Below are 72,089 nucleotides of genomic sequence, written 5' to 3' on the forward strand. Positions count from 1 at the left end.
GCAAAACTGACGTAGTTCAAGCTAGCATCGAACTTGAGAGTAATCACACCATATTTCAAGCCCCTTATCGTATCCCAGAACCGAAGCGTGATATTGTCAATAAAATGATTGAAGAATTACTTGAACGTGATATTATCACGAAATCGACATCCGAATACGCAAGTGGTCTTAGTCAAGAAGCAGAATGAAAGTGATCGGTTATGTGTCGATTACCGACGAATTAATAAGATGACAAAGAAAGAAACTTTTCCAGTCCCAAATATTGAAGAACGGCTACATGAAGCAAAACGTTTCCGATACTTTTCCTCACTCCTATGGCTACTATTAGATCGAAATGGCACCCGATAGTCGGAAATACACTGCTTTTATCACAACGGTGCCGTTTGGTCTAAAGAATGCACCAGCTGTGTTTAATAGACTCTTGGCAGAAATCCGAAGACGAGTGGAGACGGGCGACATGCTGCATTATATGGATGACATCCTAATTGGCAGCAATTCTTTCGAAGAAATGTATACAAAGCTTTATCGTATACTCCAAGTACTACGCACCTGTGGACTCACATTGAACGTTAAATGTGAGTTGTTCAAGCAAACAATAACATTTTTGGGGTATCAGCTAACTCCTGAAGGCATCAGTCCGGGCAACGTCAAAACCAACGCTATCGTAACTTTCCACAGCCGAGGAATGTCACTGAAGTACGCAAATTCTTAGGTCTCAGTGCCTGCTTCCGAAATTTCGTCGCTGGTTATTCCATTATTTCTGAGCCATTACGCAAATTGCTACGCAATGACACCGCATTCGCATGTGGACAACAGCAAAAGTCAGCATCAACGAAGTCAAAACCGCATTATCATCGAAACCAACCATGGTCAGCTACCGCATCGAAGCCGAACACGAACTACATACAGACGCAAGCTCTATCGGCCTTGCAAGCGTTTTGTTGCAAGTCGAGAATGGACAACTGCACCCGATCTCATACTTCAGTCGCTCTACTACAGACAACGAAAAACGTTTCCATAGCTATGAACTCGAAGCATTAGCGATTGTGGAATCATTGAAAAGATTCAAATACTACGTATACGGAAAGAAGATCAAAGTTATCACCGATTGCAACGCTTTACGAACAACGATGGAGAAACGAGAGCTCATACCATACCGCATTGCCCGATGGGGGTTGAGAATTCAAGAATTCGACATTGAAATTCAACATCGACCAGGAGCTCGTATGGCCCATGTCGATGCGTTGAGCCGTACACCTTACGAAGAGGCACTCGAAGTAGATACCGCTGATCTCAAAATCTTCAAGATAATTATCGACAAGGCAGATTGGTTGTTTTGTGTTCAGCTCCAAGACGAGAAAATAAGAAACATCGTTAACGAAATACAGAATGAGGTGAAACCAGAATATCCCAACTACGTTGTTGAACTGGGACGCTTATATCGAAAATACGACAACAGACTACCATGGGTTGTTCCGAAGCAGTTAAGGTTCCAAATACTCCATGAATGCCACGATAAGGTAGGTCATATGGGGGTTGACTAAACAATAAAACGAATTCTCAATCTCTTCTTGTTTCCTCGAATGCGCAATTACGTAAAGAGCTACATCAACTCAAGTGTGGGTTCTGCTTTAAATAAAACCCCTGGCGGACGACATGAGGGTCGATATCACTACGATAACGTTAAACCAATACCGTTTACGACAATACATATTGATCATTTGGGTCCGTTCCCAAAAAGTTCAAAACGCAACGAGCATGTATTGGTAATTGTAGATTCATTTACCAAATTCACATTCCTACGAGCAGTCAAGAGTACCGCAACAAACCATGTAATCCCGGTATTGCTAGTGATCACAAGCTATCTGGGAATGCCTGAACGTATCATATCCGACCGAGGAACGGCCTTCACTTCAAATGCGTTCCAAAAGTTTTGCAATGAAAACAACGTCAAACATATTCTCAACGCAGTGCGGACGCCACGCGCTAACGTACACGCTGAACGAGCTAACCGCGTCATCCTATCAATGCTATTACCTTCTACTGATGACGAAGGGCTATGGGACGACAAATCAGGTCAAATACAATCGAGCATTAATACCATCCCGAATAAAACCACAGGTTATACACCATTCCTACTAATTCATGGGTACGTGCCACGAGACATCCTGCAGAATCAACATATCCAGGCACTTCAAGACGATGATGCTGACCTGATAAACGACACCAACCTACAACAACTACGAGTCGACACCGCTCAACGAATAAACGACGTAAGAGCACAAGCCAAGAAGCTATACGACGCAAAGCATAATCAACCGAAGACGTACAACGAAGGTGATCTCGTATTGACTACAAACGAACCAATAAGCTCCGGTGCATCACGAAAATTAGAACCACGATTCAGAGGACCGTTCATTATCACCAAAGTCCTGCCAAAGGATCGTTTTGTAATTGAAGACTTACCTTATGCCGAACGAACACAACGTCAATACAAAGCCGTATTTGCATCAGATCAACTTAAAACTTGGTGCATGATACCACCAGATGATCCAGACGACAAAGATGAGAGCACCATGGGCGAGGGCGCCACATTGAGTCAGGAAAGCCGACTGTAAGCGATGGCAACTTTGTTGCCCAACAAGTGTCAGATGAAATGAAGCAAGTGGCAGCAACCAAAAGGGCACAGTCAAAAAGCAACCGTCAGCGAGTGAACAACGTAAAATGGCGAGTACGCAGTGTTTGAGAACGTTTTATTAAAAAAAATGCATAAACTGTCATATTTTAATATAATGTATTTCAATAAAGTTCTATATTTTAATTGTTTGACTGTCGCGGGTGTTGAGGCCAATAATAAACTCTTATAGAAGATGGGACCTTCTCTATTTAGTTCTGCAGTTCCAATTATTTTCTCCAGCAGCTGACGGAACTTTTGGTGTTGCTCATCGTCATTTCACACAGCCGTATTAGGATACCAAATTCAGACATCGCGGCATAAAGTCAGCTTCTTTTCGTGCTGTCGAAAGCAGCTTTGAAATCGACGAACAGGTGGTGTGTGTCGATTCTCCTTTCACGGGACGTTTCTAAGATTTAGCGTAGGGTGAATATCTGGTCTGTTATTGATTTGCAAAGTCTAAAGCCACACTGATAAGGTCCAATCAGTTTGTTGACAATGAGCTCTAATCTTTCACACAATACGCTCGATATAACCTTATGTGCGATGTTGAGGACGCTTATCCCACAGTAGTTGACGCAGATTGTGGGGTCTCCCTTTTTGTGGATTGGGCAGAGAACACTTAAATTCCAATAGATGGGCATGCTTTTGTCAGACCACATTTTACAAATAAGCTGATGTGTGCCCATCAGTTCTTTGCCGCCGTGTTTAAATAGCTCGGCCCGCAATCCATCGGCCCCCGCCGCTTTGTTGTTCTTCAGGCGGGTAATTGCTATTCGAACTTCTTCGTGGTCGGGCAATGGAACGTCTGCTACTATGTCATCGATTGGGAATTTGGGTTCGGCTTTCCCGTGGCGTTATACTTTCACTGCCATTCAGCAGGCTGGAGAAGTGTTCCTTCCATAATTTTAATATGCTCTGTGCATTGCTCACTAGATCATCTTTAGGGGTTCTACAAGAGTATGCTCCGGTATTGAAACCTTCTGTTAGCCACCGCATTTTTTCGTAGAATTTTCTACCTGTCGATCAGCTTGTCAAGCTCTTTATACTCAAGCATTTTGGCCTCTTTCTTTTTCTGACTGCAAATACGACTCGCTTCCCTCTTCAACTCTTGGTATCTATCTTATCCCGCACGTGTTGTAGTCAATCGTAACGTTGCGAGTTAAGCAGTCTGTTTTCTCTTCCCTTCGACATGGCACTCCTCATCGTACCAGCTGTTCTTGTGTCGTTTCCGAAAACCAATGTATTCATTTGTAGCTGTATGTAAGAAGCTTAAAATGCGGTCCCACAGTTCCCTTATACTGAGTTGCTGACGAGTGCTCTCAGAAGAAAGGAGAGGAGTGGGAGTGCAAGTCGAGTAAAAAATCGTTCGGCTGTTGTGTGATTGCAGCTTCTCGACGTCAAACCTTCTTTGTGTTTGTTGACGTGCGTTTTTTGATAGAGGCAGGATTTTGACATCGCGGCGTTGGCAGTTCTCATAGGTGCGCTTCAAACCCAAAAATGCTGTTTTATATTTTGATTAATGCTTCGTAAATCTTAACTTGGAATAACGTCATCATCATCTAGACCACCTTACCCCCAATGCCATCCAAAATGAAAGCAAATAGCCAGCACTTCATTGTAGTAACGTAATACTTGAACAAGCCTCTATATTCATTACAACATATTGGGAAAGTTTATAAACCGAATTTGCGATCAAAGGTACATAGGGATATCATAAATACATACATATATACTGCTGTGTATATGAAATAGTAGGACAACAGCTACTTGCCAAGTCAAATTATAGAAATGAAAAAAACCTGTTACATTTGCTTTCACTGTATTTTTTATGACGCATTTGTATATTATCTAAAACAATAAGCTGTGCCGTTAAGGACAATAAATGCAAAAAAAATAAATAAATGGTTTACTAATTTTGTGTTAAATTTTTTTTATGAAATCCTAGTGACTTTTCCATTTTTGTTTTCAATATTATTTTAATTATTTGATCTGCTCTTTTTAAGGCGTAACAATAAGTTATGAAATATTAAATCTATTTAAAAAGACCGCATTATATAAAATCACTAGAGTGATTCTCTAGCACTTACAAAACCCTTGCACGATTTGTAGAATTTTCCTCTTGATGCAACGGAACAACAATAAACACCCGCTGTAAAATATGTCAGACAAAACCCATGTTTATTTTTGTGCAATGAAACTTAAAAGATAATTGCAAACCTGGTTTAGCTGTCATTTTACATAAAGATATATTTCGCCGTTAAATTGTTGAGAAAGGTAAGTTTTAAATAGATTTTATAATTTCTACTTAAACTACAAAAATTTCTTACCGTTTTTTTGTTAACAATGAATGCAGAAGGTGCGCTAATTCATAATAGTCATTCTCAATAAATTGACCAATCAGTCATATAATGGCTTGTCAAAAAAGTCTTGCCATATTTTTATTGAATTTTTTTTTATTGAAATTGAAATGAATTTTTGATGACTCATGCCCAGCTCTTGACCAATGCTACGGCTGCTACTATGCCGGTCTCTTTCGAATAATTCAGCGATTTTATCGCAATTTTCGACGACAGGCCTTCAGGAGCGTGGCGCATCTTCGACCACCTCTACAAAAGAACGACAACGTTGAAACCATCGTTGAGCGGTGGAAATGGAAACTGTATCGGGTCCATAAACTGCACAAATTTTATTGGCGGCTTGAGAAGCATTTTTGCCTTTATCGTAGTAGTACTGTAAAATATGCCGTATTTTCTCTGTATTTTGTTCAATGTTTGCGACGCTATAACTCACGAACGACTTAAAAGAAACGACAATCAATTGAACACGTGTTAGCGCGTGAAATGAGCTTTCCAAAAAGGTATAGCATGGCCCGAATGCGACGAATAAAACTAGAACTACGCGCTTTCAGCGCCAACTAGCGAAAATACCGCAAGACTTTTTTGACAATCTATTATTACTAGAATGGGTGCTCTCTTGGCCTTGCATATTTCGGTATAGGGTTTTTGCACCGTGCAATCTTTCAAGAGCAAGAGAATGCCCTTTGTTTTCTAGGCTAAGTTTAGAGTTTTTATTTAAAATCCAAATTAAATTTGCAGCGCTAATCTTCATACATGTAATTTTACTAGAGATATGTTTTCTCCACTTGAGCCTTCTATCTGGGTGAATACCAAGATATGTTACTTCGTTCTCTTGGGGTACTAAAATATTGTTTATTTTTATTGCCGGGCACATTTTTGGTCGTAGCGAAAATGGAAGATCTTACACTTCTGTTCATTCACATTTTGATGCCAATTCGCTAGACATTCTTCGACAAAATTGAAATGCTTCGCTAACGAATTGCTGAAGACAGTGGTGGAGAACGGGAAAATATTGACTGAGAGAGTTGTTACTGCAATTGAAGAACAAAGTAGTAATACAAAAGAGTTTATAGGTATTATGAAAACTATTTTAGAAAACATGTAAATAATGTGATTATGATAAAAATGAATTTAAACTTAATATTAATTTCAGAAAAAATTTAATAATAAAATGAATTTGAACTGAATATTAATTTTAGAAAAAATGTAATAATTAATGGATTTAAACTAAATATTGTATTTTGTATTTGTATTCCAAAATAGCTACTGCGGTAAGCAAAGTGTTTTGTACCGTTTTGGAAACTCATTGCGATGGCATTCCTAATTGCTGTCGCTGTTGAATCATTTTCTCCTAATCTTGTTGTATCTATATGTAATTGGGTTGATGTCTTGTTGCATCTTCTGCTGCGTCTTGAATCCAAACTGAAGAAACTTCATCGTTCTCAATCTTTAGAAAATTGTGCAAAACGCAACACGCTCTAATTATAATATTGACATTTTTAGGAGTTACTTGCAAGCCTCTTCCAATTTAACGAAAGCGCGCTTTAAGCTGACCAAAAGCATTCGCAATCACTCGGCGACATTTGGACAGTCGATAGTTATAGAGCTTTTCTACTGGAGTTTGATTAGCCACATATGGGTATGGTTTCATCATGTGACGTGATAAACGGAAGGCTGAGTCGCCAATAAGAAGCACCGGTACATTGATGCCTTCAATTGCTTGGTTATTTTGTTTAAAAATACCAGCGTGCTCATGGAAATGTTTAAGGGAGCTCCTCTCAAATATATAGGAATCATTGTTTCGTCCTGTGGATCCTATATTTATGTACGTAAACTTTGATCTGCAAGTAATAAAAAATATAAACACATGTGTATGAAAATCAATGTAGTCACAAATTTACCTGTGATCGCAACTTGCCAACAAAATGACCGAATACCATCCTTTGTAGTTATAATAATCTACGGCTTCGTCTTTTTTGGGCTGAACTTCAATGTGACAACCATCTACAGCACCAAAACATTGTGGAAATCCCATCATTTTGAGCCCTTCGACAATTATTTTTAGTTCTTGTGGATGTGGGGGATATGCATCAATGCAATCCGCAAGACTATCGCTTCTATATTCTGCTGCCGAACCCAATGAAAAGAGTGCAATAGCTACTCTTTTTTCAAGTGGGATACAGCGCCGCATGTTGCTATCCATTTTACCGATATTGTTTACTTTTTCGCACAATTTTTGGAAAGTGCTTCTATCTACGCGAAAGTTTTCCTTAAACCTTGCTACATCCATTGCAGGAATATCGTGCTCCCAAACTTTATCACTTCGGTATTTCAAATACAAATTTTTTTATTTCAATCCCAAATTAAAATATTTATTTACTTACGAATTTCCAAACATTTCGTATGTGTGACTGAGCGATTGTAATCCCAGTTCTTAAGCTTGCGTTACAATCAAGAATTGCTTTTACTTTCACTCTATTTTGTTTTAACTCATTTAGTAATAAACAGGTTTTTTCGTTATATTCTTTTTGATTTTCTAAGAATAACAAAATTGCCATTTATAATCTCCTTTTATCCATTTCTATTTCGCTTTTTTTAATAAATAAACAAATTTCACAATCAGCTGTCGAAATTCACAAGTCTGCCGTCTGTTACCATAAAATTTCAATTCGCATTTGCTTTGCTTAAGGCGCATTAATTTTGCTCGTCTGTCAGGGCTATAATATTTTTGATGCTAAAATGTGGCAATTGTTACAGCTCACTAAAGCTGTGTCATTCGGAAAAGTTGAAGTTAATACATTATTAGCTGTTGGAAGATCTGCTGTATATATGATGTTTAGGGCTTAAAACACTGCCTTGTGGTACCCACTTTTACCATAAATTGTCTATTTTTTAAATAAGACTCCAATGTTTTATACAATTCTAAAGGTAGAATTTTTTTTATCTTATATACGAGGTCTTCATGCCACAACTTATCAAAGCAACGTCTAGAAATATAACTGAACAGTACTTTCTGTGCTCAAATACTTTTCTTATTTCGTTAGTAATTCTATTTATTTGCTCTGACGTGCCATGTTTTTCATGAAACCCGAATTCGTGCGTTGATATTATATTATTTTCGTGGAGGAAAGGAGACATCTTTGATAGTAACCCTTTTCAAATATTTTAGAAAGACAGGGTAGAAGACTATTTGGTCTGTATGAAGACGGCTGTGTTAAGTCTTTCCCAGGTTTATCTATCTGCATAATCTGCGATTTTTTCCGTGAAATTGGATAGTAGCCGCGACTCAGAATTGCATTAAAAAGCAAAGAAAATCCTTTTACAGCAATATTTGGAAATTCAATTAACATTTTTGGGGTAATATGTATTATCATGTCCTTGTGACTTTTTAGGGTTTTTTCTTTGGGAAATTAGGTTGAACTACCTTTTCTAGGTGATTTGCTTTTTCCTCGTCAATTCGAGCCCAAATTCCCACTCGTATAGGCATGTTGGGGTCAATTGGTGGCTTCATGGACTTTTGGGCTTTCCAAAGGGAATTTTGCTTGTTTGAATTTGGACACAGCTTCTCTATATACATTTCAGTTTTGATTTCTTCGTCATGTTTAAGGGCTTTTTTTAATTTACCTACAGCTGATTTTAATTGAAACCGAGTAGAGGGGAAGCGATTTATCTTCCATTCTCGTCTTGCACGCATTTTTTCATTTACAAGCTTTTCTATTTTTCTATTAGAGATTTTTCTGAAACCAAGCGGGTTATATGTTTTGTTTGGTGTGGCTAAGACAGCTGCGCTAGTTATTATATCATTGAGTTCTCTTATGTTTTCGTCAATATTTCTTCCTGTATTTATTTTGTACTCAATATTAATGTGGCTACTCACTTATTTTTTGTATTTTATCCAATTCTTTTTATAAGATGTTAGACCCTCTTTTGGATCAACGAATATGGGTTGTTCACATATCCTTATTAGTACAGGAGAGTGTTCAGAAGATAGTTCAGTAAATGTATCAACTGTTACTCGTATGTGTGATTTATCTATATATTTTATTACAGCAAAAATGTTGTTTGTAACTACATTTGAACAACAGATGGCTGTAAAGACTTGTTAGAAAAATAATTTCATCCAATCCTTCAGCAACATTTTCTTTAACATCAGTCTAATTGAACAGAACTAATAGTATTATTCAGTTGTTATCAAATGAACCCTTTTCTAGTTCAGGAGGAAGAAGCATCACTGCTGATTCGGCATATAAATTCGCTATGCCAATCATCAGCCAATGCTTTTAATATAGGATTAATTATTTGGGCAATATAATTACTAAAATCATTAGGGAAAGGCCCTGGCATATATCTACAATATCTGTTGTCTTTTGCACTCCTAAATCACCAACTTCGGCAAGACCTTGAGCAGCTACGATTGACACCACCAGATTCCAATGTCAAGGTTTACATCAACCATGGTAGTAGATCTTCAAATGAAGATTCATAGCTCCTAAAGCTCTGGCAGAAATTGCTCTAACCTCCGGCACGGGATTAATCAGAGATATATTTAGACCAGGAATTATATTAGGTAAACATGGCACTTTTGATCGGTAAGAGAGTACAATTACCTACGATTCGAGCTGCCATTTTCGCAACTAAGTAGATTTATCTATGAATGTTGCATCTATAAAATGTAAAATTTTTTTTTAAATAAACTGTCAAACTTTTTGAAATATTTTTTGATGGATCTTCTAAAGCTGTCAACAATATAGGAAAGATAGCTTGAATATTGGCATTGAGTGCATCAGCACGGCTCCCTGATGAGTCACCAAGTACTTCGATTAATTTTGGAACTATGTTAGGTAAATACTGCTTGGGTCCGCAAAATGCCATTACTCCCAGAATTCAAACGATGCTGTCTTTGTTTGCCAGGGATCTTCATCTAAAGCATCCTAAGTACTTGACCAATGAAAGGCTCAAATAAACGTCCAGAGATTGTACGTTATACTTTAAAAGCGAAAAGTGTGCCTTCCTGTGATTTTTAATTTTTTCTTGTATACAAGGTGCTTTCTAAAGTAAACCGGACTTTTTGAATCTAGCGCCCCCTGGTGGCGATTGTCCAGTAAGACATTTCATCGATTGGAAGTGAAGTTATTACGTTTTCAGCCTCAGTATGCAATACAAAGAGCCATCATTAAATTTTGTTTAAAATTGGTAAAACTTTTACCGAAATGTTTAAATTGATGAAACAAGTTTATGACGGCGATTGCCTATCCCGTAGCAGAGTGCACGAGTGGTTTCAACGTTTTCATAGTGGTCGTCAGGACATAAATGACGATCAACATGTGGGCCAATCAAAATCCGTAACACCGGAAATTATATCGAAACTCTGCTTGAATTTATCAAAAATCAGCCGAAATCATGATTCAAATTCATGGAAATGGAATTGAACATCTCCAAAACATCGATTTATCGTGTTTTGACCGAACGGTTTGTTCTGCACAAATTGACTGACGACCAAAAATTGCTCAGATTCCAATATTCGAAGGACGATTATTTGACCAAAAATCATATTTTAACCATTAACCACTCCCCGTATTCACCTGATTAGGCACCGTGCGACTTCTTCCTTTTCGGAAAAATGCATTTGCCCATGAAAGGAAAGCGTTATGCAGATGTAGAGGCCATTCAAAAGGCTTGCACCGGCATACTGGCCATACCGGCCAACGAGCTAAAACACTCGGTTTGGACCGTGCAAAAAGCTGTATTGACGCAGAAGAAGACTATTTTGAATAAAATAAATTGATTTAGCAGAAAAGACCATTTGTTGTTTTTTTTTTTGTTTTCTTTGGAACGCACCTTGTGTATGTCGTTATTTTAGCATTGTTTCAATGACAAAACTCCCGAGCCTTTCACAATGTCTACCATTCCATAAGAAGCACCGCTCCTCTTTCCATACTTATCCGATTTTATTAGTTGTTATTCGAATATACTCAATATAAAGAGAAAAATCTTTATCGTAATCCCGTTGCTTGGGTTACGGTACTAGGCATTTCTAATGCCCCTATTGCGGTTTTCAACCCAACTGCTTTCAGTCGAAGTTTAAAAATTCGGTATTGCCAACTTCAACTCAATCCGTCAAAAATAAATTACGGTTGAAGTATGATCGAACTTCAACTTTTTTTGGTATTGCGGTTTTCAACTCTGTACAAGTGGGGTTGACTAGTATATAAATAAACTTCAACTGCTTAATAGCAGTTGAAGTTCAACATTCGTGCAGTGAAATACAAAAAAAATATTAAAGAAAAATGGAGGACGGGTAAAATAACTATTTTAATTAATGTTAAATTAATTTTAATTAATATTTTTTATAAATTTTTAGAAAAAATAAAGTTGCAACAAAAAAGCAATTCGAAAAATTGGTGGAGTTAATGGAGAAGTTTCCAGAAGTAGGAAGAGGAAAGCCACAATTTGGAAACAATAAATTCAAATTGAGGTGCATCGCCTCAAAATTGCTAAATTAAAATCTTCGCAAAGATTTTTTTTGGTTATTTAAAACACAAAGTAATATTTTTTTTTTATTTTAGTTTTGATTATTCTGGAATGAAGTGATATGTTATATTTTTGTACCATAGTTTACGTTTACATTAAAAAATTAAGTGATATTGTTATTTAATGAATTTATTTAAATAAAATTTAAATATATGCCTGAATAAATAGCACATTAGAAAGAATAAATGAAATTTAATATTTTAATTATTTAGAGGGAAGTCATAATATTATTGCGAATTATTCGAGCCGTATCCTCTTCTTCTCTTTCTATGTCCAAAACATCATTGGTCATTGTAGTATTTGAAGTAGATGGTATTTCTTCCGGAGATTCCACTTGAAAGTGTTGGAAAATATTGTGCAATGCGCAACAAGCATTCACAATTTGCGTAGCCTTTTGAGGAGTGTAATGTAAACCTCGTACAGATAAAAGACATCGAAATCTACTCTTGAGTACACCAATTGTCCGCTCTACAATATTCCGGACCTTTGAGTGTACTGTATTGTAGCGTGCTTGGGGTGAAGAAGCTTCCGCCATGCGATAAGGCGTCATTAAAAATTTGTGCAGAGGATAGCCAGCGTCGCCTAAGAAATTACATTACTCCACTTATTTAGCAATAAATACGATAAAGTCTTACCCAAGATCCAAGTGTTATTCGGTATGTTGTTCTGTAAATGCACTTTCAAATCGCTAACATTGAAAACAAAAGAGTCATGATTTGCGCCTGCATGCCTAGCATCCACATACCGAATAGACATTTTATAATCACAAAGCTAAAAATTTTAAGAAATTATACCATTTTGTTTCTAATATAATTCAGATTTTATACATACAATCATCACGTCTAAACTGTAGTAGCCCTTTCTGTTAAGATAAAGATGTTGCACTTCTTTTCTTGGTGAAATTATGCGAACATGAGTTCCGTCGATGCAACTACTCCCGGGAAAGCACTTTTTGAATAAAATGAAACTTTTGAAGCGTTTTGCTCCTCCTCAGTCATTTGAATTTTAATCCATTGGGCACAAATACGTTTTTCAATTATATTTAGAACCTCTTTAATTACTAAAGATATCGTAGGTTGCGCCAACCCAATGTTAAAATCATTTCCACTGCATTTTTGATAACCACCGTCAGCAAGGAAACGCAGAGTTGCGCATAATTTTAATATAGGAGGTATGGCCGATCCTTGCACACGTTTGTGGAAATGTTCCTTCATCTCATTCAGTAAAAAAAAATGCTTCTTTTTTTAATCGAAAATAACTTATGAATCTGCAATAAACATTATTAAAAAGCAATTCAATTGTGAAAAAACTATGGCTTACTTTGCATTTGGAAGCTGGAATGGATTTGAGTGATCACGAAGGCTTTTTCGTATACGTAGCACATCAATTTTGCCCCCAGTATTTACCCGAGACTATCAGTTCCAAAGTTAAGTACACAGATTCAGGAGGAGCTAGGGAAATCATTTTGTGCTGAAACTGTGCGTCGGGTACTACGTGCGCATGACTTCAATGGCCGAGTAGCCCGAAAAAAGCCATTCATTAGCAAAAAAAACCAACTAAGCCGAGTTACCTTTGCAAGGGAGCTGGAAACCAAAGATTTTAACTTCTGGAATACTGTAATTTTTGCTGACGAGTCGAAATTCAACCTTTTCAGTTCAGATGGAATGGCTTACGTGTGGAGGAAACCCAATACTGAGCTTCAAAGATGTAACATTAGGCCAACTGTTAAACATGGTGGAGGCAGTGTTATGGTATGGACATGTATGTCTGCAGCCGGCGTTGGAAATTTGGTATTTTGGTACCTTAATATATTAAAAGAAAATTTAATCCAAAGTGCCGAGAAACTTGGGATCCGTCAAATTTCCGGTTTTATCAGGACAACGATCCTAAACACAAAGCGTCAATAGTACAGACCTGACATTTAATGAGTCCACCGACCCAGTCAACTGACATGAACCCGACCGAGAATTTATAGTCTTTGTTAGAAAATAACATCCGTAAACACCGCATCAGTAACAAGGAACAGCTAAAAAGTGCCATTTTGGAAGAGTGGAACAAAATTGGAACAGAAAGTACAAAAAAAAAACTAGTTGAGTCCATGCCAGCTAGACTAAAAGCTGTTTTAAAGCTACTAAGTATTACACAAGTTTTAAACAAATTATTTATCTTATTTTTAATTAAAAGTACACTGCATGAAATAAGCTGTGATATGAAATTTGTTTACGTTTCTGGTTTTTGTTTATAAGTTATTAAGTAATAAATAAAAATAATAAATGGAGTATCTTTTATAAACTGCACATTCGTATTAACAACTAGGAGTTCGCATTATTTTGATATGTGTTTTTGTTGTCAAGATATAACATTTCAAATTTTGTAAATTCATTTGAATCATGAAATAAGCTGTGAGCCACTGTATATAAAGATCTCTATATTTCCATCTTTGACATGTGGGGCAATATCTGTTCTCTCCGCAGTTATATATAATTCTATATTCATACTTATTCTTCGCATTTGTGACAATATCGTAACTATCTCTAGAGGCTTCTTTTAGAGATAGTCTCACCAAGTCGGCGATTTTGTGGTTACTTACTTTACATGTACGTAGTGGGAGTTTAATTTTACTTTCCAATGCATATATGCCTATCGTCTTTGAACTAAATCAAATCAAAAAGATAGTTTTTAATCATAATGACGTCATCTCGTTTATCTTTTATTATATATATTCAAAATGCAGACAATAACTTATTAATATTTTTTTTTTGTTTTTATTTCGAAATTAATTAATTAATCATTTACAATACATAAAACAAAATAATTTCGAAAAACTTTAGTAGGGCGTATTCATACTTTCAATTCAATATTGTATCATCGAATTCTTCATCTTTATCAATAGCTTGTACAGCGACCTTACGCAAGACTTTGTTCACAACTTCATTTAAGGAATCCCTTGCACCAACTTCTAAAAGTTGACAGACATAACTAAAAGTAGTATCGTTTTCACGGAGATGCAAAATTGAAACTAAAGCTATCTCGGAATTAGACTTTACATAGCCATTTTTTTCTTTGGTACCGTTAACTAGCATTGGTACGAGCTGTTTAATAACATCTGAGCTCATCTTATCTATAGCTAACGTTTTTGCCAAGTAATTACAACTTTTAGCAACAATCTGTTTTATTTCGTTGCTTTTGTGATTCATAGCCCTTGTAAAGCATGAAACTATTATTGGAGAGAACATAATATTATTCGACATATAAAAGTGCAACAAGCACGTCATTGCGCGAACACCACTGCTTGCAATATTTATTTTATCTGATGCAATACTGGAAGTAATAAATTCAATCAACTTGGACTCATATTTCGAAATAATAATCGTAGGACTTTCTTTTAATGCCACAAACAAAACTGCGGTTCGTCCGTGTTTTAATAGTCCGTCACCATTTCCAGCAACGAAGATTTGAAGCTCTAATAAATCATCCACTTGTTGAATTGATAAATATTTCAAAAGTGCTCCTAAACAACCTGCAGAAGCAGATCGAGTAATGTCTTCTGAATGTCCTATCATATTCAGAAGAGTAGCGCTTAATTGTTGTTTTAAACATTCAGACATTTTTCCTCCAGCCAAATTAATACTTAAACGTATTGCCGCTAACATAGTTTCTCGCACGGACGGATCATCATTAGATTTTATCCCATTATGAATTTCATTAAAAATCGAATCTGGCCGTGAATGTATGATAACCAATTCGGATATTGCTTGTCCAGCTTTCATGCGAACACTTCTATTCGAGTCATGTAAAGCCTTCAGAAATGTTGTTTGTAACTGTGGTAAAAATTGTTTCAACATGACTCCAACTTTTCTCAATAAAATAGCTAACGTTTCCAGTACAGCTGCTTTGACACCTGCATTAAAACGATCTCCTAGAATTCGAATTAGCGGCCCAGTTATTTGAACAACAGATGGCTGTAAAGACTGAGCACTTGTTAGAGAAATAATTTCACCTAATCCTTCAGCAGCATTTTCTTTAACATCTGGCATTCCATTTAAAATTGCTTCTCGAAACACGGGAAGTAGAGGTGTAATTCCTTTTGGAAGGCAAAACCCCGGCATCTCGGAACCTCTAATTTCGCTCGAAGCAAATCGAACAGCTTGTCTTACGTCACACACTAGAGAAATTTGTTGGGTTGAATCCAAAGTTTTTACAACTGAGTTTAACGCATCCCATGAATTTTGTAATATGTCGCGATTAGAATCAGCCATTAGACGTAATAAACAGCGTAACAATTGTGGAACATATTGAGAATAATCTCCTGGAGTGTGTGTACAGAATACACAAAGTAAACTCGACGCCGATTTTCTTATATTTATGCTATCAGATTTTGCTGACATCATTAGAGTGTCGACAATTGTTCGAACACCGATTTCGTCTGTAACTGACAGTATTACTGCTTGACAATAATCTAATTCTTGGTACTCATAGGCAGTGCCTTGTGCATCGGAAAGTGCATGAAGTAAAGCATCTAAAATTTTTGGAAGATATTTTGTTAATGCATCCCCCGCCACCGAAACTAATATGGAAAGGGCTTTTGTATTTACAGGAGGTGCTGTTAGTTGGGGAACAAGATATGGCAATACCACTCGAGATTTAATTGTCATGACTTGGCGAAGGCCATCTAATGTATACTCTGCAACGGTTGGATCAGGGTCGTTCAACCCCTCAAGCATTGAAGGTAAAATATCGTCTAAAGCACGTGAACCAACAGTTGAATGTAAAGATTCAAAAGTTTTTGCCGCCGCTCCTCTCACCTCAGGTAAAGGATCCGATAAAGCTCTTCTTACTGTTGGAACTAGACTGTTGACAAACGACAATACCATTTCTTTAGAAGTTGAGGACATTATTTCCGATAGGCCAATGCAGACTCCTTGGCGTTGATCAGGATGTTCTGAATTAAGTCCTTTCTCTAATATTGGTATTATTTCGGGAAGTACTCTCTCTCCCAATTTTCTCACCAAATCTCCTAAAGTTCGCGCAGCAACTTGACGTTTATCATAGCTAGTGCTTGCCAAACATCCTAAAAGTAAACTAAATAATGTGGGTAAGATTTCTCTTAGTGTGCGTGGTGTGTTTGTTACTACAACTTTCCAAACATGTAGTGATGCTTGTCGTACCATCAGTGATACATCACTCCGACCCATATAAAGACCTGAAAGGACTCTGTTTCGTCTCTCTTCGCCTAAAAATCTTATTATGGCGGTATGAGACTGTTCGGTTCCAAAATTATCATCTTCACTTGCTGTTTCTGTAGTCATTTTCCCAGATACGCCTGATATTCTGTATAGCAAGTCTCCTAATAATTGAACAGAACTAAACCGTATTCTCCAGTTGTTATCAAATAAACCCTTTTCTAGTTCAGGAAGAAGAAGCATCACTGCAGATTCGGCATACAAATTCACTATGCGTTGCCCAGCTTTTAATGCGGTGTCTCGAACATACTCATTCTCATCAGCCAATGCTTTTAATATAGGATTAATTATTTGGCCAATATAAGGAGTAAAATCGTTCGGGAAAGGTCCTGGCATATATATAAACATCATTATATATCCATCTTTTACATGTGGCGCAATATCTGTTCTCTCCGCTGTTGTAATAATATCAGGCATTAATTGATGTAACTTTTGCACTCCTAAACCACCAACAACTTCGGCAAGACCTTGAGCTGCTCCACTGCGATCGACACTACTAGATTCTGATGTCAAGGTTTGCATCAACCATGGTAGTAGATCTTCAAATGAAGATTCACCTATTCCACGAACCATAGCTCCTAATGCTCTGGCAGAAATTGCTCTAACCTCCGGCACGGGATCAAGCAGAGACATCTTTAGACCAGGAATTATATTAGGTAAATATGGCACTAAATCCTTTTGATCGGTAAGGGAATACATATTACCTATGATTTGAGCTGCCATTTTTCGAGTTTCGGTAGATCTATCCATGAAAGCTCGCTCAACCACAGGCATTATTAGGGCCAAAGATGGTGCATCTATAAAATGTACAAATTTTGTTTGAAGTAAACTATGCAAACAATTTGAAGTATTTTTTGATGGATCTTCTAAAGCCGTCAACAATATGGGAACAATAGCTTGAATTTCGGGATTTTTTATTACGGATCCTATGACTTTGAGGGCATCAGCACCAGCTTCCTGCACTTTAGTATGTGAGTCACCAAGTACTTCGATTAGTTTTGGAACTATATTAGGTAAACATGATGACAATTGCTTGGGTGCACAAAAAGCCATAGCTCCCAGAAGTTCAACCGAAGCTGTCTTCGTTCGCCAGGAATCTTCATCTAACGCATTAAGTAAAGATGGAAGAACAAGTTTAACTCCATGTGCGGAAAGTTTGCCCATAACTACTTTTGCCGTATCATCAGCCGCTTGCCTAACGTATTGAGAAGAGTCTCCAAAACATTGCAATAGATGAGGTAGTACATGAACAATGTAAGGCTCAAATAAACGTCCAAGCATTGTACATAATACTTCAAAAGCAAAAAGTGCACCTTCTCGTGATTTATAATTTTTTTTTTCTTGTATAAATGTCGTTAGTTTTGACATTATATCGAATTGTTTCAATGACAAAATCCCCAAGCCTTTTACAATGCCCGCAATTCCATAAGCTGCACCTCTCCGCTCTCCATACTTATCAGATTTTATTAGTTGTTGCAATAATTTTTTTATAATTTCAGGAGCTTTCTCTTTTACCGATGAAACTAAATGTGGTAAGCAATTAGCCACAGCTTCCTGTACTTGTTGAGAAGGTGTTGACAGAGCTGAAATTAATCTTCGCACTATTGGTTCAATTCGAGTATCATCAGTTTCTAAGTGTCGAGCTAATGATCCCATTAAAATGACCACAGCTTGTCTAACGTTATCGTAGCTTTGTGATTTCGGTGCTTTGTCTAAAAAGTCTTCGAAAACAGGTAACAAATTGACTATAGTTTCTTTTCCATGACAATCCACTATACAAAGGGCAGAGGCAAGCATTTCTTTATGGACAGTTTCATTACGATCTCTAAATCCTTGCGCTACCATAAATTGCATAATTTCGTTAACGTCGTCAACATCAAAAAATTTCGAAACTTGTGATATTGATATTGAAATTCCTCTTCGAGGCTCCCATTGATCTATAGCAGGAAAAATTTCTCGATCGAATTGATCCAATTTAGGAGGAATCATGGTCAGTTTTTCTCTGTATATATCGAGTAAGGATTTTATTGTATATTTTACCTGTTGATGGTTAGTGAAAAGTAATTGCACTAGAGATGCAGAAGCAGCTTTTTGTATACATAGCTCCTTATGTGTAACAAGCAAAAGTACATCATCTAATTCAGGTGGTGCAAATTTAGCCGCTTCCCACAAATCTGAAGCTAATTTGCGATTTTCATCCGAAGTATCATATATAGCAATCCACAATAGAAGTTTCAAGCGTGAAATTAAATTTTGGTGCATTTCATTGTTAATCAAAATAACTTTTTTAATAATTTTTAGAACCCTCAAGGCAACTTCTCTTACTGACTCTTTGCTGTTTTCCAATGAATTTAAAAATAGCTCTATCTCATCGTCGGTAGCATATGCGCAGTAGTCTTCGCCAGAACTTAAATTTGCCACTTCCAAAATTGCACCTACGGCTTGTGTTTGAACTCTTCCTTGGTAAATATTTATCAAATTGAGTAATAATTTCGACATTTCTAAACGAGGCATGTACTTAGGATGATTGTAGTCTGTAACTTCACCAAACACCGTAAAGCCTCTAATTTGAGCATGACTTTCAATCAATTGAATACCAATCAACAACAATTCTTCGCTGTTCGCTACGAAATTTGTCGCAAACGCTCGTTTTAAAAACTCAAATGTATATGTGAAGGACGGGGCACTAAATAGAGGGTTTGATGCATTTTCACTGTCATCAGTATGATGGTGTAGTAAGATTTTATTAATGTTAAATAAAATACTTTTGATGATCTCGTTCATATCATTTGTTATCCATTCATTTGGTAGATCTAAGCGTGGGTTTTCTAGACGTAAAGTCATTAAAGCTATATTTCTACCCAATTCGAAGCTATCTTCAAAGCATGCTTCTCGTAATTTGAAATAAAGTTTTGCCAACGATTCTCCTGCGATTGGACATGAAAGTAACTTTAATAGTTGCATTAATAACTTGTGAAAATGTAATGAAACTGCTTTAGGATTTCCTGCGAATGCCGCCTCTAACATAGATATGGCACATTTTAACTTTTTATTAAGAAGGCCAACACGTTCTTTCGTATAATTTTCTTTTTCAATTTGATTTTTAATAGCCTCTTGCTGTTTTTGTGAAAGTTCTGATAGGTTTGTTTTGCCCTTATATCGTTTTTTCTCACTTTCACTACTGATTGTTTTTTCGTTTTGATGTTTGTTTTCTCGCCCGTGTCCAGTTGTACCATATATATCACTTTTAACAGCTTTCTCATCGGACATCTCTTGTTTTGGTGTTAAATATATGTAGTATTCCTCTTCAGTAATATCACTACTTTCAACACTTATTAAATCCGTTATAATTTCTTGCATTAGTATTGGTAATAATTTCCCAGGACTTAGTCGAATAATTGTAGAAATGGAATTTTCATAGGTTTTTTTCAATTGAAATTTATCTATTATTATATTTGTAATTTCTTTAGCATTAACCGAAACAAATATTTCTGGATCAAAATTAAACTTGCTTTTTAAAATGGTTTCCCAGAAAACCGAGTTGTTACAAAACACACCAGGGTGATGGCATATAAGTAGAGCCTGCAAAGCTAGTTTTTTAGCTTCACCAGGAATTTGTTCAAAATTACAAATACTTTGCATTATTTCTACTAAAATATTTGAAGTAGCAAGATTTTCTTCATGATAACCATCATGATCGGTACTAAATTTAATATTATCTAACTGATTTTCTAGTTCGACCATAATATTATTAATATAATCTACACCCTCGATTGCATTCATCAATCTTGGGAGCAAACTCAGAGTATATGTTCTCAGCTTTTCGGAATTTGAAATTAAATTATAAACTATAGCCTTAAATAGAACATTCAATGAACCTTTAAGTTTATCAGAGTATTGCGTTAATAATTTTTCAGCCATCAATGATACGTAGCATAATGTTTCAGGGGGTGCAGCTGCCATGAATCGTTCGGAAAAAAATATCAGCTTATTAACGTCAAATATAGTGTTCCAAAAACTTCCAAATAAGGGATCGCTAGTTATTGTAATTGTTTGTATAATGATGCAAGTAGCGCAAACCGATTCACATACAAGTGAAATTTGTAGAGGACTTTGTAATCCTTTCTCTACTATTTTTATAAGTAGGGGTGTCAAATTGAGCTCATGGTGTAATTTTGCATTGTTAAGACCAGCTAAAAACCATTGAAGATATGATATTCTTACTGTTTGCGTAGTCGTTTTTAGATCCAATCCCCTTTTAAAGATATCGATGATTGATTTTGGTAATTCACCAATAAATTTTAACATCCACAAGCTAAACATATCCAAAGTGCAGCAAATAACCCTTTCTTGAATTTCAGTCTGTAACGCTTTCGAAAAAAGTTCCATAGCGAGATGTAATACAATTGGTGTTTCCTTGTCAGAAATTCCGTTGCAACTTAAGTATCCTGCGCCCTACAAAGAAATATTTTTTTCAGAAGGATATAGTTATTAAAAGTTATAATAAGTGAAATTTTAAAAACACGAACTAAGAATTCAATAACATTTAAAAGAAATTGTATGCTATTTCTACGTATGTTTATATAGTAAACTATTTTATTTTTTTAATATATACAAATTTCTCTGCGCTAACTACCGTGGGATAAGCCTCCTCAACATCGCGTATAAGGTTCTATCGAGCGCTTTGTGTGAAAGATTAAAGCCCACCGTGAACCAACTGATTGGACCTTATCAGTGTGGCTTTAAACCTGGCAAATCAACAACCGACCAAATATTCACCATGCGCCAAATTTTGAAATTGAGCAGGTACAATCTTTTATACTAGTGTACAACTGCTGGCGTATGCCGATGATATTGATATCAAACTCTATAAGTCACTCATTATTCTCGTTATTGATATTGATATCAAACTCTATAAGTCACTCATTATTCGCGTTCTGCTCATGGTGCAGAGGCATGGACGATGACAACAACTGATGAGTCGACGTTGCCAGTTTTCGAGAGAAAGGTTCTGCGAAAGATTTATGGTCCTTTGCGCATTGGCCAAGCGAATATCGCATTCGATGGAACGATGAGCTGTATGAGATATACGACGACATTGACATAGTTCAGCGAATTAAAAGACAGCAGCTACGCTGGTTAGGTCATGTTGTCCGAATGGACGAAAACACTCTAGCTCTGAAAATATTCGACGCAGTACCCGCCGGGGGAAGCAGAGGAAGAGGAAGACCTCTAATCCGTTGGAGTTGGAGAGTTCGCTTGGAATATCCAATTGACGCCACGTTGCGAAAAGAATAAACGACTTGCGCGCTCTTATTAACTCGGCTATAAACGCGTAAGCGGTGTCTACGCCAATAAAGAAGAAGGTACGAGAGCAGGGCTAATTAAAATTTTCATGTGCTACCAAGATTCTGATTGTAAACAAGCAAAATTGTTGCATTTGTAACGAATAACAACCTGAAGAGATTCAAGAGCTGTCATTTGATCTAGAAAAAACAATGGTTTGGTGTGGTTTGTAGACCAGTAAAATCATCGGTCCATATTTCATCAAAAATGATGCTGGTGAAAACGTAACCATCAATAGCGACGGTTATCGTGCCATGATAACCGACTATTTGACGACGGCACTTCCCACTTTACTTCAATCAATGGATTTATTGAGAAAACACTTCGGTGAGCATAAATTTAAGGTTTTGGACCGGACGGTTGGCCACCAAGATCATGTGATTTCACACCGTGAGAATATGTAAAGCCTAAAGTCTATGCGATCAATACCGCTTCGATTAAGGCTTTGGATCGAAATATTACGTGTATCATTCGCCAATTACCAGAAGAAATGCTCGAAAGAGTCATGGAAAATGGACTCAACAGATGGACCATCAGACGTAGCCGCAGCCAACATTTCAAAAAGATAATCTCCCAAAAATAAATGCCAAAGATTTATCTTTCGAATAATAATAAACATTCCCCATTAAATTTGAAGTTTCTGAGTTTTGAGGGGAAGTAGGGAACTCGAAATGGATCACCCTTTAATTGGTTGTAAAGTATTTTTTTAATACATCCATACACCGAAATTTCATAGAGTCATTAGATCCTGACAACCCTCTATGTGGGTTTGGGTCCGTGGCACCTGACCACTAGCAAAATTATGAGATCTACTTGATGGATTTACTGCCAGACATTCCGTCGATCTCTTCTGATACAAAGCACTTCTAAGCTAGTTTGGTCGAATGTTTTGGGTCGTTATCCTGTTCAAATTACCTTTTTATAAGCATTAACATAACCTCTTTCAATTGGTTTACATACTCTATTCAGTCCACCATGGCATAAATGAAATATATGAGATCATAATGCTAAGTAAAATATATTTAATAGTTTTAGAAGTGTACCCAGAATGATATGTGTTTGGTAATGAACTTACGTACATTTCGTACCTTGTTTCTTAAAAAAAGCAACTTTGATTTCATCAGTCCACAGCATATTCCGCCATTTTGTAGATGACCAATTGCAATGTTCTTTCGAGCCACAATAGTCTTCTACGATTTGTAAAAGCAACAACTACAATCTCATTTTTTAAGATGCTTGATTTTACATATCGTATAACCTCTGTATTTTAATATTGCCTTTTTTTTTAATTTTTCCCCCACGATTTTCGGCATTATCATTGTAATTTTTAAAATTTTATATTACTGTGTAGCTGTATCCCACTATTACCATGATTCCCGGTAGGTTCTGTCTTGTTTCCAAATATCTATCCCTACCATAATAAACCCGAAAGTTGACTTGGCAAGACAGTATGTGCTAGAAAAATCTTAGATTAGAAGGTGTTGCATTCACGGGTTTTATTTACTAGCGTAGCAGCAAAATTTCAAGAATTATTGCTGTGCTATCGCTACCGCTCTCACTTTGTCGGGAGCCACAGCAGAGGTATAGCATAACAATGTAAAAGTAGGTGCTCTGCTCTGCTCCGAGTTTTGTTAGGTAAAAAACTATAGCTGTAGCGAGAGCAAAAAATGATGTGCTGTGCTCTGCTCTGGCGTAGCGTTAGCAAAAAATTGGGAGCGGTAGTAGAGCTGAGCTAAAGAAAATTTTTATTTGCTACAGCTGCGCATGTGTTTGTTGTTTTTTTTTTTCTTTTTTGCTATTTTCTGTCATAATATTTGAATTAAGAGAATAATTCAGCCAAAAAAATGTTATGCAAATCATTTTGGCACTTGTTGCATCAAGCGGCTTGAATCTCCTCTCTCGTATAAAAACGGTGTCCCCGGAGCGATCTTTTGAGCTTGGTGAACAGCCAGAAGTCGCACGGCGCCAGATGCGGAACGATATGGGTTGAGTTTTTGGCGAAATGATCACGAATTACGAGGGCAGTATGGGATGGTGCATTATCGTGGTGTAAAAACCAAGAATTGTCTTTCCACAATTCCGGCCTTTTTAGGCGGATAGGCGATCAAATAATATAATATTCCTTGTTGACTGTTTGACCGTTTGGAAGGAATTCATAATGCACAACACCACGATAATCGAAGAAAACAGTCAACATGACCTTGATTTTTGAGCGACTTTGGCGCGATTTTTTTGGTCTCGACTCTCTTTTGGCACGATATTCGCTCGATTGATCGGTTGTTTCGGGGTCGTAAGCATAGATCCAAGTCTCATCGCCAGTTATAATGCGTTTCATGATACCCTAGTAGTCGGAAAGCATCGTTTCACACACTTCAACGCGACGCCTTTTTTCCAAAAAATGCAATGTTTTCGGTACCAGTCGAGATTTGACGCGCTTGAGGCCCAAAACATCCTTCAAAATGGTATTGGCTGAGCCTTTCGGTATGCCAACTTCATCAGCAAGGTCTCTAATTGTTAATCGACGGTTTTTCAACACCAAATCTTTGATTTGTTGAACGTGAGCTTCGCCGGTTGAGGTTGATGGTCGCCCTGGACGCTCTTCGACACGTTCACGGCCGGCTTGGAACTCACTATACCACTTGTAAACATTTTTTTTAGACATAGCCTCATCACCAAAGGCTTTTTGCACCATCTTCAAAGTATCCGCAGCAGAAAAATGATTCCGTAAACAAAATTTAATGCAAATTCTCTGCTCAACAAATTTCGACATCGCAAAAAACGAAAAACTCAGTTTTAGCAGCTCACAAAACGACATGTATCTCAAACATTAATGAATATTTTGACATGAAATTTAACATAAATGTGACTGACAGTACTACCAACCTAAAAAAAAATAATTCTCCAAATCCTTCGACACGCGCAATTTAAATTCAAATGTTACCTTATTTTTTGGGCACAGTAGTACATACATATACTTTCCCCTTTTTTATATACATACTTACCACTAGTTTAAGATGTTAGGTTAAGTTTTAGGCTAAACCATGAAATTCTGGTAATAGTTGATTCATTTTTGCTGACGCCCTCTGAAGTTTTAGTTTTCAATTCTAATAATTATCAATTCTAATATTTTTTCAATTCTAACCGTGGAGGATGGAGTCATGTGTAGAAGTTTACGAAGGTGAGAGAAGTTATCTGATTTCCAGGACGATGTGACCAAACATGCCTTCTATGAGAGTTTGGAGCGCACCTATGAGAGTTGCCAACGACGCGATGTAAAAATCCCGCCTCTATCAAAAAACGTACGTCTACAAACTCAAAGAAGGTTTGACGTCGAAAATCTGCAATCACACAAGACAGCTGAACGATTTTTTACTCGACTTGCACTCCTGCCCTCTGAGAGTAAGGGAACTGTGGGACCGCATTTCAAGCTTCTTACATACAGCTACAAATGAATACATTGGTTTTCGGAAAAAAACAAAAGAACAGCTGGTACGATGAGGAGTGCCGTGTCGAAGGGGAGAGAAAACAGACTGCATACCTCGCAACGTTACGATCGACCACAACACGTGCGGGATAAGATAGATACCGAGAGTTGAAGAGGGAAGCGAGACGTATTTGCAGACAGAAAAAGAAAGAGGCCGAAATTCGTAAGTATGAAGAGCTTGACAAGTATAAGGTTTCAAGAGCGGAGCATACTCTTGTAGAACCCCTAAAGGTGATCTAGTGAGCGATGCACAGAGCATACTAAAATTATGGAAGGAACACTTCTCCAGCCTGCTGAATGGCAGTGAAAGTATAACGCCACGGGAAAGCCGAACCCAAATTCCCAATCGATGACATAGTAGCAGACGTTCCATTGCCCGACCACGAAGAAGTTCGAATAGCAATTACCCGCCTGAAGAACAACAAAGCGGCGGGGGCCGATGGATTGCCGGCCGAGCTATTCAAACACGGCGACAAAGAACTGATAAGGAGCACGCATCAGCTTATTTGTAAAATATGGTCGGACGAAAGCATGCCCATCTATTGGAATTTAAGTGTTCTCTGCCCAATCCACAAAAAGGCAGACCCCACAATCTGCGCCAACTACTGTGGGATAAGCGTCCTCAACATCGCACATAAGGTCCTATCGAGCGTATTGTGTGAAAGATTACAGCCCATTGTCATCAAACTGATTGGACCTTATCAGTGTGGCTTTAGACTTGGCAACAGACCAGATATTCACCCTGGGCCAAATCTTGGAAAAGTCCCGTGAAAGGAGAATCGACACACACCACCTCTTCAACGATTTCAAAGCTGCTTTCGACAGCACGAAAAGGAGCTGACTTTACGCCGCGATGTCTAAATTTGGTATCCCCGCAGAACTAATTCGGCTGTGAAACTGACGTTGAGTAACACCAAAAGCTCCGTCCGAGCCCTTCGATACCAAAGAACCCAGAAAATAATTCGAGATGCAGAACTAAACCGAGAAGGTACACTCTTTTATAAGAGTGCGTATGCTGATGATATTGATATCATTGGCCTTAACAACCGCGTCGACGTTACGAGTTTTCGAGAGAAAGGCTCTGCGAAAAAATTATGGTCCCCTTTGCGCGTTGGCGAATATCACATTCGATGTAACAGCGGCTACGCTGGCTAGATCATGTCGCCCGAATGGACGAAAATACTCCAGCTCTGAAAGTATTCGACGCAGAACCTGCCGGGGGAAACAGAGGAAAAAGGAAGAGGAAAACCTTCACTCTATTGGAATGACCAGGTGCAGAAGGACCTGCCTTCGCTTGGAATCTCAAATTCTCCTTATATATATGGGTATATCGAATTATATGGGTATATCGAATCGAATTCCGAGATTCTTACCTAATTTAAGCTTAAATGACTGGACTATAAGCAGTATCTACGCCAGTAAAGAAGAAGAATAACCGTGCCTAAAGCATATTTATATTTTAAACCACATAACATGAGATGCTTAGATAAGCCTTAAGCAAGTAAGGCTGCAACTTTAAAAACATACTCAGGAAACCAAACGAAACCATCAATGGAGCCGATCGTTGTCATGCCACAGAATCAGTCCTCCTCGCATTGAGGCCGCTTTTCGCGTAGCACTCGGCTCAATCACATTAATTGAAATCGATACGTTTGAAATTGCAAAGTGCAAAGAGTACAAAAATAATAAAATAGCTTTCAAAAATTAAGTAAAAAAAAGTCGTTTACCAATTTTCGTTTACCAAATTTCGATACCGTTGACTTCATTTAATGTGATTGATCCGAGTGCTACGCGAAAAGCGGCCTCAATGCTAGGAGAGGCAAGAAAAACTAATTCTGTTGCATGACAACGATCGGCTTCCACCTTGACAGTTTTACCGTAATAGTAGCCGTGTTTTGCCAGAAAGATGCGAAAATGTTGTCACTAGTGATGAGCAATACTTCGAATAATTCATTTGTAAGCATTTCCTTACAATAAAATTGCATTTTCATAAAAAAAAACAGCGACAAATTAGTTGCACACCTAATGGTATATTTTCGTATTAAAAGTGATTCTCAATTATTAAAGGAGAAAACACAACAAAAACAAAGCAGAATGCAATTATTATTATTTGATTCATGGAAGCTTATAAAGACATGACCAGAAGCTTTATGAAGGGCGCTAAAATAAAGTCGATATGCTAGAAGGTGTTTTTTAGACATGTATTTTTCAAGCAGAAATCAAATCATAATTATATTTTAATGTAATGTTAATTATTATAATTAAATGTTATGGCCAAAGGAGAAAACATAAAAAAGCAAAGCAGAATGCAATTATTATTATTCGATTCATGGAAGCTTAGAGAGACATGACCAGAAGTTTTGTTAAGGGTAACAAAAATAAAGTCGATGCACTAAAGGACATGTAGTTTTCAAACAGAAATCAAAAGCTATTATAATTTAATGTTATGGCAAAAATTTAACTATAGATAAGTTTGACATTAGGGTTCAAAAATGATTTCGGCAAGTGCGCGCAACGACTGACTCGCATAAATTCCAATCAAGAGGACTACTTTCGTCCACTTTTTGCAGCAATTCAAGTGATGATCGTTCAGTTTCAATTCTAACGCGTGTAGGAGTTTGTGAGCCCGCAAGCCAATATCCTACCGCAAAATTTTAAATAAAATGGATACGCACACCTTCAGTTGCTTTGCGCGGTTTTGGTATTAAATGTGCACAATTTGCAAACGTTATTCAGGAGTAAGTATATTACTGTGATCAAATTGAAAGGTGAATTTTGTACATTTCATCCTCTTCAAAGTAATCCTCTCCTGCTGCAATATAATTATGCCAACGAATGGGAAAAAACCTCCGTCCTGAGTCAAAACGGTGTCCTCGGAGTGCTCGTGTGAATTTGCTGAATAGCCAGAAGTTACACGAAGTTAAATCAGGCGAATGTGGTGCTTGCGGAACGATTTTAGTGGAAAATGTGGCAAAATGATCACGAGTAACCAATGCAGTATGAGATGGTGCATTTACGCACTTCTTTGTTCAATAAATTCTGACATAGTAAAAATCGAAGAATTCGCTTTTCGAGCCTCACAAAACGACGCGTATCTCAAATACTAAAGAATATTTTAACGTGAAATTTAGCATAGATGTCACTAACAGTACTACCAACTTACAGAAAAAAATTTACCAACAACAGTGCAATTAATAATAATAATTGCAAAAAATTCACCTTTCAATTTGATCACAGTAGTATTCATTATAAAATGGCAAACCAAACTGAGTATAAATCAAGTAACAGCTGTTTAAAATTATCAATTCCGATAATTCCACATGTCTAAACTAATATGAAAGAGCTAAGTTCGGGTGCAACCGAACATTTTATTATCTTACAACTTGCAGGAATCAACGCTTTAACGCCAGGGAATACCTTAGGCTGTCAACCTGAGGATCGAAATCCAAGCTATTTTATGTATACATATTAGGGTGTCATTCTGAGGCAACCTTTTTTTCAACGACTTCGACTACTGAAAATCGATTCCGAAAAATCGATTATTTTACGAGAAAACTCGATTTTCGAGTAGAATCGGAATCGAGTTTACCATCCCTACTGGCAGCCATCGCGTGCACATATAATAACCTCCGCACAATAACCACCACAAAAAAAAAATGATTTTTTTTCCATGTAATTTATATGGAAAACCGAAAATTTGAAATAGGCACCTCTTAATTGAGTGACTTTCTTTTTCACATTTTCGAAAGTTTTTAGCCTGTTTTTCAGTTGAAAAAAAAGGTTGCCTCAGAATGACACACCCTAATACATATACCTGTATACATAGACCCTATTAACAATTACCATGCCACATTAGATTAGATTAGATTGATAAATCAGGAATTCACCGCGACCTTAGGTCTGTGGTGCCCTTCCTTAAATCACAAGGACTCACTTAACCCCAGCACATTGATGAAGTCCAATATTCTACCGGGTGCTAGTGAGGCGATGCGATTCCTATGCGGAAACATGGATCCAAGTTCCCTAATCCTGCGTCTACAGACTGCTGTGGAGTCGATTAGCAGGTTTTTCGGTGTTTCAGGCTCCCGATCGCAGAACCGGCAGTTAGCGCAAGAGGATAGGCCCATGTTATATATGTAAATGCCTATTCAGCTTGCAGTGGCCGGCATAAAATGCGACCAGTAGCCTGAGTTTATCCCTGGGGAGGTTAATTACAACTTTAAACTTGCTCAGGTTATACCCCCCAATTAACAACTTGGCATGTCGCATACCATGTACTCGTTGCCAATTCTTTTACCATGCCACATACTAAAAAGATGTTATCTGGGCTTCATTAAGATACCGCACATACAATCACCAATCATATGGAGTAAAGTCAGTGATATTGGTTATATGGCGGCAGGGTCAGTTTTCGCCAATTTTTTTCTATTTTAGACACGAAAATGCACTGTTGAGTAAAACACGTTCTGTAATGTTCATTGATATAACTCAAATATTGGAGGATATATTCAGTATAGTCACCCGGAAGTTCGAAAATCTTACCTAAGCACCTCTTGATCAAGCTTCAGGCGAGTCTCAATGAACGTGTGTGGCTTGTGTAGTCCTAAATGAACACAATTCCTTTCATATTGCCCAAATCTGGTTGCTTGCGATTGTATCCATCATACGATTCTATTGTTGACAGTAATAGGTATATGGGAACTCAGGGAAGTATTGATTTAAATATTGGCCGATATATGTCACCAGGAAGTTCGATAATCTTTATATTAGGTTTTTTTATACAAAGAGTTAGTATTGTCAAGAAAGAATTCTCTCTGAATTTCAATTGTATATCCTATACATTGACGGACATTTTCGGTCAAAAGTCAACTGTAGATACTGGGATCATATATTCGGTACCTAGAGGCTTGAAAAGTTTTGGTTGGATTTGGACAATTCTTGATCATAAGGTGGCATGCTTTAAAGCAATTACTAGCGCGAAATTGTGTCCTTTATATTAAATACTTTTTGATTTGTGTACTAGAAAATAAAAGAATCAAAAGAATGTCACGTACTAAATTTAGACGAAATCGGTCAGTCGGGTCCCGAGATATGTCTGTGATTTCACCAAAAAAGTGGACGATACCACGCCCATCATCGAGTTTTCACAGCGGCTCCCATAAAGCCCTTTCATCTCGGAGGTAAGGAGAGGTGCAAATCATTTGTTTATCTTATCTTCCGATTTCATCCATTTTCACACTGTTTGTAGGAGTTCATATAATATTTGCGCTAGGCATATTTGGTTGTTGTTGCTTTAGTGGTATAGGATATATGTACAGTGTATCACAGAAATAAGTATGCACTATATATTGGCGTAAAAAAAGTCAAATTATTTGCAAAATAAAAAGTATATATTTTGTGTTTTTTTCCAAAAACAACTACTCATAATATTGCCTTCACGAATATGACAAATTGATATCATTGACTTATTCCGTTATTAAAAACCGTTAGATTTTCTCTGTAAAAAGCGAAAATCATGTCACATAAATAAGTATGCAATTTACCATATCAGTATTGTTTCGATTGATACACAGTGTTTATACGTTTTGAAGCAATAAGTATTGTTTTTTTTTATAAAATAATAATTTTCCGAAGTTTTTATTAAATTTCATCGTTAATTGCAATTACATTTTGATCATGGAGCCGCCCGTTAAGAGTTATCACAAAATTTGAAAGGTGCTATTATAAAACTATATAAAGAAAACAAAAGTCAGAGGCAAATTGGAAAACTAATAAATAAAAGTAATTCTAATATTCAAAAAATAGTAGAAAAATACAAAAAAGAGGTCAATACAAAAAATAAGGAAAGATCTGGACGACAAGAAACATTTGATTCCAAGGATCGGTACATTATCACACACAAGATACAGGCTAATCTGAAGTAAAGTGTTCCAAAAGTGCGAACTGAAATTAAAAATGAGACCAGTAAAACCTGCCATCCTCAAACTAATAGTCAAGTGCTGTATGATACAGGTTCGCATGGTCGTAATGTCCGTAAAAAGCCATTCATAAGCAACATTAACAGACAAAAAAGATTAAACTTTGTGAAAGCACGAAAGTAAACATAGAGAATATTTCTGGAATTCTGTTATTTTCTCAGATGAAAGTAATTATACATTTTTGGATCAGATGGACATGAAAAAGTATGGAGAAAAGTAAATACTGAGCTTGATTCACGGAATATGGCTGCCTTGATAAAACATGTTGGTAGGTCGCTCATGGTTTGGGGGTGCATGGCACCAACTGGTGTAAGGAATCTTGTATTCATTGAGCATAAAATAAACAAATAATATTACCTTAATATATTAATATCGAATACGATAGTGCGGCCAAATTGGGACTTGAAGGATCATTTGTCTTCCAAAAGGGCAATGATCCAAAACACTCTGCTCACATTGTTAAGGAATTGCTACTTTATAAGACATCCAAACAATTAAAAACACCAGCCCAATCTCTTGATGTGAACCTATCGAACATTTGGGCCATTTTATAGAGAGAAAAATCAGAAGACACCAAATAACCGGTAAAGAATCTTTGATATCCGCTTTAATCGAAGAGTGGGGCAAAATTCCAACTTCAGTGACCCAAAAACTGGTAAAGTCCATGCCATCCGGATTGAATGCAATAAAAAAATCCAAAAGCTATCCAATAAAATATTAACAGCCCATCAAAGCTCAAAAATAAAACCGTTGGAACTTTTTCTTTGGAATGTATTACTATGGCATACATACTTTAGTGATGTAATTTTTAGCTATTTAAGCCTTTTTTTCTCTAATTTGAAAAATTATTAATTTCAGTTTCTGTTTTTTGCTATTGCTTTCAACTAAAATATGAAATAACTGAAAAAAATAAAAAAATGGATATTATTATTAGTTCTGTGGCATTTTTTTTCTGAAAACAAAACGGATAAACACAGTGCATACTTATTTTTGTGATGCACTGTATGTAGGTACATTAAAGTTATTAAAGGGCGGGGCCACGCCCACTTATTCAAAATTTGTTGGCCACAGGTGCCTCAGCTACAGCGATCTCCTGTGAGTTTTATATCTGAATTTAGTACTTAGTTATTATCTTTTTTACTAAGGAACGCGCATACTAAATTTCATCAAGATATCTCAATTTATACTTAAGTTATAGCTTGCAAAGACGGACAGACAGCCACCCGGAATTCAACTCGTCTCGTCATCCTGATCATATACATATATGTACATAACCCTTTATCTATTTCGATTAGTTTTAGGTAATACCTAATACGAACGTTTGGTGAACAAAACTAACTAACTGAAAAATATATTTCTGGCTGAAAAAAAAGTAATTTGGTTATTCTAAAGAAGTTTTCTTAAGCTAATTTTTTATCAGGTTTCAATGGATTGGAAGGCTGTCATAAGAAAAAAAGTTAGAGAAACTGGTTGAGCTATTTAATAAATTCATATAAACCTATGTTTCTTCTGCATTCAGCTCATTTTTCATAACAATCGTTCCATTTTCAAAACACCAACACCAAATTCACACGTTTTATGTAGTCATTTTAATTTTCACTTTCACTCGGATTCCCGAACCTGCCCTTTTATTACCTTTTCTATAGAATGCAATTGTTTTAGAATATATTCTTGTCAAATTTGCAGGTATTGGAATTTGATGATGGTTCGAAGTGAAGACAAATTTCTTTACACAAAAACTGTTAGTTAGCCTGAGTTCTACAAAAGTTATTAATAATATACATATGTTGGTAAGTGAAAAACAGAAAACAATAAGGAGTGCGGCGCAGCCTCTCAAGCAATGTCGTAAACATTCCTTTTTTCGGACTGTCTGGCTGTGGAATGTAACACCTCAAATTTTAGGATTGTTGACAGTCTGAAGTTCAATAACATAGAGATCTGTGAGATCAAAATCCAGTTTCTGTCAATGTCTAAGGTGTTGGAAATTCCCTCTGATGGTTGAGGGAGTTAAACAATAGCAGGGAAAGGACACCACCCAAGAATCAGACGAAATACAAACAAAGAAAAATCGTTGAAAATCCTACATATGTGGTGTTTAAGATGTGGCAGCGCTTGCCATAATTGTAAAAAATCTAACCTTTTCAACGATGAGTGATTTTTAAATTAATAATTTTAGCTAAAATATAACAAAATAAAAGTGAAATTTGAACTTATTTTAATGTTTAGAGTGTACAGTGAATCAAAAAAATTTTGGCACTCTTTGATCTTTTAAAGATAGTTAAAAAGCAACAAGAAATAATCTCATAGCCTTTACATAGATTGAGCAAAGTGGGTCGCGAAAAACGTTGAAGTGCGTAAACTCATTTTGAATCTGTACCTAGAAAAAAAATCATTGCGCGAAATAGGACAAATTGTCAATGGATCATTTTCCAGTGTAAGGAATGTAATAAACCATTACATAAACAGCGGAAAAATAGAAAGCAATTACAGATCTAGGAGGGCAAAAACTTTTTTGATCGGGAGGAACGATCCATTGTTGGCGCATGGAGCTCTAAGAAAATAACATCTTAAAAACAATCAAGCTGGGCGACGGAAACGTAATGGTGTGGGGGTGTATAGCGGCAAGTGGAGTTGGAAATCTTGTTTTTATAGACGAAAAAATTGATAAGCTTGTTTATTTAAGCCTTTTGAAGAACAATTTGCTTCCGAGCGTAACTAAATTGGGTTTAAATGGAGAGAAATGACAGTTCCAGCAAGACAATGATCCCAAACACACTTCGCGTTTGGTTCAAGAGTGGTTAATTTATAACTGCAAGCAGCTGAAAAAAACTCCACAAACCCCTGATCTCAATCCCATTGAGCATATTTGGCATTTGCTTGAATAAAAAAATTCGCAAGCACCAAATAACTTCGAAAGAATACCTTAAAAATGCTCTGAAGGAAGAATGGGCCAATATTACCAGTCGGGAGACTTCCCATTTGGTCGCAAGTATGCAAAGGCGTTTACAAGCGATTATAAAAGACAAGGGAGGTGCAACAAAATATTAAGCATTTTCAATTTCTTTTTCTTCATCTTTTGTATTACCATTTTTGTATTTTGTGACAATACCTTTTTGATATGAATATGACTCTTTTTCATTATTTTTTTAATAATGTCCTACTTGTATGAATTTTTAATTTTTGTATATACATATGTATTAAAAAATCATTTTTTAAAGAATATGTTTGTTTTTTGTTTGGTATGTTCAGTTAATTAAAAGTTATATTAAAGCAAAGTGGAAAAACTGAGGTGTGCCAAAACTTTTTTGATTCACTGTATATTTAAATATACCAAGTGAAAAAATTTAGTGAAACATTGTGAAATACTAAATGTTATTAATACAATTTTTTGAATTTTTAATCGGGAATATTTTAAAAAATATAAGTGTTAGTAACTTTATTTTTGCATATTCCTCCTCTGGAGAGGCTCCCCTATACGTACATACCCCATTTATACCGAAATTCGTGTTTTTTACCCTACCGCCAAAGTAATCGGAATCGTGCCTAATTTTGCCCTACGCGTTCTGATTTTTCACCACAAGTAAGGATAATGGTAACCTGAAACACTAGATTCAACTCACGCATGCGATCGCTTTGTTATAACATACATAAACATATAAAATTATAAATAATTCAACCTCTGCGAATGGTAGGCACCTTGCCGTGGTGCAGAGGCTTAGTCGCAAGGCATACTCGGCACCCGTGAGCCAGGAGGTAAATTCGGCTGTATTTTAACGGAAGTTTAGCATCCTTGACGCTCTCTCGACAGAAGAGCGGGCGCTGTTCGAGGAGCATGCCAGGGAGGATGACGACGACATGTCCTCATGTAGCGGCGCTCGGCAGCGAAGCGGAAGAGAGGGCAGATCACGCCGAAGGAGCCCCCAGCTCCAAAAGAATGGGAGGCGGCACCACAAGATTAGCCGGAGGCCAACCATCAGCACCGGCTCCCCCGGGTGGAGGAGGGGCGGCGCAGATATGCGGATGCTGTTAAAGGCATGTGAAGTTGCTAATTGGGGGGAACAACCAGAGCAGGTTTAAATCTGTAGTTAACCTCCCTAGGGATAAACTCAGGCTACTGGTCGCATTTTACACCGGCCACCGCCAGCTGAATAGACATTTATTTTACATGGGCCTATCCTTTTGCGCTAACTGCCGGTTCTGCGACAGGGAGCCTGAAACACCGGAACACCTGCTTATCGACTGCATAGCAGTCTGTAGACGCAGGTTTAAGGCCCTTGGATCCATGTTTTCGGATAGGGATCACATTGCCTCACTAGCACCCGGCAGGATAGTGGACTTTATCAATATGTTGGGGCTAAGTGAGTCCGTGTGATTTAGAAGAGGGCACAATAGACCTAAGGTCGCGATTCATTCCTCATTCATCAATCTAATCTAATAAATAATTCAAAGTCCAAGGACTGTCACCATTCCTTGCAATTACTTCAAGATGGCAGACACCTTATCGTGGTGCTGTGGCTCAAGTCGCAAGGCAATGCATTCGATATGTGGTGCAGCATTAGGGCCCAAATAATGAATTGCCGCCAGGAGGTAAATACGGCTGTATTAGACCGGAGCATTCTCAACTCCGAGCCGCATTGGAAGTAACGATGGACTTACTACGTCATGGACCAACCGACCCAACTTTATCGTAAGAGAAGCATGCGCTGTTTGAGGTGAATGCCAAAGGCGATGACGATCGGGTATTCCCACGACAGCCGATTCTACGCACCGGAATTGACTCGGATGTCATCCGACCAAGGGCTGTTTTTTCGGCGATCTAACCCCGTTTGGATCGGTGAGTATTAATTTGTGTTTGTCATCATTGGAACAATGCCTTGCAGCAGGCTTGCTCCGTATCCTCCTGACTCGTGCTGGCACTAAGTCCAACCCGGTCACGGAGGAATTTTTCTGCTGCGTTTGCGCAGAAAGGCTCCATCCAAACTCCACCTCGGTCAGGTGTAATACATCTCTAACTTAAGACCTGCTCAGGCCTTAAGACTCACAGGGAGTGGACCACGAGTTACGTGGCCCCATGTTGCCTACGCAATACTGCCACACAAGCCTCCTGCCGGTTCAGCAGCTGCAACAAATAGCACGTACTTGTCACTCCCTCACCCCCAGGATCACCCACGGACACCCGCAACAAACCCGTGTACTTCAATTCAACTACAACTGACTTCAAGGCAAGATTGAGGAGATAGTTGCACTTATAAATCGGGAACGCGTATCGATAGCTGCGGTCCAAGAAACCAAACTAAACTGCCGCTCACATCTTCTGAGTTGTGCAGGTTTCAACGTGATACGTAAAGATCGCGAGCTAGATAATGGTGGTGGCCTAGCCTCCATATTGCACAACACCATGCAGTATCGTCTAATCGATGAAGACATCGACCGCAGGGATACTACCCTAGAATGTCAGGGTATAGCTATCCGGTCAGGCGATGTCGACCTCGAAATATTTAATATATACATTACATGTTGCCCTACAGGATATCACCCGAATATAGGCGCGCTACTTCGTGGTGAAAACCGTTTGGTACTAACGACTTTAACGCGCACCACGATCTTTGGCATTCCTGCCTGCGCGACACCTTACGCCAAGTCGATATCGGGGATCCCCGAATAAGGGATCTCAATTTGGAGATTCGGCGTATGGTAAATCAGCATAAGCGGACAAAATGGATAGAGCACCTGAAGTCCTGCAACCTCTCCACCGGTGTGAGTAAGCTTTAGGCTACTGTCAAAGCTTTGTCTAACCCGAAGAGACACGACGACCGAGTTGAGGTTCAATTCAATGTTCATGCCTCTTCGGATCCGAAGTGCGCGAGCTATTTTAGCCGGCAGTGCACTGCACCCTTCGGTAGACAAAGCCAATAGATGTGTTAACCGACGGCTGCGCAAAATGCCAAACGACTGCGCGCCACTTACTTTCACCAGGAGGTCCAGAGTGCCATCAACAAAGCAAAATCCTCTAAATCCATTGGCCGTGATGAAATTAACATGCTAATGCTAAAGCATCTAGGCGCGACGGGAGTAAGTTATCTCACCAAGCTCCTGAACCTGTCGCTGACCACTCTTCAAATACCCGATGTGTAGAAAGTCGGAAGAGTGGTCCCACTACTGAAACCTGGGAAACCCGCCAACAAAGGGGAATCTTATCGTCCGATAACTCTCCTCTCCCCAGTAGTGAAGACACTTGAGGCCTTGCTAATACCGACCTTCACTCACCACCTGAGCCTAGCCAGCCACCAGCATGGATTCCGAAAAGTGCAAAGCACCACTACAGCACTTAGCGTTATAAAAGCTCAGATAGTTCGTGGCCTCAACCAGAAACCACCCTGCGAGTGAACGATCCTCGTATCGTTGGACTTGTCAAAAATTTTGACAGTCAACCACACAACGCTATTGCAGGACATTGAGAAAACCACGCTTTCTCCGGGGTAAAACAGGTGGACCATGAACTACCTGAACTGTCGTCAATAAAGCGTACTATTTCGAGGTGAAACATCCAAACTGAGAAGAATTAAACAGGGGGTTCCGCAGGGTGGTGTCCTCTCCCCGCTACTGTTTCAACTTCTACATCTCGAAACTCCCGCAGCCACCAGAGGGGGTTTCCATAACCTCGTACGCAGATGATTGCACGATATTGACGTCGGGCAATGGAATCGATGGCATGTGTTCGAAAGTAAACAGCTACCTTCACGGAACCTCACACTTTCCCCCACCAAATCCACAGCAAACATTTTTACGAACTGGACGAAGGAGTATAGACTTGAACTTAATATTGAAGTCGATGGCGTGAAAATTCCGACTGTCAATTAATTTGTCCCTAAGATTTTAGGTGTAACCTTCGATCATCTATGCTCCTTCACTCCTCACACGACCGCGATTATCGCCAAGGTACAGAACCGCAACAAAATCCTCATGTCGCTAGCCGGCAGCACATGGGGAAAAGACAAAGAAACCTTGTTGGCAACATACAAGGCAATCGGCCGGCCGGTCCTTAACTACGCAACCCCTATATGGTCGCCTGGATGCAGTGGTACGCAGATGAGGAAACTCCTGACCTGCCAAAATACTGCACTCCGGACCACGACGGGATGCCTTTTGATGTCTCCTATCGAACACCTACATAGTGAGACGCTTATGCTCCCAGTTAAGGAGCTTAATGAACTCCTCTCCAAGCAGTTCTTGCTGGGATGTTTTCGCAGAAATCACCCTTGCAGCCATCTGCTTGGAGCGGAACCCCCTCCTAGGAGCATCAAAGGGTTCTTCCTTGACAACTTCGACGAAGTCGTACAGTACGCCGACCGGACATCAGACGCAACTGACTTTCGACAGGTACTGACCGCAATTACTTCTTCTTAATTGGCGTAGACACCGCTTACGCGATTATAGCCGAGTTAACAACAGCGCGCCAGTCGTTTCTTCTCTTCGCTACGTGGCGTCAATTGGATATTCCAAACGAAGCCAGGTCCTTCTCCACTTGGTCCTTCCAACGGAGTGGAGGTCTTCCTCTTCCTCTGCTTCCCCCGGCGGATACTGCGTCGAATACTTTCAGAGCTGGAGTGTTTTCATCCATCCGGACAACATGACCTAGCCAGCGTAGCCGCTGTCTTTTAATTCGCTGAACTATGTCAATGCCGTCGTATATCTCGAACAGCTCTTCGTTCCATCGAATGCGATATTCGCCGTGGCCAATGTGCAAAGGACCATAAATCTTTCGCAGAATTTTTCTATCGAAAACTCGTAACGTCGACTCATCGGTTGTTGTCATCGCCCAAGCCTCTGCACCATATAGCAGGACGGGAATTATGAGCGACTTATAGAGTTTAGCTTTTGTTCGTCGAGAGATGACTTTACTTTTCAATTGCCTACTCAGTCCGAAGTAGCACCTGTTGGCTTCGTCTATCTTGGACCGCCATTCACAGTGGAGCCATTAACACCTTCACCGACTCCCTTCCCGTGAATGGCGTTCTTGGAGTCAAACCACCACCCATCGCAGACGAAGAGCTCGAGTTGCCGCGAGAAACGCGAGTGACCCTAGCGCAGCTTCATTCTGGATATTGTAGCAGGTTAAACTCCTACTTATCTAGAATAGACTCAGACATACCCAATGTATGTCCTGTATGCAACGAGTCTCCGCATGACACTGACCACCTCTTTGCATGCCCTACCAACCCCACTCATCTAACACCCTTTTCCCTTTGGTCCGACCAACAGCACGTTTCCTGGGCCTCCCGTTGGATGACGTCGATGACAACACAGATAACCCTCACCATCCTAACGGCGAACGATAACCGTTAAAACAACAACACGATCGGCTATCTACTGCGTTCGGTTCAGACAGAGATACGCCATAAAGAAATGTTCCCCCAGCAGTCTCAGCTGCTGTTTCTTGTGAGCCATAAAAAGTTTATACCAAGGAAAAGTAATAGGGGAAAGAGATAGCCCACATACCATCTGTTTTTTTTGAAGAACAAGATGACCCACGCAAAATGGATAAGAGTGGTGCCACCTTAAAGGAAGGCTTAAAAACATCCAGGAGAGGGAACTCCTGAGGAAGTTCTCTGGCCACAACTTAGAGGCATTAAATTATATCCAAAGTGTATTCAACAAAGTGAACTAAGTATATGACATTTAATTTTTCTTTACGCTTATGTGACATGAATGTTGTTAGTGACTTAACCCTTACATTTATTCAAAAATTCAAATTCGGAAATTCAAAAGTAAGCAAATTTCAAAACGAAAAACAATATTTTTTTAAATAACTGAATAAAATGCCGAATACTTGTTGCCTATGCAAAACAACTCATGGAAGCAACTTACCAATGTTTTGTGCTCCAACTGACAAATCGCAACGGAAGGAATGGGAAAAAGTATGTGGCGTACAACTCAGTTTGTCATCGAGAATATGTGGGCTACATTTTAAGGCGGAGGAAATAAAAGAAGACGACTAAGCCCCGATGCAGTACCCTCATTAAACTTACTTCCCAATCTTCAAGAAAAAAAGTAAGAAACCCTCATAATTTGATAAATAGAAATTTTACGTTTTTACTATTAATTAGGTCTCAAGACAAACTTGTGGGCGCGAAAATTTTAACAACTGATCGGAAGCTATACATGCTGTGCTGTAGTTTTTGTGGTAAGGAGTTTCTGTTGTGGAATTGATGTAAATGTAAAGCAAGTGGCTTCATATTGTTCAAGATCAAAAAAAAAAAACACACGGGTTAATATAAACAAATACATGAATTGTTTACTATTTTATTATCAAATAAGCGTAAGTCAAATACTTAGTTCACTTTGTTGAATACACTTTGATTATATCTATCTACTTCAGGAATGTTTTATACAGCTACCAAAACAAAAAAACACCAAAAATTATTTGGCATTTCTATGATAATAAACTGTAGGGAGGTAATTTTAAACTGAATTTTGAAGGTAGTAAAATATACAAGTTAAATATGTATCATAATAGAAAATACCTGAATCAGATGTATTCTGTACTCCGCTACTGTTATTTTACCATTGTGTCCATTAAGAGTGTCGAAAATTCCTTTCAGTAAATATTCAACCGAATCGACAGTGGTACACTTAAGCGATAATTCCTTCAGCGTTTCTAAAGATTCTCCTCTCACAATGTCATCCTTACAATATAAATGATGTAGCAGGACCTTTCCTAATGATGAGGCATATTCACTTAAGTCTATATTTAATTTGTGAAAAATTAATCCCATCACACGTATTGCCATTTCAGGGCTCCTTAATATGGATTTAAGTAATACCGGATGTATCAATTCTTCAAAATCCTTTTGTGTAATTATTGTTAACAATGGCTCACACGCCATTACAATTGAAGATTGTGGCCTTGTTTTATTAATGATAATACTTTTAATAAAGTGCTCAAGTAGTTCCGATTTGTGCCTTTGTAGTATATATTCTTCATGTCCTTTGAAATGTTCAAATCGTAAAAGTAACATTAAAAAGTTGATAATGTTAAATGCAGGTTCCTTTAATATAATTGTAGACAAGCAAAGTATGTAATTTTCTGAATTTATCCAGGAATCAAATAGTAATTTCTCAGCCATTTCAATTATGCGCATATTACAGGAAAGAAATATATTATAATACAATATACTTTGGTATTCTACCAACTTAGAATATTCCGTTTTAAATATGTTCGAATTATAATCTCCATTTCTTATAATTAAATCAGTCCATCCTAAAGCAATAAGTGAATACTTTGCAGACTTTTGAGGGGTCAAAATTAAAATTTCTTTGTTTAAGACCGTTCTAAATACAGAGCTAAGACTTTCAGTAGCCACGTCATGATGCTGTTTTACGATATCCACAATTAAATTTCTGACAAGAATTTGAGAAGGTGTATCCTTGTATTTTGTCAAAGTTGTTCCAATTACTTTACATAAGCCTTTCACAATAGACGCATTAACACCTAAAATATAATGTTTAAATGGTTTTCAAAATTAACACGCGCTTGTTTTATACCAGGATTATTCAGCACAGATGTCACGTTTTGAAACAAATCTGTTCTCTCATCACACTTAGCTGACAGGACTCGATTTGGTAAGTCACGCAACGCCTTAGACAACTGTAAATAATAAAAATTATATTTTCAAAAGAAAACCACCATTACATTATTATATCTCTTTAAAACCTCAATTTCTGCCATTTTATTGCATGCTATTTATTAACTCCCAATTAATATTTAGTTTCGGAATAGATGAAAATGAAACAATATCAATAGGGTGATCAGTGCTAACGCATGTGCTCGATGCAGTTACAGATTTCTTTCAATGGTGTAAAACATGTTTTACCTTAACCCACGGTCACACATTCAATATTTATAATGACATTTAGATCATGATTCATAATGAAGACTGTTGGATCGCGAGTAAACACTACCGGTCCAATAATTACCATTATTTATTCCATTTGTTTGAAAAAAAAAGATGTTAAACAAGTAAGGAAGGGCTAAGTTCGGGTGCAACCGAACATATCATAGACTAGCAACTTACAAGAGACAAAGCAAGGGAAATACTTTATGGTGTAAAACGTCAACCTGTGGATCGAAATCCAAGCTATTTTATGTATACATATACTATATATAACTCCTATACTGATAGACATATAAGGTTTGTTAGAAAAACAAAAAACATTATACGTAGTATATGGCAATTGGGTTAGTATCGACCAGATTTTATCTATTTTTCCCAATACCACTTATAATTAAAATATCACATACTAAATTAAATTAGATTATTAAATGCACCGCGACCTTAGGTCTATTGTGCCCTTTTCTAAATCTCACATAGCCACAGCATAATGATAAAGTCCAATATTCTGCTGGGTGCTAGTGAAGATGCGCTCCCTATTCGGAAGCATGGATCCAAAGGCCTTAATCATGCGTCTACAGACTACTGTGCAGTCGATTGGTAGGTGTTCTTTTGTTTTAGGCTCCCTGTTGCAGAATCGTCAGTTTTCGCAAGAAGATAGGCCCATGTTGTGTAAATGCTTATCCAGCTTGCAGTGGCCGGTATAAAATACGACCAGCAGCCAGATTTTATCCCTAGGGAGGTAAATTGTAAATTTAAACCTGCTGAGATTGTCCACTTATTAGCTACTTGACATGTCTTTCTTGCGGAGCAACTCCTTTATGGTATGGGGACTCAATCCAGTGAAGGGTTCAGGTCCTACCTTGTTAGTGGAAGCTGCGGAGGGGCGAGCTCGTCAGCCAGTTCGTTACCGGCTATACCTCTGTGACCGGGCACTCAGATGAGGTGCACCTGGTTACGTTTTCTGCACTCTTGTACCTGTAGCGATTTGATCTCGTAGGAGGAGATTTCTCTTAGTGCCGCTTGGTTATCGCTTATCTCTATTCAGCGACTTATGGAAAAGACTTCTGCCTGCGATCCCTGCACCGATTCCCTCTGACGTTTTCGAGCCATCAGTGTACCACTTGATCCTACTATTCCTCAGCAGTAGCTCGAGAGTGGAACCGTTCCACTTATCCTTGCTGCCGATGGTAACCATGAACTTCTGCGTGAAGTTAACCTTTTTGGTAATGCTGTCTCTCGGGAGAAGGGCCAATGGTATAGTTCCACTTATCTCTTTCATTCTCTGATTGTTCGAGCCCTATCGAAGTCTGCGAAGCTTTTGGTGGCCTGGGCCACCACCCATACGTGATTATCGGTCGCACAATCATGGTGTACAACCACCTAAAAATCATACCTTTAGCAGCGGATCCCATTATCAATGAGCAATGCTAGAAGGACGTCCACGACAAGACTCCATAGTAGGGGGGACAGCACGCCCCCCCTGTGGGCAACCCCGTGTTGTGCCAAGACGAATCCTTGTATCTCCTAATGTTGTTTCAGCAATTCTGGTACGCAGTACGGCCTCTGGCTACACTCCTGTGAGACGTGTTGTTAAAAGCACCTTCGATGTATAGGAAGGCGCAAAGCACCACTTCCCCTCTATCCAGCTCTCTATCTCCGAGGTTGACTGGTACAGAGCAGTATTGGTCGATCTGCCTGCTCTGTATGGCGACGCCATAGGGACTCCTAGCCCCTCCAAGAGTTCCTGCGTGGAGGGTAGCTCCCCTCCTTGAGCGCAAGTCCTCTTGTCGGGGACTTCCGAAGTCGCAACAGCCGCAACATGTTCCGCCTTTCTGTCGCTGGGTTGAGTAGCAACCTCGTCAACCAGCATCTTCTCCGCTTCCTTGCTCCCGGTGGACGTTGTAGGCTTGTATGGCCTCAAGATCATCGTGCTGAACCTATAGTATAGTCGGCAGCTTGGTCCTCGGGCATACTTGTACGATTCGTCTATGCACAGGTTTAGTCTCCAACCATTGTTCTCGGCCTTGCTGGCGTGTAGCCAGGCCGAGATGCTGAGGCCCAAGTTTTGATTTTTCCTTGGTGGTGCTCGCAACTTCCACTGCGGCCGCAGTCGATTTCGCCAGCAGAGCGCCGCTGCATGAGGGCATGTTATCGTCGTTATCTCTGGCATGCTCCTCAAACAGCACCCGCTCCTCTGACTAGAGAGTGTCAAGGAAGCTAAAATTCTGCTTAGCCCCTTGATCACCGTCCTTCTCGTTGTCCGTGGTCGTTGTCCGTGTTTTGCCTTGTTGTTTTTATAGTTATTGTTTGTTTGGGATTGTCGCACATCTTTTTCTTGCGACCCTTGGCTCAACGCGGTGAGCTTTTGGGTCTGAGTTACTAAAGGTTCGCCACGCCAGAGCACATGACGAGGTAAGGCCACAGTTGGGAAGGCTCCGTTCGAATACAGCCGAACTAACGTCATGACTGCAAATCATCCAAAGGGCACGGAAGTCGCATAACACCCTGATTTAGGAGGTGGCAGAGATGGCAAGCAGCATCCCTCGTGAAGATTGAGAGATGCCGACAATGCATTGCAGTTAAGTCCCTATACCACAACATGGTGCCTACCATTCGCAGAGGATCTTAAAAACTAATCATATAGAGTACAGTCAGCCGGATGCTCAAAAATCTTGATATTAGTTATATGGGGGGTAAGTCAAGTTTTCGCTCAAATTTATCTATTTTAGGCACAAAGATACACTGTTATAAGTAAAGCACGCTTAGTAATTTTTATTGAGATAACTGAAATATTGACCGATATATCCAGCATAAAGCCATATTAGGTATATGGGGGCTCAGGGAAGTATTGGCCTGTTTCAAGCCATTTTTTATATACAGACATACCATTGTGAGAGAAGTACTATCCCAAAATTTCAATTACATATCTTAGACATTTACCAATATTTTCGATGAAAAGTCAACTATACAAGGTACTGGGTATCTAGGGGCTTGAACAGTTCTTGTTGAATAGTTTTTGATCATAAAGTGGCATACATTAAAGGTGTACTGGAAAGTAAAAGAATCAAGTAGAATTTAAAATTGTGCTATATGAAAAGTAGACGTGGTTGTTGTCCGATTTCGCTCATTTTCACAACACGACATATAAAAAATACCACATACCAAATTTTGTCGAAATCGATTAGTCGGATCCCGAGATATGGGATTTCACCAAAAAGTAGGCGGTACCACGCCCATTGGCCAATTTTTCCCCCAGTCCTTATAAAGCACTATCATAACATCCGGTTGGCAAATTTTTGGCGTCTCTTGCGCATTTAGTTATTGATTTATCGCGGTTTTAGTAGTTTTGAATGGTACTGTTATATGGGGAGTGAATGGAATTTTCATCCGATTTCGTCCATTTTCACACTGTCGGTAGAAAATCTTGTAATATTCGTTTGGCCGAATTTGGTTATTGTAGCTTAACTGATTCAGGAGACATTTAACTTATTAGAGAGCGGAGTCACGCCTACTTTTCCAAATTTTTATTCCCCCACAAGTGCCCCTGGCTACTGCAACCCCTGTGCCATGTTCAGACCGACACTTAATCACAAGATTTCGGCTGTTGAGTACTTTATCCCACTAATCTTATAAATTTAACAAAATTACGCCATACAAAAATGACAGTTCTTACTCTCGCCTCCGAGATAATTTGAATCTAATTTACGCGAAAACTCTCTGCGCAACTCTGCTTTAGCACAACCTACTTGTCAGTATTTGAAATCTATGACATTATTACAGCTGATTTAGACACTACCAAGAGAAAAAATTGTTGGAATAAATATATTGTATTTATTGTGAAATGCGCACTTGAGATTAGTTACAAATTTGAGTGGGAAAATAATTGACCTGCCAGTCATAGTTCTAATTCGATAATGCCATTTTAAAAAGAAAAACTTATAATAATATACATAACTGTAAAATGCGAAAGTAGGTGTAAGTGAACAATGCGATAAATAAGAACACAAACCAAACATCGCAGTGTTGCCAGACTTATGCAAAATCTTATACATACATATTAAGCTTATTCTTATACAATTTCAACAAAAATGTAAGCAAAAAAATAAATTAAACGCAATGAATTTGAGTTCACCTGTAAATAAACAACTCTGTAAATAAAAAACATGCGTCGATTATTTCCATTATATGGAAAATATGTAAAAGAAGACGGCTTTTATACCAAAATACTATATAACTATATATAAGGGGTATTCGCTCGCTTGCTTGAATGACTATTATACATGGCTATTGTGAATTGGCGCACCTTTTGCTTACATTTTTAACAAAAAAAAACTGTAACAAATCTTTATAATTTAAATAGAAATTATAAAATGTATTTAAAACTTACCATCCTCAACAATTTAACGACGTAATATGTCTTTATGTAAAATGACAGCTAAAACTGGGTTGCAATTATATTTTTGCGTGACATTGCACGCAAATAAACATCGGTTTTGGTCTGACATATTTTATAGCCATTGCAAATAATTTTCTGCGTGTGTTTCTTGATGTGCCGGTTAGGGTGGGTCGATTCCGGACTTTTTTCGATTCGGGATTTCTAATAGTGCGGAATAGTTGCCTTAGTACTTCCTGATTCAAATGCAACTTTTTGTTTTGAGATCGGATTGCATCTTCAACCCCAACTCCGGCCTTGAAATTTCGGAAATTCGCCTAAAATCGTGAAATTGTCTACCTAGCGCCTGAAATACGCATCTCTTGGCAAAATGTATTAAACAAAAGTTATTTGTCACGTCATTTGCTACCGAAATGGTATATGTGATCATGGCCGTAGGACGAACCGTTCCCGAGATACGAGCGAAAAGGCGGCGCGCCACAGCGCAAGGTGAAAATTGTTGCAGCTCTCAGCCAACCTGTATTGGTCACCCAGAACCCACCGCGTGGAGGTGGCTGCTCTTTGGGTTCCTCCCAAGCCCAACCCAACCAACCAACCATATGTCAGACTTGTTTTAGTCTGAATCTGTGTCAAATTTATTGATAAAATCAGATTTTGTACTAAACTTTGGCACTTGTTGCCTAGATTTCGGTGTAGAGCGTAAAAAACGATCACGAGATTGGGGGCCAATAACTTTAGAAGATGCCTCTGTCACCAGTTTGACGGTTCGCTCGACTGCCACGGTGTGAGAGGGGAATTCACTAAATTTCCATACCTCTGCAGTGTCTCCCAACAGCCCTTTTATGAGTTCTTCGTTAGAAACTGAACAAAGAATTGTTGGAACAGTCAAGGTAATAGTCTTCCAGTTAATCATATGGTAATAATTATTAGCTTTGAAATTCAGCTTTGGCACTTTATTACATCTAACCAACCTCCATTTACAGTGTCAGACTCTGCTTCTCTGGCTGCCAGAAAACGGTCAAGGGCCAACTTTCTGACTTCTATCCGTTCGTCAGTCATCATACTAAGGAGAATGTTTTCTGGAAGAGCAAAGAAAGCATTCTGTTGAATGGATGAATCGACAACCAATTACGACAATTGGCAGGATGGAAAACTTTCAAATTTGACAACAGGCAACTTCTCACAATCAGTGAGCAGTTTACCTATGTCGCCAGAGAATGTATTTGGACTCTTTGAGACACCATCTATGTGTTCGAAATGAGCACGAAATGGAAGTTCGTTGAAATGTAGAAGACAAATAACCCACTGTAATGGCCTACCTATTCTTTCTTCTAGTTTCCGAATGATTCCACCTTTCCAACCTGTGTTCGTGTTGGTGCTATCAGCACCGGCAACTTCTAGATGTTCCACATCAACTGAATTGTCTTGCAAATGTTGCCATATAGCTTGCGTCTCATCCTCAGCTGACCCGGAAGGAGAGGTGACGTGGCCAAAGTAATGACAACCAGGTTCCGCTATAAGAGAAATATGTTCCTCTTTGACAGTGTCGCGGTAGTACTTTTCACCTTCGCTGACTTGTGTAAGTGTATTGTCTTTGCGGCCGTCAAAATACAGCCCATATACAGAGTCAATACTTTCGGTGTTTTGGAGCTTAACTCCAACACTTTGCCCGACTAATCTTGCATTTGTCAGTGACAAAGCTAGCCTGATCCTCTGTTATCAAACCTGCTTTTTTGGCTTCCAGAAAAGCAGATGAAACATTCAAGGCCGCTGCTCTATCACTTACTCCAAATCTTTGGGCAGCTAAAGCAGTGTGTTCTAATACTAGTGTGTTTTGTTTGGTTTTAGAGGATGGAAGAGAAAATTCATCATCAGAATCGTTTTTGGAAGAATCCATGTGCGACGCACCTACATTGTTGTCGTCTGTATGAGAGTCTGGGTGATCTGAATGGTCACGTGTTCCAGCTGATACTTTTCAGGTAAGTGTTGATGTTGAATGACGTTTTGAAAGCTTTTCTTTAGGTTCATTTTTCTTTGTAATCTTTTTTGTTTCAGGTAGATCAACACTTCCAATGCAACCAGTTCTTCTGGTTCTCTGGTCCAAGAGAAATGGTTGTTCATTGATAGAAACTTTCCTTTCCTTTGAACAAGTGCAAGAAGAAAAATAAATGCATTTACAAGCCGCGATGTCAAATAATTTTCCGGCAGAAGAGACAAAGTCGTCTGTTTTAGAGCTCAAACCTATTGGGTTCCTTAAAAACATTTGTTTAAGAGTCAGAAATTTCTTATGGTATGTGGTGAGCATTTGTACAACTCTGGTGTGTGAAACTATCGGAATAGATGATTTTTTGAAAGTATTTTCAACCTTTTTTGCAACTATTTCTGTAACCTCTTTTCTCCTAGGTTCATAGTTGTCGCCTCGGAGTCGCCCTATACGAAATCTTTCAAACTGATAACACAAAAGAACATCCTGGTAAGTATTTAAATTTAGATACAGACATTTTGAGTTCTGTGTTCTGTGGAGAGAATATAAGTGATAGCACTCGGCGAAATCAACGACAAGAGTGAAGGAACGCGATGAAAAAATATTTATGTGGAGACCAGTCCGAACGTGTCGTATGGCGCAGGGAAATGAATGTAAGTGATAGAACTCGGCGAAATCACCGACAAGAGTGAAGGAACTCGATGAAAAAATATTTGTGTGGAGACCTATCCGAACGTGTCCTTTGGCGTAGGTGAATGAATGTGAGTGATAGCACTCGGCGAAATCAACGTCAAGAAGTGTGGCCGCAAGCCGATTTTCACCTTGCCCTGTGTCGCGCCGCCTTTTCGCTCGTATCTCGGGAACGGTTCGTCCTACGGCCATGATCACGTATACCATTTCGGTAGCAAATGACGTGACAAATAACTTTTGTTTGATACATTTTGCCATGAGATGCGTATTTCAGGCGCTAGGTAGACAATTTCACGATTTTAGGCGAATTTCCGAAATTTCAAGGCCGGAGTTGGGGTTAAAGATGCAATCCGATCTCAAAACAAAAGGTTGCATTGGAATCAGGAAGTACTAAGGCAACCTTTTCGCACTATTAGAAAACCCGAATCGAAAAAAGTCCGGAATCGACCCACCCTAGTGCCAGAGCACCAAGAGGAAATATATGCAATTCTTGCACCGTGCAAGGGTTCTGCAAGAGCAAGCGAATACCCCTATAAAGTTTTTTGTGAATTCTTGAATGGCAATAACATCTGTTTTATCATCTGTCCAACGGCAGTTTAAATGGGTTAGATTAGTGAAGAGATTAAATGTAATCCAATCACTTAAAATTTTTGGTTGGAACATAGTATTATATTTTAATTAGGTACTTAGTTTTTGCACTTTATTAGTTTTTGGTTAATGGCGAATTGTGGGCGTGGCAGTGGTTGAACTTGAACTTTTTTTGTACTCAGAATATATCAAGTTTCATCAAGATATCTCAATTTTTACACTGACGGACGGACAGACAGAGAGTCAACCGGATTTCAACATTTTTTGTCACCCTGATCATTTATATATAATTAACCCTATATCTATCTCGCTTAGTTTTAGGTAATACGTACAACCGTTAGGTGAAACTAGAATACTCTGTAGCAACTGGTTGCAAGAGTATAAAAATAAGTTTTGTTTTATATATTGTTATATTTTTTTCTAGTTATTTTTTTTTTATTAAATATCCAAAGAGAACTGAACAATATTCAAATCGTCACCTGAAATGCAAAATAACGCATCATCAAAAAATTCGAAATTGAGTGTCTTATTGATTATGATTCACTACTTCAAATTACAAACATAACATTACATATGTCCAACATTTTCAGGTTCTGCGCTCAGATATAAACCAGTTTTAACCAATATTAAAAATGTTTTGCAATCATGTTCCATTTTATGTCGCGTTTAAATTATGCCACTGTAAATTTCAGAAAATGCTGTTACGTTATTTTGCATTTCAGGTGACGAAATATATGTATGTATATAACATTATTAGCAACCATTGGGAATAATTCACTGGAACTTTGACAATGCGAACATTTTTATGTAAATATAAATACTATACATTGTAATACAACTTTAGAATACAAAATTGATGGACTGCGAGCCATACCACAAAATATTTGAATCTAATGAAATCCGGGTCGAGGATCGTGGATCCCGCGTTAAATTTTCAAAATTGTCATTTTGTTTGCGATACGGCGGTACAAATGATTGAAAATAATTAAAACCGTACCATTTTTATTAAAGTTGTATTCTTCTTCTTTATTGGCGTAGAGTTAACAACAGCGCGCCAGTCGTTTCCTCTTTTGGCAATGTGGCGCCAATTGGTGATTCCAAGCGAAACCAGGTCCTTCTCCACATGGTCCTTCCAACGGAGTGGAGTTCTTCTTCTTCCTCTGGTTCCCCCATCGGGTACTGCGTAGAATACTTTCAGAGCTGGAGTATTTTCATCCACTCGGACAACAGGACCTAGCCCTCGTAGCCGCTGTCCTTTAATTCGTCTATGAACTATGTCAATGTCGTCGTATATCTCATACAGCTCATCGTTCCATCGAATGCGATATTCGCCGCGGCCAACGCGCAGAAAACCATACATTTTTCGCAGATATTTTCTCTCGCAAACTCGTAACGTCGACTCTTCACATGTTGACATGGTCCATACCTCTGGTCCAAATAGGAGGAAGGGAATAATGAGTAACTTATAGAGTCTTGTTTTTGTTCTCAATTGCCTACTCAGTCCAAAGTAGCACCTGTTGGCAAGAGATATTCTTGAATTTCAAAGCTGACTTTGTTGTTGGTGTTAATGCTGGTTACAAGATAGACGAAATTATCTACGACTTCGAAGTTATGACTCTCAACCGTGACGTGAGAACCAAGTCGCGAGTGCAACGACTGTTTGTTTTGTCTTGCCATCGTTCACCACCAGATCCATTTTGAGAAAGCAGAACTAACGGTTTGCACTAACAATTTGCACAGCCGTATAAGTTTTGAGGGTATCCCAAATTTAGACAAAAAGGCATAGAGGCAGCTCCTTTTCGCGCTCTCTTTTCGATCCTCTTTTCAGGGTTCTTTTTCAAGATTTGGCGCTTGGTGAATATCTGGTTGGTTATTGATTTTCAGGTCTACAGTCACTCCACACTGAAAAGGTCAGTTTGTTGACAATGGGCTTTAATCTTTCCACAATACGCTCGATAGAACATTATATGCGATGTTGAGGAGGCTTATCCCACGGTAGATGGTGCAGTTTGTGTGGTCTCCCTTTTTGTGGATGTTGCAGAGCTCACTGAAATTCCAATCGTTGCAAATAAGCTGATGCATGCTCCTTATCAGTTCTTTGCCGCCGTGTTTGAATAGCTCGGCCGGCAATCCATCGGCCCCCGCCGCTTTGTTGTTCTTCAGGCGGGTAATTGCTATTCGAACTTCCTCGTGGTCGGGCAATGGAACGTCTGCTCCTACGTTATCGATTGTGAAATTGGGTTCGCCTTCCCCTGGCGTTATACTTTCACTGCCATTCAGCAGGCTGGAGAGGTGTTCCTTCCATAATTTTAGTATTATCTGGGCATCGGTGACTAGATCACCTTTGGGGGTTCTACAAGAGTATGCTTCGGTCTTGAAACCTTCTGTTAGCCACCATACATTTTCGTAGAATTTTCGAGCATTAACCCTGTCGGCCAGCTTGTCAAGCTCTTCATTATCACTCATTTCGGCCTCTCTCTTTTTTGTCTACAAATGTGTCTCGCTTCCCTCTTCAACTCTCGGTATCTATCCCATCCCGCACGTGTTTTGGTCGATTGTAACGTTGCGAGGTAGGCAGTCAGTTTTCTCCCCGCTGAACGTTGTACCAGCTGTTCTTTTGTCTTTTCCGAAAACCAATGTATTCGTTTGCAGCTGTATACCGAGTTGCTCATGAGTGCTCTCAGAGAGCAGGAGTGCAAGTCGAGTAGATAACCGTTTGGCTATCTGTTGTGATTGCAGCTTCTCGAAGTAGAACCTTCCGTGTTTGTTGATGTGTTTGCATAGATAGACTACATAAATATCAAATACCGTTTTATTCCTTAAATTTACGAAATCTAAACAAAATTCCTAAATCGTAGGTCGAGTCTGACTGAGAGTGAGCCAGTTAGTGAAAAATTTTTACAACCTGAACATTTATATTCTGAACATATAGAGCGCGATAATCTGCAAGTGACATCTGTCAAATATTAAAATACACACGTTCTTAAGGACACAGTTATTTAGACAGCTGCACGACTACATGACTGCAGGCCCTCACTTGTCGCTCTCGCTAACTTAAAAATATTCTTAAATTTGACGACGACAGTTGAGTTGACAGTAGAGAGGAGTGCTAATATGTTAAATGTAAAATTGTAAAAAACTCTAACAAACCTGACATTATTTTACAAACAAAAGTATAAAATAGTTCTGTTATATCATTTCGCTCATTTGCTGCAAGACTGGCATAAATCAAAAAACGTGATTTTTGAGTTAATGATGCAGAATTGTTCGTTATATCATACTTCATGTTGAGTGAAAAATTCATATGAATACCTCTTATATGCTCCGCTTGAGAAGAGAATATGATTCCTGTTTTCCGTGTAAGGTTGGAGTCAGTTGAAAACTTTTAACACGTTTTCTGGCAAATCGATTTTTTTGACTTATGCCGGTCTTGCAGCAAATGAGCGATTTGTTATAACAATTGATAGTTTAAAACAAAAATATTTACCTATTTACTTATTTTTTGCATAAAAATTTCACTTTGAACAAAATATTAAAATTTCATTGAAGTGAAAGGTATTAGTATGTCAACAACGAAATAGTGCACATACAAAATGGACAACTGTGTTGTTTTGTGTACATGCCGGCCATTTTTATGTCGCTGCCTTCTTACAAATGTTCATGTAGTGGGATTCACGACGCCATTTACAGTTCACTGTGGTGCTGCCATGTCATGTTGGTTTCTGTGTGTTCTGAGCGTTACAGCTGGAGATTTTCATTCGAAAGACGATGTGTAGAAAAGATGATGTTCGAAAATATGTTGCTATTTTTGTTAACTACTTCGAAATGAATTAATAATGATACTAATAAAATGACCGTGCTTTTGGGATTTGGCTAATTTGGTTGGATAGAAATATTGGAGGAACATCGGCAGGAACTCTTTGAATTTTCCAATGATGAATTTGCATTTACAGAGGACTATAAATAATCCTACTATCGCTATTAAAAACGTGTTCCAATGGAAAGTGGTTTTCAGTTCTTGTAGTAACATATCAGTATGTTTGTTGTGATCTAACGTCACCGGACGACTTTGATTTATAGCGCGATTCTGTGAGCAGTCTCTAGTCACTATTTGAAACATTTTTAGGTAAATTTCTGATTGGTTACTATTCACTAAATAGTCTCTGGCGTGAGTCTCAAAATATTGACTCAAAATCGAGACCTGATAGTTAGCAGGTCACAAAACTAAAAAGAACTCTTGTTTGCCATTTTGAATATACTGAATAGAAATCATCATATACATACATATGTAGATATTACATAATAATTTTTTTCCATATTTTCGAATGTCACATTATTTATTTTCAAAATTTCATTAAATTCAAAATATATTACAACGTCATTTTCTATCTGATTGGTTGCAATAATATTTTCTTATGTGTTGCATTAGTTGTTGTTTGAATTTTTACCTTTTAAATAACAATCATTTATTTAATTATAACATTTATATTTGAAACTTCAAACGATTCTTCTGTGTTGTTAAAATCCAATTTTCTTTTTTCAGTTTTCTAAAGAAATTTTGTTCCTCCTTTTTATATATTACCGTGTTGAGGATATTTTCGTTTGCACACAATGTGTGAACCATTTAACAATTTATTATACTCTTGCAACCAGTTGTTACAGAGTATTATAGTTTTGTTCACCTAACGGTTGTACGTATCACCTAAAACTAATCGATAGATGTATACATACTTATATAAATGATCAAGATGACGAGAAAAGTTGAAATCCGGTTGACTGTCTCTCTGTCCGTTCGTCCGTGCGTGCAAGCTGTAACTTGAATAAAATTTAAGATATCTCGATGGTATGTGGGTTCGAGTTCGTAAATGGGCGTAATCAGACGACTGCCACGCCCATAAATCGCCATTAAACAAATTATGATATAAAACTGTAATTTAGTACAGAAGATCACAGTAGCAAGGGGCACCCGAGGGCAAATTGTATTGAAAAAGTGGACGTGGCCCCGCCCTCCAACAAGTTTAATGTGCATAGCTCCTAAACCACTTAAGCTACATCAACCAAATTTGCTAATTACAAATATTACAAGAACTTCTACGGACAGTGTGAAAATAAATGAAATCGAAAGATAACCCAGCTCACTCCCCATATAACGGTACTGTTAAAAACTACTAAAAGCGTGATAAATCAATAACTAAATACGCCACAGACATAAAATGTTTCCGTCGAGATGATATTAGAGACCTTTATGGGAGCTGGTGTGAAAATTGGATGATGGGCGTGACGTGGTGATTGGAAGTCTTATTTAAAGTCAGGATTCTAGCATATACTACTTCTTTTGTCAAGATTTCATTTTGTTGAAGGCTTCTACTGCTGCCTTGTCGAAAGTAATAAGTTTTTTTGGATGCCCGTTTTGAAATGGATCCATCCACCTCTTTTAAGAACAAAGTTATTGGTTTAGCTAATTTTGCGTAATCCGGTATAAAGCTGTGTAATAGCCGGTTTTTGAATGAGTTAAGCCCTCTTACAACTCTACCCGAGACCAAAAAGGGCACACCCTAATATGACCCACTGTAATTACCACATCTGGAAACAAATGGCAAAACATCATAGTCGACGACACCACACTCGTACGCAACCCAAGAATATCAAAAATTAAAGTAAATTGTTCACGAAATAACCCGCGCATTTTCATTTGCTTTCTTTATCACGGGTGTAAGTAAGCTTGAATACCCTAACAAATTGGAGAGTTTTTTCATGGTCCTTCGAACCATAGGTACCGAATGGCACTATTGGCTTTGTTCAAATATAAACAAATAAACATAAAAGTGGTGGCAAAAGTGCGGTACAAAATTCAAAATAAACATGCATAATATGCATTATAATATATAATATATGTATATGTATATGTTTGTATACTAAAAAACGAAACTACTTATATTCGGTGATAAAGTGCAGTGACACAAGTAAAAAACAACAATATGTACCATACATATGTACATATGTATGTACATATATAACAAACAAGAAAAACAATCAAACCAAATGAGCGCAGTACTGTACATATAAAACACACATGGTATATCCCAACAAAATTTGCAATACAAAAAAACAGGTGAGAAGTAGTTACAATTATAAAAACACAAACAAGAAGGATAGTAATTTCGGTGGAAATATGATTATACATTAATATACAAAACCGTACAAACACAAAAAAAAATAAATCAAAAACAAATAGCATTCGGGCGCGAACAGAAAAAAACACAACAGGTCCAACCAACTAGGAAAACCGGATGAACAAAATTGGCGGGAGAAACATTTATCCATTGCATACAAAAGAAATAAAAAGTGAGCGTATCAAGTACTTTAATATAAGTATATTATATGCACATACATATGTACATATGTATGTATATATAGGAATGTAAAACCTATAACACCAAATCCGCTTAACAATTTAATATGGTTACCAAACGGTGTTCATTTTTGGGTTTAATTGACCGATAACAGTTCAGTATAATATATATATATATGTATATACATATATAAAGTATACATATACATATATACATACATAAATTCAAATACCTAATTATTCGACGCTTACTTAACTTTTTGTGTTCCAACACACAAATTCAAACATTTACTTTCGATAAATTTCCGGCAATAAGCACGACTGCATACAACAAGTAAGCGAAATAGTCGAAAATATAAAATTGAAGACAAAAACAGAAACAAAAGAAATATATTAACAAAGTGCATACCTGCACATTACCCACTTCGATTTTACGCTTTCTTCTCAGAGCGAACATACAAGTAAATACAAATAAGTTTAACACTTGCACAATATCCAAGTGGCTGTTGCACTTGAATAACAAGAGACCACAAACCCTAACAAAATTCTGAAAAACATGAACTAAATTTATAAAGAACTGCTGCCGCTGCAACCCCAAGGAATTCCTACGAATATAACACATTCCAGGAATGTCCACAGTTCTGCCGCCGGCTCTGCCGCTTTCACCAGCAAAACCAACGTCGCTGCCGAAAACTCACAGCTAGATCAGGGTATTGTTAAGAAAAGAAAGATTAGTTCTGACAGAACATTCAATAAAGAAACATTTTTAATTTAAAAATTTGATTTTAATTTTAAAAAGTATTAACTGGCGCCCGAGCAGGGACCAACAGAGTGTAAAACAATACTGTTGGCCAACTAAATGAATTATTATTAATGTTCTATTTATTGGAACGGAGACATCTTAAAGGTCGGTAACCAATAACTACTGACCCATCGGTGGACTGCACGTTTTGTCAGGTCAGCCCGCAGAACATCCCCAACTGAAGTGTGTGTTACAGGATCCCAAGTAGAAAGACAAAAAGGAAGACATCCGGACCACCAGGAGGAGCAGCCACATCAATAAGTTAATGTAAGTTAGTGAATAAATGAATAAGAAGCCAAAGTGAACAAAATTAACGTAAATAATTTAAGTGAAATAGTTAAAGCAAATAATAGAATAATAGAAAGAAATTTGGTAGTAAAGTGACCAAAAGAATTCACTCAAATTTAAAGAAAGTTATTCTAATAAATAAATAAATAAAATATTTTGAAATAAAATACACTGAGAAAAGTTGTAAAACCTAAGTAATAAATAAATTCGGCACAATTCCGATTTCTTAGGCGCCGCGATTTGAAGGTACCGTTGGAAAGAGGAAGTCCTCCTTATAAAATATATATTAAAAAATATATGAGGTATAGGTACCGCACCGCTTAGTTTACGAGATATTCGACCTTAAAGTTCAAAAATTCCCAAAATTCGAACATTTCAACAAGCTATTTTACCACATTAAACACACCTTACTCACATTTTTCACTTCAAATTAATTAAATTAAACTATAAACTTTTAAATAAATCCACATTTTACACTTTTAACAGTTTTTTTTACCGAAGAAATCTTTATTTTAAAAATTACATTTTACACTCGTAGTGAACATCATGTGTGTAGTAAAAATTACGACGAAATGGAGCGCTGCCATGTGATAATAAGGAAATCCGCTGAAATTCCTTTTTTCCCAAAAATTCTTCTATCCATTCGAATGGATATGTTCTTTATTTAATTTAATAAACAAATAAGTGATATTTTATAGTAATATTATATAATGATATTATAATATTATGTATATTATCACCTAATATAGATACAACACAACGTATTATCAAAAATAAATGGAAAGCGCTGACTCAAAATTTGTTTCAATATCAGTGCAAGATAACCAAAAAATATAACCACTTTATAACGAAACTCAATAATTTTTTTTTATTTTAACGCAGAAAGAAGTACTTTACGAAAGTACTTAAGTCAGCCCGGGTATTCGCTCGACCAGGGTTATTTTTTTAAAGCACGGCCGAAGGCCGCCAACGCATAAAGGAGTACTACGCGAAAGTACACACATATTACACATATACATATATATGTAGAAAGTATTTTTTTTTATAGTTAATATAGAAAAAAGAATCACGCGAAAAAACAAATAAAGAAAAATCGTTAAAAGTCCTACATATTTGCTGTTGAGGATGTGGCAACGCTTGGTTTTCTCATAATTGTAAACAATCTAACCTTTTCAACGATGAGTGTGCTAAGTGATTTTTAAATTAATAAATTTAGGTAAAATATAGCAAAATAAAAGTGAAATGTGAACTTATTTCTACGTTTAGAGTGTATATTCAAATAAACGGAGTGGAAAACGTGAAAAATTTAGTGAAACATAGAGAAATACCATGTGTTATTAGTGCAAATTTTTGAACTTTTAATCGTGAATATTTTAAAAAATAAAAGTTATTTTTATATTAATTTTGGGTATTTCTTTTTTGGAGAAGCTTCTCTTTCCGCACGTACCCCATTTATACGGAAATTCGGTTTTTTTACCCCTCCGCCAAAGTAATCGGAATCGTGACATAAATTCTTTTAATAATCAAACTTAACATTAATAATTTTAAAAATTAAAAGAAAACAGAAAAAGATAAACAATTAAATTTTAAAATTAGACAAATTTTGGCCGAACAGCTGCCAAATTTGTTACGTCAGACTCAAACCAACACTTTTGATTTTACTAGGGCAGAGAGTCAGGGAATTAATGTTGAACACTTAAGAAATTTAGATGACTTAGATAAAGTACCGGACATTGTTAAAAGCCTACGCGAATTTTCAGGCAACCCAGCTGAATTCGGGTAGTGGAAAAAGGGAGTAGATAGGATTTTGCAAACATATGAGCACACCAGAGGCTCGCCTAAATATTTCGGTATATTGCACACAATTCGCACTAAAATATTGCCTTAGAATCTTACATTGTTCCCTTAAACTGGAATGCCATATCCAAATGCCTCACGCTACACTTTGCAGATAAAAGAGATTCGAGCACTCTAGAATACCAAATGACTACAATAGTTCAGGGCCCTAACCAGTCTGTTGAAGACTTCCACCAAGCCGTTTATAAACATCTGTCGTTAATATTAAATAGAATTGGTTGCATGGACTTAAATTTAGAATCTCAACAACTCATGACCAAGGTATATAGAGATAAAGCCCTAGACACCTTTGTCAGAGGACTACGTGGAGACTTGTCACAACTCTTGGGTATGAAAGAACCTACAGACTTAGCGACTGTACTATATCTTTGCTTGAAATTAGAAAATCAAGCTTTCAGGTCCAATCATACTATGAGTAAAGGACAACAATTAAATTTCCGTCAAACGCATCAATCACCACAACGACCAGCACCAATGCACAGGCAAACCCAAATCCATAGTAACCCAAATTTGCAACCCAGACCATTTTTCCCATCAAATATGGCTCCTCAGCCAATCCCATTCTTATTACCCAGATAAAATAATACTAATTTTGGACAGTTTCAACAAAGACCATTCTTTCCGAATGTAGGCAATCAATTTGGACCGATTCCTCCATACCAACAACCCCGTCCTTTTACACCTAAACCACAACCAAGGCCAGAGCCGATGGACATTGACAAGAGCATTCACACTAAACAAATCAATTATATCAATAGACCACCTCCTTTGGAGGCCGCTAAAAGACCCCCTATATCACTCATGTCACATAAAGAGCTGAATAAAAGGCAGAGAAACTTCAATATCGAAACATCCCAGACAGACACGGCTTCAGACATAGAAGAACCAGAAATATCTATGTATGAACAGAATGTAGCTGCTCAAGAAGACCAAACTGACTTTGACCATACGTTAATTGAATACACGGAGCTAGTAGAAAACAATGACAATGAATACCAATATATCAATTTTTTAGAATAACGGACTCCTCACTTCCATATTTTGAATGTAAGTCTAGGAGAGGGCAAATTTTAAAAATTTTAATAGACACTGGGTCAACCAGAAATTATATTCAATCAAAATTAGTTTCCAATCCAATTCTTAATAAAATTTCTTTCGATGCTGTCTCTGTAGGTGGCAACACTCAGGTAATCCATCATAAACTAGCTAACTTGTTTGGCGACTCCAACTCAATAATAAAATTCTTTTTACTACCCACACTTAAAACATTTGACGCGATATTGGGAAATGATAGTTTGAAAGAGTTTGGTGCTGTAATTAATATACGTAATAAAACAATGTCTCTAAAAAGTGGTAAAATAATTCCAATAAAAGAAAACAAATTTGAACAAGTAAATGTTATAATTCCCAGAATAGATCATTTTCAAGCGATCTAAAAACAGAACTGAATAGTTTACTAAAGAAATACCCAAGCCTATTTTCTGAACCTAATGAAAAACTGACCTACACTACAAACGTTAAAGCAGAAATTCGTACAAGTACTAACACTCCTGTTTATTCAAAATTTTATCAATACCCAATATCCTTAAAAGACGAAGTAAATAAACAAATAAAAGAACTATTAGACAATAATATTATACGACCATCCTGGTCACCGTACAATTCTACTGTGTGGATCGTACCAAAGAAATTGGATGCGTCAAATATAAAAAAATATAGAATGGTAATCGACTACAAGAAACTAAACAGTGTCACAATAGCAGACAAATACCCCATACCGGACATAAATGGAGTACTTTCACAACTAGGCGATAACAGGTTATTTTCCGTGTTGGACTTCAAGAGTGGGTTCCATCAAATTCTTTTAAAAGAAAGTGATATTGAGAAAGCAGCATTGTCGATAAATAACGGAAAGTACGGAAAGTATGAATTTACAAGACTCCCATTTTGACTGAAAAATGCTCCTTCTATATTTCAACGCACTCTTGATGATATTCTCAGAGAACTTATAGGTAAAATTTGATACATCTACATAGACGACATAATTGTTTTTACATTAAACTCAGCAAACATTAAATGTCATTTAGATAAGTGTGAATTCTTTAAAACTAAAGTTGAATTTCTTAGATTCGTTATATCAAACGAGGGCATAGAGACAAATCCCAACAAGGTAAAAGCCATAGCTAATTACCCACGCCCCAAGACACTTAAGGAATTAAGATTTTTTTGGGGTTATCAGGGTATTATAGGAGATTCATTAAGGGGTATGCGACAATGTCCAAGCCGCTCACAGTATTGCTGAGAGGAGAGGACGGACGAATATCAAAAGGGGCCTCATCAAAGAAACTAATACAACTTAATGGCGAAGCCTTAAAAGCGTTTGAACAGCTGAAAAATACTCTAATTTCTGACGATGTAATCTTACATTATCCTGATTTTACTAAAGAATTTGCACTAACCACTGATGCTTCTGATTATGCAATAGGAGCAGTCCTTTCTGAAGCCGATAGACCAATAGCATTTATATCGAAAATCTTTTCAAAGACCGAAGAAGGTTATGAAACTGCGCGCAAAGAAATGTTAGCCATAATATGGGCTGTAAAGTCTTTTAATGATTACCTATATGGCGGATCTAAAGTAAAGATTTATACAGACCATGAACCACTTACGCATGATTGCAACTGGAAAGGCAGTATAGCGGTTAGAAGATGGAAATCTTACCTGGACGAATATGACAGAGAATTACTTGACAAACCCGGCAAAGAAAACATGACGCGCTATCCCGAATGCCTAAACAAAACGAAATCAACTCATTGACAGCGCCTCAACATAGTGCTCAGAGTTCAGGCCATAATCTTATTCCTAGTATTGATACCCCGATTAGTGCATTCAAAAATCAGATATTTATTCATAAAGAAAATCCACCCGACTACAAGTTTACTCTACCCTTCCCAACATTTCACAGACACATAATTTCCAAACCAAACTTTTTTGATACTGAATTAATTGAAATATTAAAAAAATATCTTAATCCGTCCGTCATAAATGGAATATACACAACAGAAGATTTAATGGGCAAAATACAGAAACTATATTCACACCATTTCTCATCCATTAGAATAAGATTCACCCAATCCAAGGTCCAAGATTTAATAACAAAACAAGACGAAATCATTATAAAAACCCACAATAGAGCCCATAGAAATGCTAAAGAAAACAAGATACAAATCTCAGAGAAATATTACTTTCCTAAAATGAAATAGAAAATAGCCACTTTATTGAAATAATGTCAAGTTTGTAAAGAAGGAAAATATGATAGAAAACCACCTAATCCAGAGTTGAAAGAAACCCCAATACCAGAATACCCAGGACATATAATTCATATTGACATATTCTCTACTGAGAAAAAATTAATACTCACAGCAATAGATAAAATTTCAAATCATATTAAGAAACCCCTAAATGACTTTCTCTTTTACTATGGTGTTCCAAAATTCATTGTAATGGATAACGATAAATCTTTTAACTCTGCAAGTATCACCTTTATGATGAAAGATCAGTTAGGCGTTCAGATAATTACAGCTCCGCCTTATAAAAGCGCGGTCAATGGTCAAATAGAGAGATAATGAGATGCTTAAAAACTAAGCAAGAGCATCGTACGTTTGAGGACTTACTAGATAGGGCTGTCTATGAGTATAACTATACAGTGCACTCAGTAACAAAAAAACGACCATTGGAAGTATTTTTTGGCAAAAATATTACCACCGATCCCGAACAATACGAGAAAAGTAGACAGAACAATATCGACAGACTTAAACAGAAACAACAACAAAGCCTAAAGACCCATAACAAGGAACGTAAAGAAATCAAGACATATGTGCCAGGGCAAGATATATTTGTTAAACAAAATACAATATTAGGTTCCAAGTTATCCCCACGTTATAAAAAAGAAATAGTTAAAGAAAATAGAAATACAAACATCGTTATTGTTCACAAAAGCAATATAAAAAATACTTCTTCTTCTTCTTCTTAATTGGCGTAGACACCGCTTACGCGATTATAGCCGAGTTAACAACAGCGCGCCAGTCGTTTCTTCTTTTCGCTACGTGGCGCCAATTGGATATTCCAAGCGAAGTCAGGTCCTTCTCCACTTGGTCCTTCCAACGGAGTGGATGTCTTCCTCTTCCTCTGCTTCCCCCGGCGGGTACTGCATCGAATACTTTCAGAGCTGGAGGGTTTTCATCCATCCGGACAACATGACCTATCCAGCGTAGCCGCTGTCTTTTAGTTCGCTGAACTATGTCAATGCCGTCGTATATCTCGAACAGCTCTTCGTTCCATCGAATGCGATATTCGCCGTGGCCAATGCGCAAAGGACCATAAATCTTTCGCAGAATTTTTCTCTCGAAAACTCGTAACGTCGACTCATCGGTTGTTGTCATCGCCCAAGCCTCTGCACCATACAGCAGGACGGGAATTATGAGCGACTTATAGAGTTTAGCTTTTGTTCGTCGAGAGAGGACTTTACTTTTCAATTGCCTACTCAGTCCGAAGTAGCACCTGTTGGCAAGAGCAATCCTGCGTTGGATTTCCAGGCTGACATTGTTGGTGGTGTTAATGCTGGTTCCTAAATAGACGAAATTATCTACAACTTCAGAGTTATGACTGTCAACAGTGACGTGAGAGCCAAGTCGCGAGTGCGACGACTGTTTGTTTGATGACAGGAGATATTTCGTTTTGCCCTCGTTCACTGCCAGACCCATTTTCTGTGCTTCCTTGTCCAGCCTGGAGAAAGCAGAACTAACGGCGCGGGTGTTGAGGCCGATGATATCAATATCACTCTGATAGAAGATGGTACCTTCTCTATTTAGTTCTGCAGCTCGAACTATTTTCTCCAGAAGCAGGTTGAAGAAGTCGCACGATAGGGAGTCGCCTTGTCTGAAACCTCGTTTGGTATCGAACGGCTCGGAGAGGTCCTTCCCGATTCTGACGGAGCTTTTGGTATTACTCAGCGTCAGTTTACACAGCCGTATTAGTTTTGCGGGGATACCAAATTCAGACATCGCGGCATAAAGGCAGCACCTTTTCGTGCTGTCGAAAGCAGCTTTGAAATCGACGAAGAGGTGGTGTCGATTCTTCTTTCACGGGTCTTTTCCAAGATTTGGCGCATGGTGAATATCTGGTTGGTTGTTGATTTTCCAGGTCTAAAGCCACACTGATAAGGTCCAATCAGTTTGTTGACGGTGGGCTTTAATATTTCACACAATACGCTCGATAGAACCTTATATGCGATGTTGAGGAGGCTAATCCCACGGTAGTTGGCGCAGATTGTGGGGTCTCTTTTTTTATGGATTGGGCATAGCACACTTAAATTCCAATCGTTGGGCATGCTTTCGTCCGACCATATTTTACAAAGAAGCTGATGCATGCTCCTTATCAGTTCTTCGCCGCCGTGTTTGAATAGCTCGGCCGGCAATCCGTCGGCGTCCGAAAATTGCCAAGGAAGACATGTCAGTCTGAAAAAAAAGTTCCTTTAATTTCATTAAATAAAAAAAACTCCTAACTTTAATGACATACCACCAAGCCTAGAAGAAATAATAAATACAAAATATGTTATTTAATGCGCAAAGCTTAGCACAACAAATATCATTATTTTAAATGAAATAAAAATCGATGAAGTTCATAAAAAAAAATGCAATGGTTTATATCGAAAATATTCCGGAATTAGATCCAACCACCTATCAGACTTTTTTAATAGAACCTGTTGGAAAAATACATTATCATTTAGAATCAACTGAAATTTTTGTATCAAAAAACCAATGTACCAAAAAAATTGTTAAACTGAAAATGTATAGTATAAGAAAAACTATATGTATGGTAAAACCAGTTCAGGGAAAGGAATCGCTGTGTGACTTCAGAAAGGAGGGCATATTACAACAATAGAAGAAATAGATAAAAGCTTAACAATTATTTAACGGCAGTACAATCCCAAATAATAAAACATATAATTTAAGCTAAATCAAAAAAAAAAAAACCATCCATTCAGAAATATTTAATAACATTCCTTACTTCTAACGCCTACTTGTGGACAAGCAGGAATTTGAGGGGGAGGAGTTAAATACAAATAAGTTTAACACTTGCACAATATCCAAGTACCTGTTGCACTTGAATAACAAGAGACCACAAACCCTAACAAAATTCTGAAAAACATGAACTAAAATTATAAAGAACTGCTGCCGCTGCAACCCCAAGGAATTCCTAGGAATATAACACATTCCAGGAATGTCCACAGTTCTGCCGCCGGCTCTGCCGCCTTTACCAGCAAAACCAATGTCGCTGCCGAAAACCCACAGCTAGATCAGGATATTGTTAAGAAAAGAAAGATCAATTATGACAGAACATTCAATAAAGAAACATTTTTAATTTAAAAATTTTATTTTAATTTCAAAAGTATTAACTTACATATATTTGTACATATGTATGTATAATTATACGGCATAGAATCTGTCTGTAATTTTATACACTACACTGGGTACTACATACTAAATGATTAAACTTATAAATTTTCATTAATTTTCAAAGTAAAAGTAATATGTAATTTTCCGTAAATAACTAAACGGGACGGTAAGGTGAAACACACAAACTACGTTTATTGGAAGGAATACAAAAAACAGTTTCACAAAATAAAAATTAGTTTGTGAACCTTATATACACATATTTTTATTGTTATAGTAGCTGACCCCGCAGCCGTTGTCCTGCGTGAAATTATGTGTTTTGAAATGAAAAGAAAGTTAAATTTATCACTTCATTTTTTTTTTCATTGTAACGCTTGATAAACATTTTTTGGTTTCTGTTCCGGTGTAAGAAAAGATGGTTTTCCAACTCGTGAGCACGCCATGGCCGTGTGAAAAACATAGCATTTCGAAATTTATGCCTCACACTATGCGACTATCTTTAGGTCCTGTTGATTGTCATCTCAAAAGCAATTTTCACTATTTCAACGAAATACGTATGAACTGAAATGGGAAATCGTTAGAACTCAAAGGAATTCGTAGAATCAAACATTATGCCCTTGTATCCGATAGGTTCGTCACAATCAGTCGGGTTCCATTACACAGTTTCGGGGCATGATGATTGCGAAACATAATAAGGACCGATCCTACTTTGAGACGCAAACGATGCGGTGGCATACCAAGCCTGTCCAAAGAATTTAGAAATACCCCTGGATAATTCACGGCGTCGTCTTCATTGACAAGACGATCGATCGATTTGTCTCTCGGTATTTGACTTTGAATCTTCCAGTTTAAGTCAACAACATCGGTATCTTTGGCAGCTAACATTGCGCGTGCACTTAAGGAATTGTAGTTACGATAATTTGGCGAATGTCCGAACATTTGCGATAAGTTCATTTTTCGTGAGTTGATAAAGGGAAGATGGAATTGATATCGAACCCCCGGAAGTATCAACCGAAATTGTATCATTTCCAATTTTTAGCGAAGGCGATGTAAAATGTCTTCGGCAATGTCATTTTTGTTCGTATCCCATAATTGACGCGGATTTGAAGGCTGATATGTCGAAATGATTATCGCGAAAAGTATGCGAACTTCATTTTCATTTCAGTGCTTAACGTGTTCCAGCAATTGTAATCGCTGGCTTACTTCTCCAAAACTTGCACACACCGTACCCTTCACAGTAAGCAATGACTCAAATAAAGTTGAACCGCGTACATTAACAATAGCAACCGAAAGTAGGAGTAATCGTCGTTTTTCGGGTGGATTGTGTAAATTCGTCCTAATGCACTAGTTGAGAACACATCTGGATTTCAATCTACTGGTTGGCCTTCCTTTCTGTGCAACTATTTCTTCGACGATGCATTCCATGTATAATAAATAATTATTAGAATTATGGAATTTTTCCAAATATCAGGGTATTTCCGAATAGAACAATGTTCTCGCAAAAGGATCACTGACGAAAGTTTAGAAAAAAGTCGTCAATGTTAATTTTGTTGCTGGCGGTGTTTCCACTGGCTGTACTGTATTCTCTGGGTTGAAATACACTCTTTGGCCATTCTTCAAATTAACTGCGAGACGCACAACAGTCAGAAAACCTTCATGAATTGCAAAAGTAAATATCCTACAAAGCGCTTTATTGCAGTTCACGTATCGACCGTATCGTTCAAGACCAATAACCGCCATGTTGCATCCTTTGGTGACTTACTTGCAAACATATTTTATCGACTTCACCAAACTGCAATATTAAGCATTGATATGAGTTTTGAATGTGAATTAGACAATCATACGATCCATGCGTTGTCAACTTCGATATTCACTTTTGTAAGTTGATTGCTGAATGTTCTGTTATCTGGTAAGCGACGCCGATAGAGTTGATATCCATCATTTCCAGTTTGTGTTTCCGAAAGAAAATCAGGTGGATACTGTTTCATGCATTTACTGTCAGACATACAAATCGAAAAGATGAACCATATTGGTTTCCACCACTTCGTATAATACTGGATCTTTCTCTACATCAGGAATTTCCGCAGAAATAATTTCATCAATTTGATCCGGAGTAACCATCATCCAAAGAAGAATGCGGAAAACCTCTCTTTTGCCACTCAACAAAGTACATCTAGCATCCAACAGCACCACATATACATACGTTGCTTCAAGATAAAGTCAATCAAACATCGTAACTGTTGTTTGAAAAGTCATGCTGTGACATTGTGACGATCGCTTGCTGATTGGCCGCGATCCATAATTCCGCAAGTTTATCACCGCATCCTGGAAGTACTTCTTGCCTTGCCTTGCCTTGGGCTGTCATGCGTTGATGGATAAAAGAACGCCGACCGATATTAGGCCGATCTCTTTGTTGGTTCGTAACGGGGCATCTCGACAGGATAAAATCTATGTCTTGCTAACTGTCAAATCTATTGCTATTGCCATTGCCAAATCTGTATGTGGGCATTTGTTATCATAAGATAATCATTTGCGCAAAGGCGTAGGGTAGGCAGGTTCGAGCTGATGTAGCGCATGCTTTGAGCTCTTGAAAAATTTATCACATTGCGGAATGCCGTCGGGTAGGTAGCTGATGTAGCGCATGTTTTGAGCTCTTGAACTGTTTAAATCTTTTATGAGGAAAATAAAAAAATGATTACGATCCTTTTTTTTTACAAATGTATTTCTGGGAAAAATAAGAAAAGTAAAAATATCCTTTTTTTACAAATGTATTTCTGGGAAAAATAAGAATTCAAATTTTTGGACTACTATATAATAATTGTGGCATACATTTTATATACCAATTAAAATAATAAATTTAAAATGAGCAATGATATTTTGATTTTTGCTAGTATAAGTTTATTAAATTTTGATTTCGCTTATTCCCTACCCAATTTGCATAATTTTTCTGTAAATTAACAATATTAAATTAAATATTAATTTTTTGAAAAAATATTATTTTGAAAATGTACTTTATACTTTTATAATATAACACAACCGTCTTAATACTCGCTCTTCTAATTTTCATATTACCGAAATGAAAATGCCGTCGGCATATGTGCAAATGGGATATGTTGCCTCTTCGAAATTTTCATAACAATGACAACTGCGCTGTCAAACTGCTGAAGAGACAGCTTATAGCTTATGATATATGGCATACGAATTAGTTTGCGATATATTGTAAGATATAAGCAATGTGGAGTCTCCACAGGCAATAGGCACGGCAATACAGTTCGCAAGACATAGATTTTATCCTGTCGAGATGCCCCGTAACAATCAAACATTCATTCGTTTGAATGGGAAAAAGAAAAGGGCTATTTTTAGGGGTTTTCCGGCAATTATTCGATTTTTTCTCTCCGTAAAAATCATCCTTGAACTCCAACGAACATTAAAAAAAAATTATCAAATTTGGTTCAGTCGTATGAAAGTTATGAGCGTACTTACAGTTTGGCGATTCATGCATTTTTATTAATGTTTAAAATGAAAAAAGTTGTTGTAGTGACATAACTACAATACTTGGACATATGCTACCGCGGAGTTTTTTGTAGACATTATGATGTTCTTCAATATTGTTGTACATTATTTTGTTCTCTCGGTAATAGTTTCGGCAGCGCATTCGACGAAAGACATTTTAAGACTCATTTTTCTACACCTTCGGTTACATTGTTAAAATTTTAAAAAGGATCCCTAATTTTTTTCAAAATGAAATGTAGCCTATGTCGAATTGGAAGAATGTTGCATTCTATTGGTGAAAGAATTTTTTAAATCGGCCCAGTACTTTTTGAGCCTATTCATTACAAACATACAAACAAACAAAAATAGGTACAAATCTTTCCTCTTTATAATATTAGTATAGATCTACAATTGTACATACATTCCTATGCATAACTATATTCAAAGCCCACATTTCGTGCATACTTAAATACAAATCACATTGATCTCTTTAACGAGCTCTCAATCGCTTAAGAACTCATCTATAAAAGTCCAATTATTAGGGTGTAACTACATACCTACATAATGACATAAAAAAACAAAAGAATAATAATAAATTAAAAGCGTGGTTTTAGGAAAAACATAATATAAAAATGAATATATTTTCAAACTAAATTATAAATAAATAAAAAACAAACTCTTATTTGTTTAAAGGAGTATACAGTTTATTATACTTTATCGCTTCATATACATACATAAATCAGTTTACACTGAGGAAAATTTAATGCGTTTGAACAAATATCTTAATATACAAAAAAATACCGAAAGTTGATAACAATCAAAATACACTTGCAGGAGCTACACGCTCAAGACAGGTTGTTAAATTTATATCACAAAGTGGCAGTTTATTAAAATACAGCACTATATTCGGGTCTTCACCGATTCAAGAAAACTCTGAATCGTTATTAAAAATAAATAAAAGACCAAAATTTTAAAAAATTTTGGACTTTCCTCCAGTGGCTCATGATGCCATAGTAGATTATAACGATTCAGATCTACCACACAATTTTAAATCATCGGCTTACGCAATATACGAAAACTGCTTAGACCAGTATTAAGAAATAAAAGCTATGATCTCCGATCAATTAAAGCTAATAAAATCAATTGCATATACTCCACATCCGACAGTAAAACTGCCACAAATAGATAATCAAAAGGCAAGTTCAGGGGTTATGAAGAATGGCCGTCCTTGAATTATTACAAGCGCAAAAATTGTATCACCTCAGATACAAAACTAAAGGACAAGCAGGCATAATAACAAAACTGTTCGCTCTAAAAGTAAGATACTAAAACGAAAGAGTACTGGTCGATCAACAAGTAACGACACTATTAAACTTGCCTAAAATTAAGAAAGAAACAAGTGGAGAATTGTAAGACTACAATCCACTGTTTCTAATTGTTTGTCTATACTGTCGATACCAAATATTCCCACAGACAGCTGGGACCCAATTCTGGTAAACATTTGCACCGCCGCATTACCAGAAAAGTCGTTATTTCTATGGGAGCAATCGCTCTCACCACGAAAAAAATGCCTCACTTGGGAACAAGTAAATGATTTTCTTACTACCCAACGCTGGAACGGTAGGCAAAAAACTAATAAAATCAAAATATGTTCAAAACGATCCAAAAAAGAGCTCCAATAGACCCCAAGTTAGTAGCTAAAACAATTTAAGAAAAGCTTTAACGAAACGCAATAGTTCATATTCGAACAGATACAGCAAACGTCTTGTGAACTATGTAAAAGAGGACATACACTTACTTATATCTTTCGAGAAGTTTAAAAACCTAAACATTAATGAAAGAAAAACTTTCGTGAGATCAAAAATATTATGTACAAATTGCTTGTCACATGCACACACATATAAAAATTTCAAAAGCAAATTCAATTGCACATATTGTTATAAAAGACATCACTCAATGCGTCACTACAGGACATTGCCCAGCTCACCCCAAAAGAGCGCATATAATAGTACAAAAAGAACCACGGGTTTAGTTGCAAATCAAATCCCGAAAATTGCCAAAAAGGATCATGCTGCTCAAAGGCATTAAAAACGCAAACGCCCACAGCAGTCGTCTCCATCGAACAACGAGGAGAACTGTTCTAACTCAGAGCCCTAATAGACCAAGGATAACAACAATCATCCATAGCGTCTAAGGAACAAAATATGCTAAAATTGCCAACCAAACAATTAGAAATTACTCAGATAAAATCTGCCCCTTATTTCCCCCAAACGGATAAGCGAATTAAAACAGAAGCTATAGTCCTATCTATTACTAACATGCTTCCAAGCTTTCACATAAATAACAAGCATTGGCAAAAGATTTCACACCTAAAGCTAGCAGATCCCCACTACAACACACCATCTTTTATTAGATAGCGACCTTATACCGCAAATAATATATAACAAATATATCAGATTTTACCTATATACTTCCATAGAATATCATCGCAATCTTTGTAACACAGAGGCTTCGTTTTTAAACCCGAATGGAGTCGAGTAATTTTTTGTTTTGTAATTTGGTGGAATCCGCTTTTTAGATCCAATACGGAGAAATATCTATTGTTCCGTAATTGTGCGATAATTTCTTTCATTTCGGGGTATCATATGGGTTATCAGTCGGGTATAGTAAGGTTGTT

General features: G+C 37.5%; 3 protein-coding genes across 3 annotated transcripts; all 3 read right to left on the bottom strand.

The window, feature by feature from the left end:
• Positions 1–5,663: 5,663 nt before the first annotated feature.
• On the bottom strand, positions 5,664–7,643 carry LOC120780571 (putative nuclease HARBI1). Its single transcript, XM_040112832.1, has 3 exons — positions 6,936–7,643; positions 6,326–6,875; positions 5,664–6,065 (listed from the first exon to the last, which is right to left on the bottom strand). The coding sequence occupies exons 1-2, from the start codon at positions 7,322–7,324 to the stop codon at positions 6,563–6,565; spliced, it is 702 nt and encodes a 233-aa protein (XP_039968766.1). The 5' UTR covers positions 7,325–7,643; the 3' UTR covers positions 5,664–6,065; positions 6,326–6,562.
• A 4,082-nt stretch (positions 7,644–11,725) lies between these two features.
• On the bottom strand, positions 11,726–13,166 carry LOC120780569 (putative nuclease HARBI1). Its single transcript, XM_040112828.1, has 3 exons — positions 12,397–13,166; positions 12,201–12,336; positions 11,726–12,147 (listed from the first exon to the last, which is right to left on the bottom strand). Exons 1-3 carry the CDS (start codon positions 12,400–12,402, stop codon positions 11,774–11,776), a joined length of 516 nt encoding a protein of 171 aa, XP_039968762.1. The 5' UTR covers positions 12,403–13,166; the 3' UTR covers positions 11,726–11,773.
• A 1,148-nt stretch (positions 13,167–14,314) lies between these two features.
• Positions 14,315–42,449, bottom strand: LOC120780948 (eIF-2-alpha kinase activator GCN1). The gene is made up of 4 exons (XM_040113178.1): positions 42,331–42,449; positions 42,162–42,264; positions 41,141–42,108; positions 14,315–21,263 (listed from the first exon to the last, which is right to left on the bottom strand). The coding sequence occupies exons 1-4, from the start codon at positions 42,343–42,345 to the stop codon at positions 14,415–14,417; spliced, it is 7,935 nt and encodes a 2,644-aa protein (XP_039969112.1). The 5' UTR covers positions 42,346–42,449; the 3' UTR covers positions 14,315–14,414.
• Positions 42,450–72,089: the final 29,640 nt, after the last annotated feature.

This window comes from Bactrocera tryoni, unplaced genomic scaffold (assembly GCF_016617805.1).
Source record: "Bactrocera tryoni isolate S06 unplaced genomic scaffold, CSIRO_BtryS06_freeze2 scaffold_25, whole genome shotgun sequence".
Taxonomy (NCBI): Eukaryota; Metazoa; Arthropoda; class Insecta; order Diptera; family Tephritidae; genus Bactrocera; species Bactrocera tryoni.

What these genes read in the sequence shown, in the direction of transcription:
- LOC120780569 (XM_040112828.1), bottom strand. An exon ending in GAATAACACTTGGATCTTGG is followed by an intron (nt 12,148 to 12,200) that starts GTAAGACTTTAT and finishes GTAATTTCTTAG; the next exon opens with GCGACGCTGGCTATCCTCTG.
- LOC120780571 (XM_040112832.1), bottom strand. Translation starts at nt 7,324, where the DNA reads ATGGATGTAGCAAGGTTTAAGGAAAACTTTCGCGTAGATAGAAGCACT. An exon ending in TTGGCAAGTTGCGATCACAG is followed by an intron (nt 6,876 to 6,935) that starts GTAAATTTGTGA and finishes TATTACTTGCAG; the next exon opens with ATCAAAGTTTACGTACATAA.
- LOC120780948 (XM_040113178.1), bottom strand. An exon ending in ATCTGTGCTGAATAATCCTG is followed by an intron (nt 42,109 to 42,161) that starts GTATAAAACAAG and finishes ATTATATTTTAG; the next exon opens with GTGTTAATGCGTCTATTGTG. An exon ending in ACAGAATACATCTGATTCAG is followed by an intron (nt 21,264 to 41,140) that starts GTATTTTCTATT and finishes ATTTCTTTGTAG; the next exon opens with GGCGCAGGATACTTAAGTTG.